The 72,089-nt window shown below is 36.4% G+C and overlaps 4 protein-coding genes across 8 annotated transcripts; 1 reads left to right on the top strand and 3 right to left on the bottom strand.

Annotated features, from left to right (window-relative positions):
* The first annotated feature begins 14,164 nt into the window (after positions 1-14,164).
* On the top strand, positions 14,165-27,803 carry LOC129258296 (protein D2-like). 3 transcript variants are annotated; one of them, XM_064098662.1, is made up of 4 exons: positions 14,165-14,364; positions 18,270-18,421; positions 23,146-23,341; positions 25,309-27,803. In XM_064098662.1, exons 2-4 carry the CDS (start codon positions 18,293-18,295, stop codon positions 25,554-25,556), a joined length of 573 nt encoding a protein of 190 aa, XP_063954732.1. In that variant the 5' UTR covers positions 14,165-14,364; positions 18,270-18,292; the 3' UTR covers positions 25,557-27,803. The 3 variants fall into 3 exon arrangements, with proteins under 3 accessions (XP_063954732.1, XP_063954733.1, XP_054752561.2); XM_064098663.1 differs by having other exon boundaries at positions 14,267-14,353; XM_054896586.2 differs by lacking the exon at positions 14,165-14,364 and having other exon boundaries at positions 18,147-18,421.
* Positions 27,804-29,850: 2,047 nt separating this feature from the next.
* Positions 29,851-35,577, bottom strand: LOC129258298 (protein D3-like). 3 transcript variants are annotated; one of them, XM_064098985.1, is made up of 4 exons: positions 35,390-35,577; positions 34,336-34,489; positions 32,402-32,594; positions 29,851-31,905 (listed from the first exon to the last, which is right to left on the bottom strand). In XM_064098985.1, the coding sequence occupies exons 2-4, from the start codon at positions 34,465-34,467 to the stop codon at positions 31,661-31,663; spliced, it is 570 nt and encodes a 189-aa protein (XP_063955055.1). In that variant the 5' UTR covers positions 34,468-34,489; positions 35,390-35,577; the 3' UTR covers positions 29,851-31,660. The 3 variants fall into 3 exon arrangements, with proteins under 3 accessions (XP_063955055.1, XP_063955057.1, XP_063955056.1); XM_064098987.1 differs by having other exon boundaries at positions 35,509-35,574; XM_064098986.1 differs by having other exon boundaries at positions 35,450-35,555.
* Positions 35,578-37,888: 2,311 nt separating this feature from the next.
* Positions 37,889-43,645, bottom strand: LOC129258300 (protein D3-like). Its single transcript, XM_054896588.2, has 4 exons — positions 43,190-43,645; positions 42,061-42,202; positions 40,608-40,800; positions 37,889-38,711 (listed from the first exon to the last, which is right to left on the bottom strand). Exons 2-4 carry the CDS (start codon positions 42,190-42,192, stop codon positions 38,464-38,466), a joined length of 573 nt encoding a protein of 190 aa, XP_054752563.2. The 5' UTR covers positions 42,193-42,202; positions 43,190-43,645; the 3' UTR covers positions 37,889-38,463.
* A 1,258-nt stretch (positions 43,646-44,903) lies between these two features.
* On the bottom strand, positions 44,904-71,370 carry LOC129258805 (DNA mismatch repair protein Mlh1-like). The gene is made up of 19 exons (XM_064098661.1): positions 71,017-71,370; positions 70,319-70,510; positions 69,060-69,150; positions 67,317-67,415; positions 66,660-66,733; positions 65,063-65,135; positions 63,702-63,836; positions 63,119-63,207; positions 61,776-61,888; positions 60,796-60,889; positions 58,971-59,124; positions 57,869-58,236; positions 56,799-56,971; positions 55,907-56,015; positions 54,100-54,163; positions 51,889-52,053; positions 49,790-49,882; positions 48,449-48,556; positions 44,904-47,049 (listed from the first exon to the last, which is right to left on the bottom strand). The coding sequence occupies exons 2-19, from the start codon at positions 70,423-70,425 to the stop codon at positions 46,876-46,878; spliced, it is 2,283 nt and encodes a 760-aa protein (XP_063954731.1). The 5' UTR covers positions 70,426-70,510; positions 71,017-71,370; the 3' UTR covers positions 44,904-46,875.
* Between the last annotated feature and the right edge of the window lie 719 nt (positions 71,371-72,089).

Below are 72,089 nucleotides of genomic sequence, written 5' to 3'. Positions count from 1 at the left end.
CTTGATATTTAAACTCCATATTGAACAAGATGTAAAAATCACCTAACAGGCAATGCGAGCGCGAGCGAAAATTTTATATAGTGACATGAAAGATTCTGTTCATTTCCATGTCTTCCCCTCATCTTACTTTATTCACTCGTCTCCTCTTCTTTTTTCTACTCTCTTTTCCCTGCTTTTTTTCTTTCTTTCCTTTTTTCCTTTTTTTTGCTCCGCCAATAGGGGGGGGGGGCGGCCCCTCGCCCCCCCCCCTGGATCCGCCTATGCATATGGATAGCAGTGGACACCATCCTGTCGTTTCAATGGTTTATTTTCTATTGGTCTAATGCCAACTCGTCTGCTTTCATTTGGTCTACCATCAGTTCGTCCACTATCCACATGGTCTAACTGCCATTTCGTCTAATAACCAGTTGGTCCAATTTCCATTTATTCCATATGCCATTTGGTCTAATTGAACTAAGTGTTAATTGGGCGAAATTAAGGAAAATGACATTGATATTAGACCAACTAGTTATGAGACGAAATGGTCATAGACGAACTGGTGATAAGACGAAGTGATGACTGGACCAAATGGTTATTGGACCATATGGTTGTTAGGCGAAAAGTTAATGGACAGACTTGCATTAGACTAAATGAATGTAGACCCTGTTGTGAGTGGAGGAATTAGCAGCAGACGAATTGGTTTCAACCCGCATACCGCCCAGGCAAGCAAAACAAATTCACGACGAAATTGGCGACGTCGTGAATTTCGTCGTGAATAATTTGTGACGAAATTGGCGACGAAATTCACGACGTCGTGAATTTCGTCGTGAATATTCGCGATTTGGTCTATTTGCGATGTCCCTTCAGGGCCACCAGAGATAACCACTGTACCATGTCTCGCCACCTGCGTTCGTGGACATTTCGAATAGCTATAATTTTTTTCAATTTTATACGATCTAGTTAACAAATCAACACAATCAGGAACTGTTGGTTTACATGATTTACATCTACTAAGATAAATTGATTTCTTTGCAATAACTAAAACATGATTAAAAAGAGGACATTTTCTTGATAAAATACCGAGTATTACACTTTTTTCCGTTGATAATGAAAAATCAAACATAGTGAGTTCTTTTCCTAGCTGATTCCAAAACAACTGTGTAAATGGACAATTCCAAAATAAATGTTCGACCGTTTCAATTTCTGCATTACAGAAATAACATTAAGGTGAAGTAATGACTTTCATTTTATACAACTTATAGTTCAAGTTTAAAATATCGTTCAATACTTTGAACTGAAATTCTCTGTAACTTACATCAATAGTGTCCAATAGAATAGATGAACGAGCCAACACCAATTCTTTATCTGAAACATCATATCTGTTTTGAAGTCTAAACGTACCTACTGGACGCTCATATCTTTCTGCTACTAATAGATCATAAAAATGTTTACTTTTTATTTTGTTTAGCTGTACCAATTCAACAGGAAGAATAATATTTGATATAGCTGCATTCTTAAATGAGTCCATATATGATATTTTAGAAAAATTTGTCTTTAAAAATGCAGAATACACTCCTTGTAATCTAAAGTAGTCGTTGGCATCTAAATCAAATAACCTTTTCATTTCATCCAATCGTCTTAAAATACATCCTTCAGTAAGGATGTCATTAAAAAACACAATTCTTTTTAAAAACAATTTTCGAAAGAAGATCATATCTCGAGTAACTTTCAGTTGTTTATTGTTCCAGATGATCTGGAACTTCGTATTATCCTCTCTGTTTCTCACATTAAGAGAATCCCAACATTGTAAAATATTTTTATAAAACTGAGGAATATCCAAGTTCAACATTTTGAGACCACAGTTACAGTTGAATACAAACAATCCTCCGTTCTTTTTAAGGTAATATTGAAGAATTTGAAACCATCCTTGTTTATCCGCGTGTTTAATTCTTTCTATCCAAAATAGCTGCTGGGCTTTAACAGCCGAATACACATCTACCATCTTCATTCCTCCGTTTGATAGATCCTGGATCATGATGTTTCTTCTAATTTTGTCGGGTCCATTCCAAATAAAACTGAAAAACACCCTCTTTAACTTTTTAAGAAACCAATCAGGTAAAAGAGTGGATGAAAATAAATAAATTAATTTGGATATTCCAAATGATTTAATTATTTGATTGCGCAGTATCTGATCCAGTACCCACAAAAGTACCAAGCACATTTATAGTATCTACAAAATTGAAATTATGTCGGAAAACTGCATTCGACACATTTCCAATCTTTAAAATTTGTCTTATTTAAATTAATTGTTAAACTTGAACACTTCTCAAACTGTTGCATAATATCAAATAATGAGTTCAGAGAGTTTACATCTGAACAAAATGAGCAAAAATCGTCTGCGTATAAAGACAATTTTAATTCACTGGTACCAACTGATATACCTCGTACATCAATTGAATTTCTAATACGTATAGCAAGTGTTTCTTGAGATATTATAAATAAATAGGGGGAGAGGGGATCCCCCTGTCTTACTCCTCTCGCAATTTGAAAGTATCCAGTAGATTTACCATTATTCAGAACACAACCTTCTAAATTTTTATACAGAGTTTTAAACCACTTGATAAACGATGCGCCGAAACCAAACGAATTTAAGCATTCAAATAAATAGTCGTGGTCCAGGGGAGCGTTTCATCAAGATTTTTGTCCGACAAGTTGTCAGATCTGACATCTTTCCTTGATTTTGATTGGCTGTGAGGCACTGTTACTATGGTACCTGTCGGATAAAACAGGACTTGTCGGATAAAACGTCCGACAAGTCCTTTCATGAAACGCTCCGTTCCACAGTTATGTTTTTTGCGCATCATGATCTGCGCATATTTTACACTCTGCGCGCTGACGTCACAATGGATGAACAGGTGACTAATGAGCTGTAGGTATGAGCTGATTTTTCTCCTTATCTGCACTAAGTGCAGATCCGATGTGTTATTTTATGAAGCTAATAAACTGGAATTATTCCCTGGACCATTTTTTTTTCAAATTCCTCTCAATTTCAAATTACTTTACTCTGTAGTGCTGCAAAGTATGACGACTATGACCCCGAGTTTGAATGAATGGTAGAGTGGTTCGGAATTTTTCCTAACATAATTACATAAAAAGCTTTTTGTGCTTTTTGGGGTGTTTTAAAAAGCACATTTGCTCTAATAAAAGTGCTGATAGTTTGAAAACAAGCACATGAACCCATATTTGTTTTATGTTTGCACCTCTTAGGTATACCTTCCTCTTTCAACTTTGCAAAGTTTGGTGAAAATGACATGGGTTTGAATAAAGTGCATCATTTCTTGTACTTCTCAAGTTTGTTATTGAAATTTCACATTTTTTTTAGGTTGAGTTTTTGTTATCTTTCGCACAATTTCTAAGAACTGAGAGTGCTGTTAGACTTAAAAGAGCAAACAATTGATAGCAATATAAATAGATCATCCATCCTAAGGATAAATTATATTGCAAAATTAATAAAATTTTCATGGATTTTAATTGACTAATAGATCTTTAAACTCGTTGTGATCTCGTAAGGTTTTAAAATGCCAAATTCTTTTGAATGCTCAATTCTTAAGAACATCCAGTTGGGTGAATTTTGAAGCTCTATAGCAAAAATTGAGCACATGGACCCATGTTAATTTTTGCATATTTGGAATATTCAGATGCTTAAGTATCTATGCGCAAAGTATGATGAAAATGACATGGATTTTCAAAGTTTGGGAGAAAGACTACGGAACCATGCGCATTTAGACGATATAATCAGACTTTTGCTTGTTCTCGGCGCATTTTTTCAATTCAATTAAAATTCAAATAAAACATTTATTTTCTTCCATTTCATCACATATTTTTCTTGTAAACATAAGTTCATACATAAATCAATTTGTTATAAAAAATATAAATATATACATGTTGGGTTTAAGGAAGAAGGCGTATACCCTAAAAGCTGGGGCTTGTGGTGGGATACGCCTACAGACATAAATACAATACAATAAACAATACAAAGGAAAGGGCAGAGAAAAAAAGAAAAGGAAAGGGAACAAAAGAGGGAGACGTGATCGGGGAGGCGGGCATGAATTACTAAATAAAATAGAATGCTCAACAACGTATCAGTGGGGGCAAAATATAAATGCCGCAACAACAATTGTCCATGGTTCATGTTATCATGTTTAAAGTCAAAAGCAAACGTAAGATGGGAGATATTTATATATAAAACGACAGCAGCAATTTTTTCATATTTAAAGCTGGTTGTCGATAGAGATTTTTTTGTGTAATCCGGAATTTCGTTCCATATTTTGGGGCCAGTATAACGAATGTTGTGTTGGAGGATTATTTTTCTATGTTTGGGAATGAATATGTGATTATTTGAGCGGGTATCAAAATGATGTATGTTGGAAACATGTGTAAATGAATCACGAAACTTTTGTGGAATTTGAGAAATTAAACACTTAAAAATTACATTGTTAAAGTTTGTTGATGTCTTCTAATTTTAACAATTTTAGGGAATGAAACAAATGTGTGGTATTTGCTAGTGGTATCTTGCCGTCTGGAGAAATAATACGTACAATTTTATTTTGAAGGGAACATAATTTTTTAAGATGGGTTTGATATGTGTTAGCCCAGACCAAATTACAGTAATAAAAATATGGCAAGATTAAAGAGCAATACAATGTACGCAATACAGTTTTAGGCAAGTAAGAACTTAGGCGATGTATTATTCCAATATTTTTTGCAACTTTGTTCTCAATTTCATTTATGTGATGTATCCATGTTAAATTACTATCAATGATAACGCCAAGATACCTAGTATTTTCAACTCTGGGAATAATTTGGTTGTTAAGCTTCACCACTACATGATTAAGATCAATACGCCTCGTGGAGTTACGGAATATAATGTAATTGCATTTTTTATAGTTAATGGTAAGCTTGTTTGCACAAAATCATTTACAAACATTTGTTAGTTCAGTATTTACAGTTTCACATAAATGATAAAGATTTTTATCAGAATAAACAATATTGGTATCGTCGGCGTACATAATAAAGGAAAGGAGATTTGACGAACGATAAATGTCATTAATAAATAAAATAAACAAAAGTGGGCCAAGTAATGACCCTTGTGGTACTCCACATTCAATTGTCCTAAGTTCAGACTGAACGGAGTTATAAATGGTGCATTGTTTACGATATGAGAGGTAAGTAGAAAAAAGGTCGAGGGCAGTTCCACGAATACCATAGTTATTTAGTTTTGATAAAAGTATATTATGATTAATTGTGTCAAACGCCTTTGACAAGTCAATAAATATCCCCATTGCGAATGAGTCGTGCTCAAAGGAGTCAATTATGGTATTATGTTAATTCAAGAAGAGTTAGTTCTGTTGAGTGGTCACTACGAAATCCGTATTGAGATTCAAAAGGACACTTGTTATTTTTAAGAAATCTATAAGCCCTTTTATAAATGATCTTTTCCAATATTTTAGAAAAAATAGAAAGCACTGATATGGGCCTATAATTACCAATCTGCTCTTTGTCACCAGTTTTAAAAATTTGAGAAACTCGAGCAATTTTCATTTTGTCAGGAAATACCCCAGAGCTGTTTTGAGCTGTTTCAAGCCAACTCGCGATATTTTGGACACTAATAATTTGAAAACGAGCACATGGACCCCATATTTTTAACATCCCTACACCTTTGCAATGCATTCCTCTACAATTTTGCCGAATTTGATGAAAATGACATGGATTTTTAATAAAGTGCAGCTTAAACTATACTTTTTTCATTTTCGAGTAGATTCACGTCTTTTGAAAATTTGTATTTTCGAAGTTTGTGCACCATTCTTGTCAAATGAGGGAACTGCTGACTCCAAATAGATATGATTTTGCCAATTAAAATATATTCTTCTACTCTGGTATCCACTTAGTTTACATATCCTGAAAGTTTGATGAAGTTTGATGCGATATCGAGAGAGTAAAGATGATTTAAACTCATTTGGTGAATTCGCGAGGTCTAAGAGAGGCATAATTCTCTTGATTGCGCAACATCTCATATCATTCAAATACGGCGACTTTGAAGTCCCGTAGAAAAAAATAAGCACATGAACCTATATTATTTTTTGCATTTTCATAATGCATAGATACCAAAGTAACTCTCTGCAAAATTTGGTGAAAATGACATGGATTTAATTTTAACTGTGGCACGTCCTTAAAATCTACTGAAGCAATGAATCCTGCTTTCTGTTCCGCCGAAAGAAAATGATATACGTCATGTACGTTTCGGATAGCTTCCCCTATTGCTCTTCAGCGTAGGAATGCAAATTATTGTCAATTATTTCATCTAAAACATTAATTATCCTATTGGCTAATGCTTTTGAATATATTTTACGTCCACTTTTATCAACGATATAGGTCTGTTACTCTCTAGTAGACGTTTGTCTTTATTTGGTTTACAAATTAAAGATATGACACTTTGCTCTTGACTTGCTGACAATTCATTTTCTTGAAAAGAAAAATTCAAAGAAACAAGTAAGGGATCCTTGACAATGTCCCAAAAAGTAATATAAAATTCATATGATAGTCCATCATTCCCCGGGGACTTTCCACATTTCATTTCCGTCAATACTTTCTTACACTCATGTTCAGTGAGGAGTCCTTCACATGATTTGGAGGAAGATTCAGAGAGTTTGTGTCCTCTTATTTTCAAAAAATTATTTGCATTCTCATCTGTTATGTTAACGTTTTGTTTTGTATACAACTGTCTGTAAAAGTGTTTAATATTTTGTAAAATGTCTTTTTCGTCTTCAATAATATCATCTTCTTTCAAAAGTCTTCGGATAGTGGAATTAACTTTACGTTGTTTTTCTAGTGTAAGAAAATATTTATTACTTTTTTTTCTCCGTATTCGATCCAATTTGCCTTGGAGCGAATAATAATACCTTGTGTAAATTTATCATAATACTTTTCTAATTCCTGTTTAGCTTGTTGATAATTAATAACTTGTTCAGAATTCAAATATAACTTCGATTCCAAAATTTGTACCTTTTTCTAATTGTATTTCCCCTCCTTTTAACTCTCTAACTTTTTTTAAACTATACTTTTGTGTATATCTTCGAATTTGATATTAAATATAATCCCACCTAACTCTGGGATCCGAAAATTCCTTAGATTCTTCCAACCATACTTGGAACTCCGTACACGGATACTTGTACAGTATTCTTTATCTTGACACAGAGATGTATTGAATTTCCAATAACCTTTTCCTGGAATTAACTCAGTGAACTTTAGCTCTAATAAAAGCGCTGAATGAGCAGTTGCTACCGATGGTACATAAGCTATCTTATGGGGTGTTGCAAGAAACTTGCGATTGAACGCAAATCGAACGCAACTCCCAAAATTGAGCGTAAGTCCTCCGATTAAACGCAAATCTGCAATTGAACACAAGTTACGTTCAATCCTGTTGCAAGAAGAAGTTGCGTTTGATCAATTGAACGTATAGATCAAGCGCAAGCTTTGCAATTGATTGCAAATCGAACGTAACTTATGTGACATTTTGGAGGACGCGCAAAATTTGCGCTCGATTTACGTTCAATTGATTGTCCATAGGCTTGTGTACTAATTCTGCCAAAAAAAAATCAATTTCCCTTAGGTTTTTTTCAAGAAAAACTTATAATAATGTTATTTTCAACCTTCATAGGCCTCTACAACAATTATGCCATTATTTTCACAAAACTTCACTACATTCTCTCCTAATATAATTTCAAAGTGTGTCAATCACCAAAAATATTCTGCTCTCGTTATCAGAGGTCATGAAATATTCAAATTGTGATTTCTGAAATAATTTGTATGAAGAGATATTGAAGAAATAACTTTCCATAGGCACAAAAGCCACTCTTTATTAAAACACTTCATGCACTGGCAAATGCTTATCAATATTTCTGAGTGTTTGCAGTATAAATACAACTCAGATTGCTTCAATGCTTTCATTCATACATATCATAATGAATAACATGCCCAATTAAGTTATTTTAGTTTGATTTTCAAATAAAACATACATTTCAGGAGATTGCTACACTTCAAAATCTGAAGCTCTCTTGTTTCTCCTCTTTAATCATGAGATTGCATCGCAGATATATATCACACTTGCATACAGGGATGAGGTCGAGGCTGATTCTTCCGAGTCATGAGGCAGCTTGAGAGAACTTCCCATAGATTCTGTAAAGTGACTCGGACCAAGGCCAGTAAAATGTTGCCTCGAGGTCAGCATTGACTACATTCCTGCTTGGATCTGAAAAGATCCATTGATCTGTGCACAAAAAAGAACACTGCTCAAGACATTCATTATTGATGGACCTTTTATTTTTCATTGTTTTTTGCTCCCGAGGAATTACTTCTGAGATTCAGTTATACCAAATAAAATCTAATATTATCTTCATCAAGTGTTTCACCACCGAATGTCTTGTTTGAAATTGACGTGTCTCATGCAGAAGACCACAGTCCTTAGGGTTGGCATGAAGAATCCATAGACGTCCAGTCAGGAAAGCCACAAGCGTCTCTGCTTGAAGGAACATATCTGGTTTCCTGAAGCAGTCTAATTTGAGATGAATTTGGAGAGCTCCATGGAGTAAAGTTTTTAAAGCAACAACGCCCTCAGTCTGAAATCTGCTCTTCCAATAATGATGTTACTACAGACAGGAGTAGCTCTGAATTCAGTTCTGATAATCAACCTGTTCATAAAACAAATAATAATAAGCAAAGATAGGGATTTGTGTTTGCCTTTTTAATTTTGCATTACCCTTGGGTCAATGTGTACAGATTTCACCCCCATTTACATTACGATCATGGTGAATTATTAATAATAATAGAGTTTACCTGTAACCTACCATTTAAGAGTTGATAAAATGAATCAATCAGCTGGTTGCAAGAACACACATTGTAGCAGACACGGTTATGGTGGTTCTGAGGTTTATTGTTTATCCCAGACTTCTTTGTCATCATAACTGTAGTAAGCAATGTTACGATACTGCAACAAATAACAATAATAAAAAAACGATTTCCTTTTTTTTTATTACAGGAAATAAATCATGTACTTAAACAAAATAAAACCAAACAATGATCTTACATCAATCTCTTGAAGTGTCCGGTGTACAATCCAGGGTTATAATATATCCAAATAAAATCCCAGATGGTTGGCGAAGATTCTTTAAATTAAAGTTCACAATGATGGCGAAGATGAAACTGATGTTGAAGCACGATGAATATTGTAGGGTGGCTACTGGAGTTAGAGTTAGGGTTCACTACACAGGTGTTAATGTTATATAAAACACAGAGAAGTCTCTCTATTCAAGGCTAGGGTGGAACTGCCCAAGAGCACATGGCCCACTTTATTTCTGTCTCCTTTCCAAAATCATAGTAATCAAATTAACATAACCATTAACCAATCAGGAAGTAGTGTGTATAGTGTATCACTGTGTGTGTAACAGAACATACAGAGAATCAATGAACTGAATCATATAATCCAGGTCAACTCCATGTTTAAACAAAGTGAAATTAACAAAGACTGAGCAGATGGATTGAATTGCATCTAACATTCCAACTTGTTTATAGAAAGTTCTCTGACCTATAGAATACTGAACTGCATCTAACCTAGGTACATGAAAATACAAAGTTCTCTGAACTATGGAAATAAGGCTCTACAATATCAAGAGTCAATGTAACGAGTGGAAATGTCCGTGAAGACGATGTTGATGATGATTAACAGTCAATTTCAGCAATCCATGGGTTGAAAAGCGTTCATTAAAACAGGTTGATGATCTCGATGAGAACTGAGAATTCCTCTCAAATTAACTGCAAACAGTTCATTGATGGTGTCAACAAAATAGCTAAGCCTATTGTTCTTTTCTACTGCCTCAGGAATCTATTGTCTGCCTTTAAATAGGCGGAGAGGTCTGCATAACAAAAGCTTTTACAAAGACATTCTGGAATGTTCTTTATCACTCTAGGCTATGAATATCCTTAAAGAGAAAATAACTAACATAAATATATAAATAAATAAATAACTACATTGCTCTTCTTCTTATATATAACAGCAATTAAAAGCAAAAAGCAAAGAGATAAAACATGTTCATGAAACATAATATATATACAAGTTAAGCTCAGTTGCCAGTGTGTTAATCATTATAGAAGTCCCAGGGTGTTTTGATTAAAGTCACTTCTGGCCTGGGTAGGGGCACTATGGTTCCTCAGCCATGGGCGGCGCAATAAAAAAAATTATGAAATCATACCTTTCGCTTTAATTTACTAAAAAAAGTTCGTAATAGAATGCTAAACTTTGGTGTACATATTCCTTTCTAGAGCTTTCCTAACAACTTTACTTTAAAAAATCTGGTATCAAAATAAATTCCTTTCATGTTTTTCTATCTTAACTTCTTAAATGTATTTTTTGTGTGTTATTTTCAAGACAAAGTTCATCAGTGACATTAAAATTACTATTGTCAATTAAAAAAATTACCCAATTATGAATATTGACTTTTTACATGTAATCATGTTTTTGTCTGACATGTACTTAAACAAACACAATGTTGCAAAATTTCCTGACCCTCTACCTGGGAATTGCAAATTTGGTCTCAAAAGTTGCGTGAGACTTGAAAGTAAAACGTCAGTCAGCGGTGCGGTAATAAAATTATGAGTGGTAGATTTATTCTGAAAAATGTCAAGGGGGACCATATGCCCCCCCCCCCCCGAGTATTGTGCTTGATCTAAAAGGATGTTAAAAAAATCATGATTATGCATTTAATATTAATAATGATGCACCATATGAGACACCTTTTACTGAAAGCACCTGGAAAAGTTATCATCCATTAAACAATTTAAAGTGAAAAAAAATCTGTCATCTATATAGCACCTCATGTACTTGCATAAAAATCAAGTTAAGAGTCAGTTACATAGTAGCCCGGGGGGGTACTCACGAATGTGCTGCTGGAATGGGTCGCCTTTTTGGAAGAAATCCCTAAACATGGGGTATGGTTTTATGCTGGAAAATCCCTAAACATGGCCCAATTTTTAGATACTGACCTTAAACATGGGTCCATATTCTACTCCAATGTCTTAGGTGCAAATACAAAATTACCTCACATTTTGGGCAATAACCTTTTTATTTTTGCTTGTCAAGTTTTCCAGGCGAAAATGTGCCCCCCCCCCCTTTGGAAATCCTGGATCCGCCCCTGTAATGAAACCCTAATAATGGGTACCTTTTTAGCCAAAATTACCTGTAAATATGGGTACGGGTTTCGAACCTTCAGCCGCACACCTTTGTCCAAACCAAATCTAAGTACCGCCCCCGGCATAGTAGACCTACATATTGAATCTAAAAAATAAATGTATTTAGGCTTACATGTATATCTTTTTATATTTATATGTGATGGATATTAAAAATGTGACTCAAACGGCACATCATTACAAATCAACGACACAAAAAAGACTGTCCTTGCAAAGAGCCTCTTGTGCAATCTGCCCGTAAGAAATTTTAAAAAGAGCCCCGGGCGGGCAACTCCCTATTCAATGTTAAAACTTCCCCAAAAATGTGGCAGATGTGGCCAATAGATTCTGAAAAGTAGCCCAATACATGTAGACCCCCTATACCTTTGGATTTTTTTTCTTGTCTGGCGAGATATGTGGAGTCTGGAGAACCCCCCCCCCCCCCCGAAAAAAAAAAAATAATAATAATAATAATAAATAAATAAATAAATAAATAAATAATTTTTTTAATCCTCCAAAGACAAAAGTCGAAACAGCAAAATTTTCATTTTATCCCAGGCCAGGCCAAGGAAAGTCATAAAAAGGGAGGTTAACATTAGACAGACTCTTAAAAGATAGAGACAAATGGAGAGGATTTTTTTCTTGTGGAAAAAAAAAGAGAATGTACTAAATGCCTAATGGAATTAAGTCTTTAATTTCTATTTACTGGATGGCTATTCGCCGTTGAAACCGATATAACTTAAAAAATCATTTCAAATATGGAACAAAAGTAATCTTCAAAGGTCATTTTTGATGTTTCATACATAATTATAGCCTACACATTTTGCTTCAGGGCGATTTTTAACAGCACTGCACCGGCAATGACCTGCCGTGTTGTTGATACAACCGTGCATTACCGACACAAAAAGTCAAGTGTGGGACTGGGATTAAAATTGTGCGGTAGAAAATTTGTTGAAGGTGAAATTTCGACGGGGATGAAGATACATTTTCACTTTTTTCAAAATAATTTTTTCCCTGGCATAGGTCTAAAATATATAAATTCTCTGAAAACATACATAATGGAGAAAGAATTGTCTGAAAAATGAATATTTTCTACTTACTCTCTTCCAGATCAAGGATTGTCGCAAGCCATTATTTTGCTTTTTCGGCTAGTCTTGTGCTGAAGACCCTGTTTACAGCTGCAGATCGTCTGCAAATCAGCTGCAAATCGTTTGCAAATCAGCTGCAACTTGCGTTCAATCGCAAGCCCTTTTCTTGCAACGCAAATTGGCGATTGGCGATTGATTGCTAGTTGCAGTCGATCGGAATCGGCTGCAAAGTTGCAGTCGATTTGCAATCAATTGCAATGTAAGTTTCTTGTAACGCCCCATTAGATACATTATCTTGAAGATCAAAAGGAACAAACCAATGATCTAATCTACTCTGAGAAGAGCAATCTAATTTTCTCCAAGAGTATTGTTTTTCATCTGGGTTTATTAAACGCCATATATCACACAAGTTGAAATCATTTAGTAACGATACCAGACTATCTCTACTTACATGACTTACATGTGAGTAGGATATACTTTTGACTGATTCATCCTATCTAGTTTGGGATTCATAACCACGTTAAAATCCCCTGCTGTTAATAATGTATTCACCTTTTTTTACAAAGGACATTTTGCAAATTTCCTGTAGGAAAAAAATATGGCACTGATGGATTTCCATAGAGATACGATCGATTAGATCAATCGTAACTCTTTGTAAGACGTTCTACGATTGCTACGTTCTCCACGGGAAAGTCCAGAGTTCTTGGTTATCCAGTTTCTTCTTCTGGTTTGGCAAGTTCATCGCATTCGCGGGTTCATCCCAATATCGTCTTCCGTTCCGCACTGCTCATCCATTTCTTCAATATCGCATGATCAATTTGGACATTGATATATTTGACGTCTGACACCGGGTGATGAGCGAACAGTTGATAAACTGAACGATCCCCATAATATAAAGTCGGTATACGTATACTATATAAATTGTTCTCATAAACACAGAGTTTATCCTCTTTCTTGAATAGGAATTGCAGGTCACTTTCCTTAGATTGTTCAGATTATACTAATTTGAATTGAGACAGATTATTCCAAAATTTGTTGATACTGGTTTATTAATCTTTATGTTTTGACACCTTGTGAGCCTCGATAATGGCAATATTGATATATATAATAAATTCATTTTGATTGAAATGTACATTCTATCTTATAGTTTAATTCTTGGGTGGTCAAACAGCCTGATTAGATAAGTCAAGTTCACATCAAACACAATGTGACAATTTGAAAGTGTATGAAATATGTAATATCTGATGACCTTACAGCTATGTCTTATATCTTAGTCTTCAAATAGGATAATTATCCTTCATGTTCAATTGTAATACAAATTAACATCACAGTTTCTAAATATTATCATCAAAGCTCTTTATAATAATATGGTAAAATAAAACTTCAACTTACAGTCTGGACCTTGAATTCCAACCAGTGTACCAACCACTGCTGGCTTACATGCCACTGCACATACCAAAGGCGTGGCACCAAAGTGCTGGCCTTACCAGCCCAGGAGCTGCTGAAAGATGCTACTGCACCCTACGCTTGCTAATCTGCAATCTGTTGAACATTTGCGTGCATTGCCATATGCATTTCACACACACACAATAGCTATCAAACACAGTGAGGGGTTGCCTACTCTAGCAGTTAGGTTTGGTCTATTCATAAACAAATTAAGGAGTTACTCAACCAAATAGGCTCTTCCACTGGCTAGTAAAGGGGAGTTTGAATAAGCTTCTGACAATTACCCCCTTTTTGGAAAAAATGTATCACATTTTACAAAAACCAAAATATAAGAGCTTATTTCAACTCTAACATTAACTTCCTGTCTTCGTTTCAATATCGTCGGTAATCAAATCAAATTACGTCACTTTAAGAGATCACGTGCTGGTTTCCGCTGCACCAAAGCATCTTTTCGTCTACGCGACGTATATTTCTGTGTGTTCGAGGGTCAGTACTGTCGAGGGAAATAATAGACAGATATTTTTAATTTTAGAGATTGAAGGAGTAAACAAGGTTTATTTTGTGTGTTAATCAGGTAAGAATATTTATTGATTTGTCCAAAAAAAATAAGTTAAAATAATTTTATATCGTAAAAAGGGAAATCGACTGTCAACATTTTTATACATTTCAAAATGAATGAAGGCAATACGAAAGCTTAACCAAATGCTGTATTTCTTTTTTTTTATTGTCGTTGTTGTTGTTTATTTGCGTTATTATGTTTGGATTTTATTTGAAATGTCTGACGACAAGCTATTGTATTGTATTGTATTGTATTGAAGTATGAAAGTGAATATTATAAAATCTACCAGCAGAATGGTTCTAAGTGAAATTATAATTGACAAAAATTAGGACAAATATAACTGCCATCGGAATGCAACAATTATGTTTACATGAATTTGAGGGTAATCTGGGGGGGGCGTGTCCGGTTAACGTTTTTTGTTTAAAGTGATTGGCTAACATTGATTTGACTTTAAAAAATCTGAGCTAGAAGGTCACACTTGTCACCTGTGTCTGTGATATGTTACAAAAATGAAGCCCAGAAAAAATTGCGTTCGAAAATAATTATTTAGTGCTTCAAAAATTGAAATATAAAGTGACCGAAAACACCATCTTAATTTCATCCCATACACTAATGTGTACTATTTAGGCGTCTATTAGACACCTATTTACAAAATCGGGGTTTGCCTTGTAGTTTTAGCTTTTCATTCTCAATAATGGTTGTTTTCAGGGTTCTGATACATGCACTTGTACACATGTTTCATCTTGGTTTGAGAATTTTTTAAATCGGCTGCTCACAAAGTTAAACAATACCTTTAACCACTGATATCGCATAAATGTATAGGCTTATAACATGGGTGTGAGTGCGTGCTCTTAAAGATGTGTGAAGTACGTGGGGTGGGTGTGAGAATGTGGGTGTAAGACTTTGATTAATGGAAAGAGTGTGAATAGTTAAAGTTAGGGTGTGTCTGGGCTCCTGGCCTAGAGCGTGTGTGTTGTGAGTGTGGATGTGAGTACAAGAGCCTTCAACGTAGAGTGGGTGTACAGTAAATGTGGGCGTGAGGGTTTGAGTTTATACGTTCAGAGAAAAATGTGGGTAGTGAGAGTGGTGTGGGGGTGTGGGTGTGGGTCTTCAAAATAAAGTGTGTGCGGTGAGGTGGGTATGTGTGAGAGTGTGAGCCTTCAGGGTGTGTGCGTTAGTGTGGGTTTAATGGAGTGTGTGAGAGCCTTCAGTGAAGGTGTGTGCATTGAGGGTGAGTGTGAGAGTGTGGGCGTGTAAGCCTTCAAGATAAGGAGTGTGTAGTGGGGTTGGTGTGAGAGTGTGAACCTTCAGGGTGTGTGCGTTGGAGTGGGTTTGATGGAGTTTGTGAGAGCCTTCAGTGAATGTGTGTGCATTGAGGGTGAGTGTGAGGGTGTGGTTGTAAGCCTTCAAAATAAAGTGTGTGCAGTGGGGTGGGTGTGAGAGTGTAAGCCTTCGGGGTGTGTGCGTTAGTGTGGATGTGATGAGTGTGTGGGAGCCTTCAATGTAGCCGTGTGTGCAGTCAGGGTGTGGTGTAAGCCTTCAAGATAAAGAGTGTGCGATGGGGTGGGTGTGAGAGTGTGAGCCTTCAGGGTGTGTGCGTTAGTGTGGGTGTGATGGAGTGTGTGAGAGCCTTCAATGAAGAGTGTGTGCAGTGACGGTGTGGGTGCGAGCCTTCAGTGTAGAGAGTGTGAGCTTGTCAGTGTAAACCTTCGCCGCAGTTCATTATGTTGTGATTGTGGGAGTGAGGCTATCAAGTGAAAATTGTTTTTAACAAAAATGGTTTGGTCTTTATGGCTTCATTCCAATATTTCCAACCGAAAAAAAAAGCGAATTTATTTTTTATATATATATATATATATATAGTATTCAAAACGACACCTTCCTGTTATTACTTCCAATAAATAAAACATAAATGTGCAGGTTCTACATCGTTTTACATGGGATGTTTATGTCTACTAGTACAATTTGTGTTTCATAATACATGCATACAAGTTGTGCCTGTATTGTGACGTCATATACCACGAGTCAATGTTATTTAAAACTTACAAGGAAATCACATGCTGAAAAGAAAATGGACTTTCACCATCAAACATGCTAATAAATGTAGTTGGGAGTTAGAGTATGTAGTACTAAAACCCGTCGTAAAAGTACAGATATATACGTGCTATCCGTTTGAAACCATCACAATCATTTCAGCAGTCAAACAAGTAAATGTAAGAGTCGTCCATCCATAATATCCATAATACGTGTTTTCTGAAAATTCACTTCAATTCCTATTTCTTTTTTTAGATCAGGGGTGAATGCCCATGATAACCCAAGGGCGGATCCAGGATTTTCCAAGGGGGGGACACATTTTCCCATTGAAAGTTTGACAAGAGTGATCCATATTCAGATAACTTCAGTTCTCCTTAATACATAACTCTGCCTCCATATCCATTTTCTTTTTCTTTCTTTTCTCTCTTCTCTTCACTTCTCTCCTTTTCTGGTTTATTATAATCACAAAAAATACGGAGACACTCCTATCACCCGCCCCCTTCCATAGCACAACCCCGAGAAAAATATCGATTTTAATATCGGGTCACGGTAAATTATTATGCCGTGAATATTCAAATCGATCTTAAATTAAATTAAAAAATGTGAACACCCACAAACAATCGAATATTTTTCACTTTCTTAAACGATCGATAATGCATTTATTCATTCACAAAAGATGGGCATTCGGTGAATAATAATATTGTTATAATTGTAAAAGCCTGGGTTCACACATAGTCTTTGCCACCCTGGCAAACGAGAGCGTATATACCGGTTTCCAATTTCACAAATTCACGCCTTTGACACACTATATAATGTAAGATTGCTTCATTAGAGGAGCAGCTTTATTCCAAAACTCTTTATTCTTTTTATTTGCTCTCCCTCGCTTGTTTTTATATTCTTATGAATATAACATTCATTATCATCTAAGCTTTCTGTATCATTTCATGTCTTTCAATTATTTGTACGGTTAGTACGTGTTATGAGTAAATAAAATTAACTGAATAATTAGAGGGAAAAAATGCTTATAGTAATGGCATAGCTTTTACTCATCATGAATTTATGGCAGGACAATATACAGACGGCCTATCATAGTTTCCCAACAACCTATCCTTTTCAATGTTAATATGGGTTTTAGCCAGGTGTAGAAAGGAGTTAGCGACAATCATATCAAATTATGTCTTCAAAAATCGGTTTTCTGAATACGATTGAATAATGTTAATTAAGATCAGACATTTTTTCTCTAGATAGGAGGAAGGGGGTGCTACTGTGAAGTTTTTCTGATAAAAAAGAACCAAATTGAATAATGAAATAAAACAGTATTTTAGAAAAATCCTCATTGGCCACCAATTTGTAGGATATAAGATGCCCCCCCCCCCCCAAAAAAAAAAAAAAAAAAAAAGTTAGAAAAAATGACATTGTGCCAGTGTTAAATCATACAATGATATATTACACACTTGGGCCTGGTGCAACATCCATATGAGACGCCCTTCCAATGAAATTATATTCGATATCGCTGAAGTGTGACCCCTACACAAATGATCGAAAGTGTCTTCACTGATATTATTTTAATATCGTTGAAGTGTGACCGCCCCATCACAGCTGGGTTTCGTTCATACACAAATGATCGATATCGTCTTCACTGATATTACATTCGATTTAGTTGAAGTGTGACCGCCCCATCACAGCTGGGCTTCGTTCATACACGAATGATCGGTAGCTCTTCACTGATGTTATATTCGATATCGTTGAAGTGTGACTAACCCATCACAGCTGGGATTAGTTCATGCATGAATGATCGATAGCGTCTTCACTGATATTATAATTCCATATTACATATGTTTTGGTGATTTTGTTCTTCATTTGTGTGCGTTGACTATTTGCGAAAGGAGCTCTAGTTTTGGAAGAGAGAATGGACAAGTTTCGGGAGTACAAGATCGTGCCTGATATCATTGACGATCGACCAGTGGAAGTGTTGTCGGTGCAATGGAAAAGAACTCGCACAAAGTGTTACCCGGGTGATACACTTACCCCAACTCAGGTAAGGGAATTCATTTTAAATGAGGCCTATAGCACGACATCGTTCTCATCACCACCACTGCATTGTTATATGTCATCATCAGTGGCGTAACTACGGGGGGCATGGGGGGGGGGGCACGTGCCCCCCATCGGGTGGCCAAAAAAAACCGGGAGAAAAGGGAGAAAAAGAGGGAGAAGAAAGAAACATGGGGGAAAGTCGAAATTATTGCACATTATAATGTTATATTACATAAGAAATATTTTTTTCATAACTTTATGAAACATAATTTGCTCAGGGCCTATTTTTTCATTATTCCTGGTACTCGCATTGTCTGTTTAACGAGAATTATAATCATGTTGTACTAAAACGCCCTGTTCTTAAGTCAATATGCACCAAATATATTTCATCGCATTTCGAGTTATTATTGTTTTATGTAGTGACATATGCTTCTTTTTTCATGACTACTTAAAGTGATTGCCCCATTTTAAGGTCTGCATATAAAATGTTTCCTGTCCGTGCTTACGTTCGAATTAGTGAATTGATGAGATATGTCTGCTCTTCATGAATTCCTAAAATCAGTCCTTAAAATGTCTCTTTTTCTAATCTAAATGTCAAAAATTTTCAGCTCGCGCTTCGCGTCGCATCATTTGGTTAGTGAAATACGTATGGCCTAAGAAGATTCCTACAAACAAGCCTTAGAATGCCCCTCTTCAGATCTGAATTTCCTATATTTTCAGCTCGCACTTTGCGCTAGTGAGATGCGTATGATAATCATGATTACTATGACTAAAAAAAGCTCTTCATGTGTTTGGATGTGATTCTAACAAAATCAGCAATCGCTTGGCACTCGCATTAGATGACTATGGTGAGATATGTATACTCTTAATGGATTTAAAAAAAGAAATAGTCCTTAAAATGTCCTTGTTTGGGGTCAATATATAAAAAAATTTCAGCTCGCGCTTCGCGCTCGCATCATTTTGTTAGTGAAATACGTATGGTCCCCGTAAATTCCTACAAACAAGCCTTAAAATGCTTCTCTTCAGGTCTGAATTTCTTAAATTTTCAGCTCGCACTTCGCCCTCGCTATATTTGATTAGTGAGGTGGGTATTTTAATCATGATTACAATGACTACAAATTTTTTTTCATGTTTTCTAACAAATTCAGCAAGCGCTTGGCACTGAAATTAGATGAGTATGGTGAAATATGTATTCTCTTGTTGATTCCTAAAAATAGTCCTTAAACCGTCTTTGTTTGGGGTCAATATAAATACAAAAATTTTAGCTCGCGCTTCGCGCTCGCATTGTTTGTTTAGCGAAACAGATACGTATCTTTATTTTTTGAAAAATTGCTTATTATAATCCCTTCTTAGGTCTGAATATACAAAATTTTCAGCTCGCGCTTCGCGCTCGCATCATTTGATCAGTGAGATACATTACATATACGTTTAATGGCACAGTCCTTAGAATGTCTCTATAAGGTCAATAGGCCTATACCTGGCAATTGAGCACGCTTTGCGCGCTCACTGAGTGACTCAAAATTTTTGCTGGTGCCCCCCCCCCCAATGCCGTGACCCACGGTACGCCACTGGTCATCATCATCACCATGAGTACAATCATCTTCTTCATCGCCATCGTCTACATAGCCACCACCATCATCATCATCATTATCCTCATTCTCCTAATCATCACCACCGTCTTTGCATCACCATTACCATCTCAATCATCATTACTACTACAGTGCGTATAAAAAAAAAGTTTACCCTTTGAAAAAGCCCTGGGAATTAAAATATAAAAATATATACACCATGTGGGTAATTTTTTCACATATAATCTTGGGTTTGGGTCTGATCTATCTAGTGAAAGTAAAAGTTTTGACAGAATGTTACATTTGAGTAAGCACTGTCCATTTTTGTAAAGCTCGCAGAAATCTGTTTGCGCAAAAATGCTCCTTTTCACGCTGTGTATTAGGGGAAAGGGCGAAATCAAACTTACCCTGCGAAACATTTCTCATCCATTTCCCTTGCACTTTTAGTCAATTGAAATAAAACGGATACATTCAAGCATTTTGTAACAATTTTGCCACCCAAATTGAAATTTCAACACTTAGTAAGCACAACCATTACCCTTTTTTGTGCCAGCTGGAGGACATAACTGAATCTGAACAAAAGTTTATATCAGACATCTCCAGCATTTTTCCACTAAGTTTGTATCATTCAAAGTGGGTTTACATTTCATTTTTCATTTAATACTTGTTTCTCCACACTTTTCCCAAGCTTGACAATGATTAACAAAATGAAAATGAAGCCTAAGCCATTTCATGTAAATCACAGCTCAGTGTAAAGCAAATATCGTCACGATGGCCTCGGTGTGCGGGAGAGTGGGGTGGGGCGCAATGTACTCTTCGAAGTGTTTTGGGCAAGGAAACAACTTAAAAAAGGTAAAAGATATTATTAAATCAATTTTACTAGCTAAATTTCATGTGTTCTTCATGATTAAGGTCTACTTTTATTCGCATAACTATTTCAAAGTTCTGCGCAAATCATTTTTCACTAACTTTTCAAAAGTAAGTGGTGCTTACTCAAGCGGGAATATTTTTCGACAATTATATCGTCATTTGCTTAAATGGATCTGTTCCAATGTTAAAATGTTGAAAATATTCAGGATATTACAAATATATAATTTTACAGGATTTTTTCTAAGTGTAAACTTTTTTTTTATACGCACTGTATACCATCACTACCACCATGATGATAATTTCCATCATCATAAAAAAAACATCGTCTTCATCACCATCATCATTATCATCATCATCAAAAACACTATCACCATCATCATTAGAAACATCATCAACATCCTCATCACCATCATTATCATCAAAAACATCGTCACCATCATCATCGAAAACATCATCACCACCATCACCATCATCATCATCATCATCATTATCATCAAGACATCATCGTCATCACCATCATCATCATGATAGTCATCATCAAAAACATCATCACCACCACCACCATCATCACCAAGAACATCACCATCATCATCATCACCATCATCAAAAACATCATTATCCCTCCCCTCCTCCCTCTTTCTTCAAAGCTCTCTCCCCATTTCTATTTTGCTTTTTCCGCTCAGCCCCTCCCCCTCCGTTTCTTCTTCTCTTTTCTACCCCTCACCCCCTCACCTCTTTATCTTTGCGCCAGAATTCGTTTGCAGTTATTCACCATGCATTTTCACTATTCTGAATACACCCCTAGAGAAAATAACAAACATACTTTGCACATTGTATCTCACTTAAAGGGATGGTCCGGGCTGAAAATATTTATATCTAAATAAATAGAGTAAAATTCACAGAGCAAAATGCTGAAAATTTCACCAAAATCGGATAACAAAATAATAACGAAGTTATTGAATTTTAAAGTTTATCAATATTTTGTGAAAACAATTATATGCACATGGTCATGAATATTCATTAGGTGGGCTGATGATGTCACATCTCCACTTTCCTTTTTCTGTTATTACATGAAATCATAAATGTTTCATATTTTCATACATGTGTAAATGATGTGTCTCCATTATGATAAAATAAGTTGCGGCAATAAATAAATAATGTACTTAATCAGTTGTCAATTCAATTGTTTTAGTCCTTGGTAGAACAATTTTGAATAAACCTAATTTCATGTAATAAAATACAAAAGAACAAGCGGGGATATGACATCATCAGCCCACCTAATGAATATTCATAAAGACATGCCTAGAGCTGTTTCACCGGAGTAATGCAAATCTTTAAAGTTCAATAACTTCGTTATTTGTGACCCGATTTTGATCAAATTTTCAGCATTTTGCTTTGTGATTTTTACTCTATTTATTGAGCTACAAATATCTTCAGCCTGGACCATCCCTTTAATTTAATCACGTAAAGTTGGACTTTGTATGCAACCTGATAGTTCCTCAAGTTCCTCTGCTACATTAAAAATTCATAGTCCTCCTTATGACTCCTGATTGTGCGTAAAATCCATCAACTTTCAACATTAACATTAGAGGGTTCGACATTTATATCGAAAATGAAATACCTTAGTCTAGGGTGAATTTATTTGACTTTTATTTCCATTGTATACCGAACAAAAGTGCGAAAGAAATAAAAATGTCAATAGATTTGTGTAGTGCATTGACAATGTGTTTAAATTGGATATTTCCAAATTTCAATAAGTAATTGTGTTCAAGGTTGCGTTAATGCATTTCCACAGCTGTTTGTATTAGATTTGCCAATGTTGTTAGATATGCTTCGAGCAACGACAAACCATCATGGTTCCAAAAAAGCCTCTTTGAAATCCAAACTTGGTAGGTTAAAATTCGCGTAATTAAAAAAAAATTGTGAGTAGAGGAAATACAAATTCAAATTCAAAAGTTTATTGATATAAAATCCTGACATTGAAGGATCATCATCAAAAACTAAGAAACATAAGCATAACATAATAAAAACGAGGGATTCAAAACAAAGAAAAAAAAATACAAATCTCGGATAACATGTTAGATGCGAGATTCATATCAATGCATAAATAATATACCTAAATTATATACCTATTAAATACAAGAAATGTGTTGCCTATACCTGCGTGCTAATCCCCCCCCCTTTTCTCTATCTTGCTCACTCTCTCTCTCTCCTTATTTGTATTTATATATTCATATCCTTTTCTCTCTCTTTATATCACCCTTTCTTTACTTAATTCTCCTCCATTCAGGTTCACACCATACCCGTCATCGATTGGCGTGCCCGCCACGAATGCCTCCACACAATCGTGTTTGTCCACCTCGGACCCGTGGGTGAGCCGGTCGACGAGGAGCTGCATTGGCTGGTCTTCAACGTCCCCGGAGAAAACATGGTCAAGGGCCAGGTCCATGCAGAGTACCTTGAATCGGGCCCGGGGGAAGGAACAGGTAATTCTCTATACTTTACGATATAAAACGGGAACTTTCCTAATACCTAGTTCCCATTATCACGATATCCACCACGATTCAAACGGCATACTTAATCGTGAAGCAATCGTAGTGATATTATCAGATCGTATCAGATCAGTCGTGATAATCGTATTGATCGTATAGAATTATTTTTGAATGGTTCAAAGATTTTGCGATGAGTTATGACTGGCCAATCGTGGCTTTCGCAAAGGATCGCACGGCAGTGGGAACGTGGTATTATGTAGCAATCAAACGGTCACCGCACACCTTACGATTGATCTGCATGCGACACGGTTTTGGAATAAAACGTACTAGAAGTTGAGGCTAATATTGAGACATGGATCACCTATGTTCAAATCTGTGACTATGCTAGCTACCATCCTTGTTAGAATAAAAGTGAGTTTAATGTTTAGTCATAATGACGCCGTAGCAATCGTACGATTGGCTACGATTTGAAACTTATTTGGCTTTTACTCCAAAATAAAGGCTTGCAATCATCCCAAATTGTTATATTAGTATTCTTTCAGTTTAGCTAAACCTCAAATTAAAGAGATACTTTTCAGAAAATAGGCAGAATGCGATTTGTTCTAAAATCGGATGATCATCGTAAGGTGTGCGGTGAGCATAAGGGATCTGATCTCAGATCAAACAAAACTATTATGGTATTTCCAATGACATCCTTTGATCGTTTGGAGTCGGATGCACTGATGTGACTGACATTTCCTATGTTAACTGTGCATGAAAAGCGATCAACCGATCACCAATCTGATGGTTTTCATGACATTATTCAGAACAAATGGCGTCCGCTCTCGGTAGTAGGGAGTTTTTGTTCCACGGCGCATGACGGATTCAAGACGGATTCAATGTATTGTCAAATGCCCCAAAAAACATCTGAGAGGTCTTTGTCGAAAATTGGTGAATCAAAACAGCAGTTTCGTTCATGACTCTGGACAAACGACATGACATGTTTGCAATTTTTGGTCAGCTCTGAAACTTGGGACGAAACTGCTGTTCCGTGAAAGCACCAAATTTTCGACAAAGACCTCCCAGCTGTTCATTGTCATTTAAATGGCATTTTCAATACATTTACTGTGTTCTGGAATCGGTCATGCATCGAGGAGCGAAACTTTCTACTTGCAGAACGTGCATCTTCGCAATTTTATTATATATATATATTGCAATGCAATTGCAAACGACAACAAGGGTTACAAATAATCGCGCGACTATTGTTAAGCCCCTTTAACAGGCCGAAGAACTGGTTATAATCAAAGTTCATTGTTGTTTAATGAAAGCAGTGTTACTATATAAATCAATATCCAGGCTTTTTTTAGATAACAAAAGAGGTGCCTTGCTCCGATTTCACATGCATTTTTTTTTCAGGGTAAGGTGTCAAAATCGTATTGTACCAAAAATGTCGTCTAGTGTGAAAGCAGACACCGCAATAGACATAACACGTGTCCTATCTCACGATATTAAGAACAATATCACATTTATACTTTAGCAATTGCATATGGAAAATGAGAAATACCTAAACAATGCTAAATGGGGATAAATACCCCCCCCCCCCCTCCTGCGCCTCACTTTCACCACTAACAGAAAAAAATGAAAATGTACGAGCTAATTATTCGATCAACTGTAAAAAAAAAAAAAAAAAAAATCCTTCTCAAATAGTCAAATGAAAATATTCACTTTTCTAACATGTCTAAGGGAAGGTTTCGTGTGCAAACCCCAAACCCAAGCCCTGAATATAGCTACATATATGAAGCTATAGGTATAATATGCATGGGGAGGGGGCTTGCAGCTTGAAATGTGGACACCATCCCTCACTCGATAATGAACTTATTCAGATAATTTGGTATTTTTGTACATGAGACAGAAATAGGGGATGCTTATAAATTTTATTTTAATTATCTGAAAAATTTCGTTCTTTTCCATATTAATTCCAGGATTTCATCGCTATGTTTACCTGGTGTACCGTCAAGAAAGCAAGATCGACCCGTTTTCCAAGTTTCCCTACAAGCCCCGGCGTCTCGACGGCCGAAAGCCGTGGAACACCCGTGAATTCGCCAAGAAGTGCAACCTCGGTGAACCGATAGCGGGAAACTTCTACCTGGCCGAGTTCGATGAATCTGTTCCCGGGTTCATCCAGGAGATCACCGGCAGCACGGGCCACTTCTTAGACGATTCAGACTGATATCGCTATCACCAGGCGCAGATCCAGGGGGCACAGGGGGCACGGCCCCCACCCTTGAGAAGCAAAAATTAAAATTTGCAATGTAAAAAGGCCATTAAAACCGAGGTGTGCCCCCTCTTTTGAAATTAAAGACCTTTTTCTTTTTCTTTTTTTGCTTGTCATTTTTTTTGGGTACGAAATATCCTTAATTTGTGGTTGGAAACCCTTTTTTTTTTTTTTGGGGGGGGGGCTTGTAAAAATTTGCCTCCGAAAAATTTGCCCCCCTCCCCCCCTTTAGGAAAATCCTGGATCCGCCCCTGGCTACCGCGTAGTGACGATCACGAACGACATCACGGTACCATATTGGAGCCGGAAGAACTAGGAGGAATAAAAACCGTATTACGCAAGCGCAAATGCTAACTGGTTTCGTCTCAATGACATTACTCATTTCATTTCATTTCGTTTATTTCCATTTCCAACATTTATGGCGTTAAAGCAAATACGAACCAGCAGCCATTGTAGCACCACCTCAAGTCCTAAACTACTCAAATCCAGCCATCTTGACCCATAATGCAACATTCTCAGCAGTGTAGTCTCAAAAAATAGGCCCCCTTGAATGATAACATGCTAATCCGCTACTCAGTACATTTTAAATTCGCATATACCAAACATAATTATGTTACAAAGGAGCAGAATATATACTTCCCTCTCATTAACATTTGTGTCTCTATTTCGATAAAATTAGTGGCAATTAATTCTCTGTATTACCTCAAAAGGTATATTTTAAGACTAGCTATTTATTTTACACACAGTCAATGACAGACCACATTGGTGATCAGTTCGTTACCCATTTAAGTCATACAAAATGGCGTTGGCTCTGTGAACAGGATGTGTCGTAATGGCAACCCAAGTGGACGTTGAGATCCTGAAATGTTTCACTATAGGTCTCACGGGGCTAAGAAATCCTAAAAAATAAGGATGAAATTCAAGGGTCGAATGTTTACAACCAGTGGATATATAGGATATATATCTGACAATCCATATCTGACCAGAAAAGGCTCCCTCGACCGGCTCATTTTTAAAATAAATCGGCATTTATGAAGACTTCTCCTGAGGGATCAAATTCATCACCTGAAACAGTAAAATAGCCCTAATCCTTCCGCCAGTGAAATATAGTTCTAAAGTTGGTGATACTTCTTCCCGATTCGGGAAAAGGGAGTTTAGTAGTCACCCTCGAATACATTTAGTGTTAGAAGGACAATCATATTCATAAACTTTGTCAATCAGCTATATCAAAATAAAAAAATGAGAATGGGTTGGCTCGGATGAATATCTTTTGCCCTCCCGTTGTTAACATTTAGGATGTGCAGTGCGGCCATGTTTTATGATCCTATTTTATCTACCGTCCTCAGTACTCCCGTGAAAAATCGTAAAGTCCTAATATTGTCTTGATCTCGACTTACTGTGATGTCGATGATTTCCAATTTTATTAATGCGCTAAATGTATACTAGTTTTACATGATTTGTTTTTCCCCACAAAGATATTTTTTGGCTTTTCGAAATAATATAATCGCAGATGGTGGTTGCACTTCTGCTAGTATCCTCCCCATTTCGATATAGACGGATGTAATCTGACCGATTGTTATGATTAATTTATACCAATAAATTTATGATATCAACTTACCTTTTATGCTTATTCGTATTATATATGATATAGGGCTTAACAGTGTTTATTGTCAATCTTATATTGATTTATATCATTGTATAATAGTTATATAGGCTAATGTGTATTTTAGTGTTTAGAATTTAATGATAGTTCGAATAGTCTATGATAGTCCAATAACGTTTCTCAGCGCTATATTTATATACTGTAAATTCCTTGTGGTTTACATTGGTGATTTCAATTGGTATTTTTGTATTTTCTATACAATATTGATCTAAAACATGCTCGGAGACATTATAGGTTTCTTAGGTTCAATGTATGTAATGGCCGACGTGCTTTTAATCTCGCGTGGTTTTTATGGTTTCGTACTGAAGTTCACATTTTATTGATATATAGTGCTTCCGCAATTAATGATACATTTTCCTAAAACGGCATTGTCTGTAATACTACATTAATGTCAGTGTAAGTGTAATGTTACCAACACAAACAGGTTTGGTGTTTACTATGGTTATTTATGTTTAACATTTCTGCCACATATCTTGTAATGATATGGCTTCATGCACTTGTAATCGTGTATCAATAGAAACAAGCATGTTTATATCCAACCCTTCCCGTCTTCGTGTTATCATGTCTGAGGAAATGTTGTATTTGTTATTTGAACAAGTTTTGAAAAGTGTACGCTATCTAGACTGTTTATTTCCAATTGGTCTAATGCCAACTCGTCAACTCTACCAACTCGTCTACTATCATTTGGTCTACCATCAGTTCGTCCACTATCCACTTCGTCTAATTGCCATTTCTGTCGCTCATAATTTCGTCTAATAACCAGTTGGTCCAATAGCCATTAGTCCATATACCATTTGTTCTAATTGGACTATGTGTTAATTGGGCGAAATGAGTGAAAATAAAATGGATATTAGACCAACTGGTTATGAGACGAAATCATCGCAGACGAACTGGTGATTAGACGAAGTTATTATTGGACCAATGGCTGATAAACGAAATGTTGTTGGACGGAATGGCATTAGGCTAAATGAAGGTAGACCATGTGATGAGTGGACGAGTTGGCAATAGACGAATCGGCAGTTTACCTAGACCACGACGCCCCATGACTCATTGTCGCTCTGTAAATGTAAATGCTTTATTTTTAAAAAATTTTAATACAAATTTATTTTACATGTTTCACAATGTCATGTGAACATTTTTTTTTCAAAAATGGGAAATCAGAAGACTGAACATGGCATAATCATTCATTTGAATTAACGAATAGGCCTACACACTCTTAAAAAAAGTCTACCCAAAAGGGCTATTTGGGTAAAATGGAAACATGCATGTTTGTTGGGTAAAAAGATACCAAATGTGTTGTAAATTTTACGCAATGTTGCGTTGAAATTTACTCTTAAAACATGCGTTTTGCCCAATTTGGGGGGATTACTCAGAAAACATGCATGTTCCCTTTTTACCCAATATCGGGTAAATTTTTACTCAGTGTTTTTAGAGTGCAGTGATTTGAAATTAAAGACAATTTAAAAAATATGGTGAGATATGAGAGAACCTGCATAAAAAACTTGTTGAGTCTGCATGATAAAAAAAAATATTAGGTCTTAATTTGTAGGACAGGACACGTTAAATAAATATATTACTTGTCTTAACGAAATTACAATAATAGAAAAAAAACATTAAATGCTCTTTGCCACTATTACTCAGCCAGAGCGTATTCAGAAAGTGTATACAAGTTCATTATCCTCCACAGGAGACGAATTAACTAGCATCGATATCAATTTACGTTTGAAACTATTTAGTAAAGTATACTATGTAGCATATCATGAGGAAACCACATGGTAATAATATTACAAAAGTAATGAATTATTTCTTAAAAAATGGAAGAATAGCTAAACGATAAATTAAAATGAAAAAAAAAATCAAATAAGCACTTTGTTGAAGATCGGCTACCTGACGAGATTTCAAAAGATTTGTGTATGAACAGCGATGAGAGCTATAGTTCCGTTTAAAGGGCGATCAAATATTATGTTATTTGTTCATGATATTTGATCAAACGGGAATGATGACAATCACTACATCATAAATGTCATAGAAATATTATTGATATGCTTCATTTGAAGAGTATCTACTAACACCAGACAGACCGGATCACGATGGCGATTTGCAGTTCATACATGTATAATAGATTATGCGAGATGTGAAAGTAAGAACAGACAATTTTTAATATTATTACAAAGCACAAACATTCACGATCATGTTAGTGAGTAATTCATGCCCGTTGTAATGTCAATCGGAAGAAAATGAATGTGTAGTTGAATTGAATTGAATGTTTACTGTGTGATGATTCTATCTTGGAGAAAGCTCAGAGCAAAAGATGTTATTATCTGCTCAAGTGTCCTGACAATGGCCTCCCATTCTACGTATTATTTTAATAAACCAATGAATTTGTGAGCAATTTCAGTCTGATCATAACTGCAAGCACCTAATTACGTTGTGTTTAGTTACAATATTTACTATTTGATGTGGTTGACGTAAAATGCGATTTTTCATAAAATATATTTACAAATCACTTTCAGTCCTACTGAATGCTAAATTCTGAATTCGTATATATTTATTTTCAGCAAAAAGAAAACAAAATACAATAATATTACATTATGATATATACAATTATACCATTTATTTTAAAAACAATATAAATTGAGATAATTACATACATGTAAAACGATAATTTTCAACAACAACACAAACCAATGAACTGCAGATATTATGCCATTGCTTATCCCTTTTTAATTTCACACTGTCATTGTGTATCAGAATCTGCATAAAATTAAACATGACATGAATATAATTTTCATATACTCACTACAAAATTTGGAGCTGATTTTGCATGCAAGATCTTATTTAGAGCTTCAGAAAAGTTTTAAACAGACTTTCACAGAAATGCATCTAACACATCACTAGCGTACCTATGGGGGAGACAGACTGCCACCCCCCCCCCCTGACGAGTCACAACCCATGCAAGGGACGTATTGCCCCCCCCCCCCCCCCTGCGAGACGAGCCAACAGTGGCCCCCTTCATTGAAGTTGAAGACCTTTTTTTTTGGGGGGGGGGGGCTTGTCAATTTTTTTGGCGGACTATTTTGCCCCCCCCCCTCCCTGTGGAAAATCCTAGGTACGCCACTGTAACACATACATGTACAAGGTGAAAAATGAAAGTGTTAAAATATCAAAATTTCAAGAAAGTTATAGGTAATTATCAGTAGCGGATCCGGGAGCACATCCGGTCTTTTGAGATCCATGACCAAAATTTCTAATGTAAATATGCTGTTCCTACACAAGTGTGCTCCCTTTTGAGAGTCACAGCAAATACTTTTATTGGGAATATGTGTTTCATACAGAAGTGATGATCTTTTTTTTTCTTATCAAATTTGCCGCGGACGAAATGACCTCCAATTGAAAACCAAGGATCCCTGTGTGTTTCAAATTCATACAGGTAATTTCGATTCAATGAAATAAACTGACTGGATATATTCAAAACTATTGCATGATTTCAGTTTCACTACATGATACTCTTGATCTAAACTAACAAGGCGTACTCTTTATATTATCAAAAAATACTATCAGATATTTAATTATTTATTTTTCTTAAAAAAAATCATGACTTAACATCAGGTTAAAATCTCAGCAGTTGTCTTTATAATCGATTATCAATCTAAAACAAAAAGAAATGCTTTAAAATGGAAGGTTCGACCTGGAATGGTAACAGGGATCTGACTTAAAGAAATGAATTAATACTCCAAATAATAATCAACAACTGTCTTTGAAATCTAATTCATAAACATACGTAATTTTGAACTAAGATGAACTTAATTTTATCATGGACTATTCCTAATGCATTTTGATGCTATCAAAAGCAATGAAAAAATTGTTTCTTAGTTTAATCTTAACAGAAATTACTCTACTGCTGTTTGGCTTATCCTAATATGCATATCCTGATAAATCTGCTATTTCACAAATGTAAAGTCATGCTTAATGACCCGTTTACATTTGCTACGAATACCATACAATGGAGTATAGTCTACGATGTTTTTATGGTATTGTAGGTGGTTACGATTTTTGCATTCACTGTATAATCAGTCATCGTACTATTCCTTCATGGATCGTAGATGGGTCGTAGAGGGGTCGTATCAGGGATCGTAGAGGGTCAAAGACGAAGCCATACAAAGGCGCTATATACTGAGTATGATGTCCCTTGATCATTGATGCACCTTTTGTTTGTTTACATCGTCCACTTATTTTAATACCTTTCCTTCTTCATTTTTCCATTTTCTTCTACCATATCTTTTTTTAACCCCCCCCCCCCCTCTTTTTCTTACTACTTGAAAGTTCAGGGGTGGTAAGCGGGGTGGTACCACGCGCCCAACCTGGAGTGCCGCTCCAATAGAGTTACGTAAAATCTCTATTGATAAAAATCTAAATTCTTAGTTTTTGTTGCCGCATTCAATTCTGCCGTCTGCGTGGGGACATAGTCATCGTACTGAGCTTGGAAGAAGTTCCCTGCAACCGGGTCACCCAGGTCATTCTCAGCAGCATACCGCTTCAAGCAGAACTTTTTCCTTCTCTCTCGACTTCTTGGAAGATATGGCCCGTCAGGTTTGAATCCTGGCGGTTGTTTGAAGACAAAGAAGCAATATCGATGCAAGCCTGAACAAAATGAGCAAAGCAAAAATCGCTTTATATACAGTTATTACCTCGGTCATCTGGAATGCGCTTCTCATAAAAAAATACACGACCCTCTCATTACAGGGCGACGGTCGATGAGATATGGTTAATTGAAAACAAACACAAAAACTGTGGTAAATAAGTTATATAACATTTTCCAATTTTATATACGACTTTTTACATTTTTTGGTAGTATCTGTAGTAGGGCATGTACGTTCTTCACTCCCTGTGGAGTATTCCTATCACCCGCCCCCTTCCCCTTTCCGTCATGCAACACTTTTCACCAAATACCCATGGAATAAAATGAACCTGTTGCCCCAGGAGCACCTGATTAATGTACTCAAAATGGACAGTGCCAGTCTTAGGGTCCCCGTTCGACGCGTCTACTTTACACTCCCTGGGGAATATTCCGGTCACCCTCGATCCCTCTTCCCGTCATGCATTTTTTTCTCCAAAGCACACATGGAATAAAACCAACCTGTTCCTTCGGGAGCACCTGATCCGATGTACTCAGAACGAACAGTGCCAGTCTTAGAGTCCCCGTTTGACACGTCTACCATCATAAAGTGGTGTATCGCTCTCACCGCCTCTGGTGCATCCCAGTCTATCATGATGATAGTATACAGGGCGCCCTCTTCAGATGGGAAGGTGATAATAGGCATGTCCTTTACCTAAAAGAAGTGAACATTTGAGGAATGTCACTTATGTACAAAGTTCATAGGGATAGAGAATAGGTATGTATGTGTGATCACATTTATACAGACCTGGGCCCCGTCTTACAAAGAGTTACGATTGATCCAATCAATCGTAACTCAATGGAAATCCATCAGTGTCATAATTATTTCTATAGGAGATTGGTACAATGCCCTTTGTAAACAAAGAGAAGCAAGTGAATTATCAAGAAAACAATGAATGCATGAATATACATCATAGTTAAAAAATATTTTAAACAAATATACATAATAGATGTTGACGTTGCTGGCCATCCATAGTTGCGATTGATCTGATCAACCTCAACTATGGAAAGCCAGCAACGCCCACATATAAAATGCATATTAGTTCAAACTGTGTTCTAGGTATGATACTATATGATCTACATTCTTTGTTCTTTGTTTACAAAGGACATTTTGCAAATTTCCTGTAGAAAAAAATATGACACTGATGGATTTCTCTTTGTAAGACGGAACCTGGTTTTAATCAGAAGTTTAGGCTTGCATGTGGGACCAACCTCTAAAGTATACCACCCGATAAACTTGACAAGGGGTCGAACCTCGAATCCCTGCATCAATGTGAAACTTCCTCCTATACAACAACTACCAAGTTTTGGATCCCCATCTTACAAAGATTTGCGATTGATCCAATCAATCGTACCTATGGAAAGCCAGCAATATCACTCTAAAATACATGTTTGTTCACAATATTTTCTAGAAATGACGTATATTCACACATTCTCGTCAAATCAGTATGCTTCTTTTTGCTTTCATTGGACATTGAGCAAAATTTCTAAAGAAAAAATTATGAAAATGACGGATTTCCATATATATTTGAGATTGATCGGATCAATCGTAACTCTTTGTAAGACGGGGCCCAGGTATAGCTTGTGAAAGAATTATAACTTGAGGGACCGCGAGGAATATTGTTATGATGATTATGGGGGGGGGTAGGGGTGGGGGCTACCGTTAAAAGGACTTAATTACCCAAGGTATAACATTAGTAATTAAGAATGTTTCCATTAAAAAAAAACATCCTATCTCACTTTACTTTGGATTACAATTTTTTTGTAGGAATGTATAGATTCCTGATAAAAACTACCAGCAAATTTAAGAAAATTCTAGTATTCAAATCTCAAGACCCTCCAGATACGGGGGGGGGGGCAGTAGGAATTGTCGACCTTTTGGGGGTAAATACTGCCTCTGTGTTGGTAACCTTTATATATTATATCTTTCTCGTTATATTTCTCTTTTCTTTTTGCTATTAAGCAGAAAACGTTTGCACACCACTGCCTGTATCCGCCCTTCCTATTAAAAAAAAAATCGGCAATTAAACATCTTTGTAATGCAATCTAATTGAAAGCGTTAATTCGTGAATTCTTGTTTAGTACCTTATTACAGATTACTTTCCTCTTTGTAATACTATTAGTAGTCCCTACTTGATCCAGTTTGGTGAGTTTGTGTGTGTGTGTGTGGGGGGTGTGAGGGGTGTGGGTGTGTAATTTAATTTTGTCAGACAAGTATCCATCAGAATTGATTATTTACGTCTGAGACCGACATTTAACGTCACCATCCGAAAGACGTGACCAGGGCTCGAACCGTGAACCTCTGTTATTAAACATTTATCACAAGGCATATTTTATTTTTGTATTTGTATTATTATTCTTTAGAAGACGGGAGTGGAATCTCCCTTTAAACTTACCTGGGTTGGTGTAAGCTCGTTCCCAAAGTCACATGACACACCTGATTGGTAGACGACCTCGGCTCTGAGGGGCGGGGCCACGTCAATCACATCCGGTATCAGACCTAACTCCGCCCACTTTGGCGATGCCATTTGTGATTAGCTGATGAAATAACTAGAACAAAAAAAAAGGGAAAGGAAACTTAAAATCATTCCAGAACAAAGAGGCAACAGTTATCAGGTTAATAACACCCCACAATGGCTATCGATCAAAATTTACTTCTTCGTATAGAATTTGATATAGGCCTACTCATCTACGCGTCGATATAATTATGTGTGCTCCGCCTCTGTATAGACCCAATCTACTAGTAGCACTAAATAGAGGCCTGACATGACAACTGTATAGCCCATATCACAGGGAGGCGGCAGTTGATTCTTATGAGGGGGCAGCAAGATGACAATTTGACCGTTTTTGACACATTTTTTTCAATTTTTTTTCTTTTTTTTTCTTTTTTTTCATTTTTTTTCTTTTTTTTTCTTTTTGACGAAATACTATTTTGTTTTTGTTTGTTTGCTTATATTCCTTGCATTGTATATATGTCTTGTATCATTTTGTACTTCTTGTTATGAACAAAATACTGGCAATTGCCAGTGAAGTTCTAATAAATTCAATTCAATTCAATTCACAAATGAATAGGTCCTCATTAACAGGAATAGATTCAGAATAACTGGACTTGGTCCTCTTTGTTGGATAATTTTCTCTCTTCCCTTTTCTTGTTACTTCTTTTTTTACCAGGTTGGAAAAATTCGGGGGGGGGGGGTATCGCTCCCCGTTCCTCCATTAGCACCACCTCTGGCCTATATGGGGATGATTGCCTAATAAAAAATGTTCATTCACATTTCACAAGATCACAGAAATCCCGCAGAAGTCCCTGGACAGTCGACTCTAAAATATACAGTGAGCCTCGGTACACAATCACACTATATTCATGTATATTCACCAACTCGAGTAAGACTCAAGATTAGAAGTGTATATCAAAGTGGGTTCAGTAATCAACGAGTGATGTCCACATACGTATATTTCCAGAGGTTGAAAAATAATGGAAAGAAGTTGCAAATCCGACGTTTATCTTACTGAAACGCACAACGTTTAAAATGATGATCTTAATTGTCCTCAAAAGTACTGCTACATACACGAATCAGTCTCGCTCTTCCTAAATGTACATCACGTCCTTTTCTATGTATATCCATGACCATGATATCTTCCTATCCAGTTCAGAAGTTGTTTACAAAGTAAACTAGTGACAGACAGGGATAACACCGAGAAAGTTTGCTTGTGGGGGGGGCAACGCTAGGTAGCGGGGGGGGGGGACGGGGGTCATGTCCCCCCCTAAATTTGAGACGGGGGGACGGACACCCCCCCTAAAATTTCTGTCTATAACTTTTTTTTTTTGCTTGTCAATTTTGTTTCCTGCGTCCCCCCTAAATTCAGGTGGACCCCCCTAAAATTGTTGTAGTCCCCCCCTAAAATTTTGGTTGATAACCTTTTTTTTGTGTGTGTGCTTGTCCAATTTTTTACCTGTGTCCATCCCAAAATTTCAGTTGGACCCCCCTAAATATTTTGGCTTCCGCCACCAATGCTTAAAGGTACTGACGTCATATTTTTTTCTCAATAGAATTTACAGGAATATCACGACGCTTCCCAAATGTAGATCGCTTCCTTTCCTATATCTTCCTATCCAGTTCAAAAGTTGTTTACAAAGTTAACTAGTGACAGACAGGAATGACTCCGAGAAAGTTTGCTTGTTGGGGGGAACGCTACCTATAGGTACTGACGTCATATCTTTCTTCTCAATATAATTTACAGGAGTATGACGAAGTTTCATAGCCTAGGGCCCCGTCTTTACAAAGTGTTGCGATTGATCTGATCAATCACAACGATGGAAAGCCAGCAACGTCAACATTTGAAATGCATGTTTTGCTCAAACTATTTTCTAGACATGACACGTTTATCGTTTTCTTGAAAATTCAGTGTGCCTTTTTTTTGCTTTCAAAGGACATTGTGCAAATTTCCTGGATAAAAAATGTTTGACATCAATGGTGGATTTTCATATACTTGAGGTTGATCAGTTGATCGGATCAATCGCAACTCTATGTAAGACGGGGGCCCTGAACTATAATTTTTCTAAATATCGTCCAACTTTCTTCCCTTTTACTCTTAAATATTTCTCTACCCCTCCTTTTCGATTCTTGATAAAAAGCCCCCCCCCCCCTCCCCCTGGCACCGCTCCTGAAGTCCCATTTTGGAGTGCAACCGATTGCCAGCTGACCTGGGCCCGGCCGTAACACAAAGGTTAACATTAATCGCTAATTTGAAAGAAAAGCTCTGATTGGTTCCTCGTCAGTCTACTGAGCAAAATGCGCATGCAACGGTGATCTTGATAGGCTAGTTCATTTAGCGATTAATAGCTAATCTTTACCTAGGGATGGTAGAGATGACGATATCGAAAAAGATCTCAAACGACAATTAAGTCTGTCGAACATTTTGGGAGAGGAAAATAAAACATGCATTACTGTGTTGCGGGGATTTGGGAATGAGGCGGGGCGCTAGGGTAATTCCCCCACCCCAATGTACAATTAGAAACTCATTTAATTTTCTCTTTGAAACAAACGCAATAAATAACATAAATAGACCCTTGCATAATTGTTGCTAAGGTTGTATACATTAAATTAAGTTCTTTACTATATTTTCCATCAAATATATGTGTGAACAAATTCAAAGTCTAACTTTTATTTTGATCTTTGCCCTTCTTCAACCATGCTACCGGTGTTTGCTCACTTGGTTGAGCGTGTCTCAAAACCGGGAGGTCGGGGGTCGCGTCAGACCAAAAGACGTTTAAAGATGGGAGTTGCTGCTACCCTGTTTGGCGTTCAACAATACAATAGATAGACATGATAGAGCTACGTCAATCTGGCGCTGCTCAGTGGCTGCCGGGCCCACGATCAATCGGGCAAAACCTATTTTCATTATTTCATTTTCGAACAATAAAATATAGATTTTCATTTTTTTTCATTTCCCTTTATCTGTTTGATCTCTGTAATCTTTACTCAAATCCTGAATCCGCTGGTCAATCACATCACTAGAAATTAGCAGGTAGAAAAAAGTCACATTATTATCTAATTCACGCCCAACATAATCATGAAAATAATCAATAAAAATGTGCTATACACTGCACTTCACACATTATCAGATCTTAGTATTTTCTTTAATATAAATGTGATATCTTAGCAAAGTCGGATTATTTCATGACATTATTCAAATCACTTTAAAGTTCTACTGAATGCTCAATATATTCAATGGCCAACAATAGCATTGTTATTTGAATGCACATTGTATTACATGTATACGGAAATACGTAAAAGAATAAAAAGTTATAGGTCTTAACGTTCGTGCTCTGCCGAATTCTCAGGTAATGACATTGCACATTAAGTTTTAACGTTATACTTTTGTGAAATTTCCCAGAGGTACATATCGGAAAGACATGAATAGATATAAAAAAATATATATGATAGGTTAACTTGCCAGGTGAAAGAATTTATTTGAAATTATTGCAATGTTGGTAACAAAAGAATTCAATATCATCACTTAAAAAACTCTATCAATAGGCCCTAATAATGATATCAAATAATGTTTTATTCTAGACAGTTGTTAAAGCTGTTCTACCAGCGAGCCACGCCTTACATAACTTTGAACGTTAAAATTAGGATGCAAAAGGTACCAGTTTTAGAAGTCTTTGAGATGAATAGTCCACTTCATAGTTCCACTCTGCGCATGATCAGAAGACCGTCATTTGAACTCAAATAGCACGGTGGTTTGGGGGTTTGATATTTAATGAGATAAGCACCAACTTTGATGTTTTGATTATTCATATAAATCTTCTGAATTGTGTTAGATCCACTAGAAAGCGACAACACGTCCATCAGCGATTGATATCTCGCAATAATAATTTATTGGCCAAGTAGCCTACACTGTAATAGCAACGGGTAAATGCATTCAAAGTAGAAATGTTACAACAGCGAAAAAAAAAGGGCCATCAAAATTCCGTGAGGGGACACATTTTGTCCCCTGTCCCCTTAGGAAAGGTAGTGTCACTGTGAATAAAACTGTAAGTTCTGAGTAGTAGTTGCTGCTTCCAATTCAGCCTTCTGCTTGGGGACCCAGTCATCGTACTGAGCCTGGAAGAAGTTCCCTGCAACCGGGTCACCCAGATCATTCTCTGCAGCATACCGCTTCAAGCAGAACTTGTACCGTCTCTCGCGGTTCCTTGCCCGATACGGCTCGGCAGGTTTGAATCCTGGTGGTTGCTTGTAGATGAGGAAGCAATATCGATGTAAACCTGGAGAGGAAGATAATGCAGGAAATCTCGTTTCAAACGAATCTTTATGATAATACAGGATGAAAGCTTTTATAAACTAAAGGTAATTAATGCAGTAACAAGAAAGTGTACTTAGTAAACATTCTGTGGCAAACTGGAATAAAATTCAGCAATACAACGATCATTCCATTGCTTAGGTAAAAGTCAGGGAGATATCACTAGGAGCATTGCTAAAAGGTTCCATGACATTTGCTCCAGCGACAATTGGTCCGATGGAAAATCTGCACTTTAAGCCAAACATAAAACATTGCCTCCAAAACTAAGTAAACCCTAATTCTAATCTTTACATTCTGAACCAAAAACTCTATTACAAACAATCCTTACTCTAACCCTATGCATTCTGAGATATTAAGATCGGAGCAACCAGTAACAGGTAATGAAAACTTGTCAGTCGAGCCGCAAAGTACAAGGGAAAATGTCCCAGTCAAAGACCAAAAGGGTCACAGGCAAAGGGTCACAGGCAAGATCCTACCTTCAGTTAACTTTTAGAATTTCCGATGGCTCCTCCTAGCTCTGTGTCCATTTGCATAAAAAATCCTAAATGCGTGGGTTTTATTTTTTATTTTTTGATTGGTTGAAAATCAAGCTGCATTTGATTGCAATTCTTCCTGTGATAGGCCCTTAGGTCACGTAACACACAGGTTAGCAATTGTGCATTTTAATAATAATAATAATAATTAGACTTATATCGCGCCAAATCCACTCTGTAGAGTGCTCAATGCGCTTTTTAGGAAATTATAAAAGAAATTAATTAATTATTCTCACGATTGCTTGTACATTGCAGTCAATGCAATCAATCCTTAAAAAAATGTTCTACGATGAATGCTAAGCTACTGTATTGGCCCCTGGACAGGATTCACTACAGGTGGCACCAGGACACTGAGGAAACGAAAGACTGGAACCCAGGCAAACCCAAGCCTCGTCTTTCAGCTGGAATCCGCTCAACACCCAGCGTCTTTTCCAACATTAACCCTCCCCATCAACACAGACAAATCAATGTGGAGAGCCACTGCAAAATATGACGAGTGTCGGGTGGCGGATTTATATAGAGTAGACAGTTGATATCGGTCTGTTTGGAAAAGTTTTAATTTTTTTTCTTCTCATTCGTCTCCTACACATCGATTGATAGCGAGCGGTTGTCATCAGGGCCAGGGAGCGGAGCCAGAGGGTGCGATTCACAGGACTCCCATGCATGATGGAAAACTGGAGGTTTTCGGTCTTTGCCTAGTGATGCAACAGGAACTGTTGTTACTGTACCTTAATCTGAACAGTTGCTTGACCCACAATTCGTTTGTGCACTCAGAGCATTTCTAGTGGCACTTTTCACGACCATCTCTTCCCTCTCGATCCCCTTCACCCCTTCAAAAACAGCAACATACACCAACTTGTTCCTTCAGGGAAGAGAGAGGTGGCACAACAAGTCTGCCGAACATCACATCATGGTTTGAGAGGGCAACCATTATTTATGAGATAAGGAAATTGAAGTGGGGCTGGTCGGACGATTCCCCAAAAGTATATAATTAGAAAATAATTTTTATTCAAAAGGGAACCATATCATGAATTATGAAATGATTAGAAGCTTGTAGTATTTGTTTTAAGGGGTAAACATGTTCTTTGCTAATAATTCAACGATACGGAGCATCTGATCCGATGTACTCATAGAATGGAAAGTACTTATCTTATATATATTTTCTTCATTTCCTAGGGGATCCACACTTTACAAGCTTTGCTGTTTAGTGGACCCCCCTCATTTCCATTTATGCTCAATATTATACTGTTTTTTTTTTGTTTTACGAATTAAGAATGCTCGTCTGTAAAATTGTATTTGATTTGTATTACTTTATATTTAAAACAAACCTGTTCCTTCGGGAGCACCTGATCCGATGTACTCAGAATGGACAGTGCCATTCTTCGAGTCCCCGTTTGATACGTCTACCATCATGAAGTGATGGACCTCCCTCACCATCTCTGATGCATCCCAGTCCGTCATGATGACGGTATAGAGGGCGCCCTCTTCAGATGGGAATGTAATATGGGGCATGTCCTTTACCTATTTATGTTCACATAAAAAAAAAAAAAAGACAAAATAAAACATATTCAGCGTCAAAATATTATTAGGTGTTTATAAGAAATAACTATCCCAACCTTTTCCTTTTTAAGATAGGAAGTCCGCCCGGACGTCAGGTCGATGTCAATCAAAGCAGAAACATTTATTATCGGTTTTATACACTGCAAAAACTCCGGTGTTGATTTAACACCAGCCTGGAATCTATATATGTCCACACCAGAAAAGTGTTAAACAACACCAGTTCGTTTTGGTCTAACACCAAAAAGGTGTTTATACAACACCAATTAGTATCAAAGCAGCATCGGTTTGATTCCAAACTGGTGTTGTTTCAATACCTCTATGGTGTGGACATAAATAGATTCCGGGTTGGTGTTAAATAAACACCGGAGTTTTTGCACTGTATAGGTTTTAGTTTGTGATCTCATACCGGCAGTTGCCCCTTAGTTCCGGTAATATAAATTTGATAAATGGTTAATGGTAGTTAAAGGGCAATACGGCATTAAAAGAATCCCCATATATTACACAGGTATAATTCTGTTCCAGGGAGATGCTACGAGAAGGCAAAGGCCGGTGGCTGCCCCATTTGATTTCTAGAACGAATAAAACCAAATTAAAAAGAATAGAAGCGGCAAGAAAAGGGCAATAAGACGTAAGATGAGAATGAGGTCTCTGTCACACATCTCAGCTCCCACCCCCCCCCCCCGTTATTGAGGGGGGAAATGACGTCACTTTGATTCTTGCACCAATCACCCCCCCCCCCCCCACTCGTCCTGTTACATTGACTAAAAATATTCTTAAACATGATTTGCTTTAGTACCAGCATATATCCACTCTCATTTACATTTCGCAAGGTTATAGTTCATAGGAATTCAATGAAGATTTTTTTTCCATGATGGCTACCAGCATATGAGATAATGGAAATACGAATTCATGACTCAAAGTTTACACACTTTGCCATGTTCATAATGCAATATAATCAAAGACCCTACCGCGACCAAGATAAAGTAGGAAAGAGAAAGAGAAAAAAAAGTGAAAGGGGAAAGTGTGCAATATTCAATTCAATTTAAATTCAATTCAATATGATATCCTCAAATAATATAATGTATAAATACATTCCAAAATTAGGTTTTTATTGTAAAAAGACCAACATTTTTTCTCTGTTTGGCTCATTACGCCACTGACGTTGATAATGATTTTGCCACCACAAAAGTAGGCCTATAAACCACACTGGCCTAAACTTACCTGAGTTGGCGTAAGCTCGTTCCCAAAGTCACATGACACACCTGATGGGTAGACGACCTCAGCTCTGAGGGGCGGGGCCACGTCAATCACATCCGGTACCACACCTAACTCCGCCCACTTTGGCGAGGCCATTTGTAATTAGCTGGTGAAAATTCGAAAGATAAAAAGAACTTATATCATTCATAACAGATACTTATTATTATCAAGTTAATGTGACGTTAATAAGTATCTTAGGCGAATAGATACATAAATATTTATTTAGGCCTTGTAAAATATTCCTTCTGATTCAAAACAATTAAAGGGATGGTCAGGGCTGAAAGTATTTATAGCTTAATAAATAGAGTAGAATTCACTGAGCAAATTACCAAAAATTTCATCAAAATCGGATAACAAATAACAAAGTTATTGAATTTTATAGTTTAGCAATATTTGGGGAAAACAGTCGTCATGAATATTCATTAGGTGGGCTGATGATGTCACATCTCCACTTGTTCTTTTGTATTTTATTATATGAAATGAGGTTTATTCAAATATTTCCTCCAAGAAGTAGAAAAATTGGAATGACAACTGATTTAGTGCATTAGATATTTATTGCTGCAACTTATTTCATTATAAGGGAGACATATTATTCACACAAGTATGAAATAATGAAAAAATTATGATTTTATGTAATAACATAAGAAAACGGAAAGTGGAGATGTGACACCATCAGCCCACCAAATGAATATTCATGACGACTGTTTTCACCAAATATTGCTAAACTTTAAACTTCAATAACTTTATTATTTGTTATCCGATTTTGATGAAATTTTCGGCATTTTGCTCAGTGAATTCTACTCTATGTATTAAGATATAAATATTTTCAGCCCGGACCATCCCTTTAAGTAATGATATTTCAAATATTAATTCATTAATCAAAGAAATGGTACAGAGTTATACAATAACTTCCCTTCGCGTCAGCCTAAAAACTGAAGGAAAATAAAACAACTTTAAATGATATGATAATGACATGATAATATAAGCTGCAAATGTTAATAAATGGGGAAATTCACGTCAACAGGTGCATTGCAAGTAAAACCTCCCTCTCTATAGTTAGATGTAAAGAAATAATGAAAGTAAAGTTTCTTACTTTTAACAACGCAGAAATGACGATCTATTCCTCAAAAGTGAGTCAATTGCTGCACACACGGAACTAACCTCGTCCACAAATGTAGACCATGTCGTCTCCTATTCAATTCATAGTCATGATAGTGTTGCAAGGAGTTATTTACATAAATCAGCTCGCGGTCAATCGTCCGCTTCCGAGGTGCGGGTACGTTTAAGTGCGTCCGAGTCATATGGGGGTGTTACAAGAAAATATTTGCGATCAATTGCAAATATTCTGTTGCAATTTTACAACTGATAGATCAACGTTAGCTGTAGCAAATCAGATTAAACTTCTTGTTTCAAGGAGCAGATTAGCAATCAATCACTAATTTGCAATTAACTACAAGACATGTGATTGATTTAGGGACCAAAAATAGACTTGCAATTGATCGCAAGTTTCTTGCAACACCCCAATAGAGTTATATGGTCCGAGTATAATAGCGGGCCTGGGGATGAAGAGGTGGCGCTCTTAAAAAAATATCAAACAAGTCTGCCAAACATCACAAGTAATCATGGCTTGAGAGAGCAACCATTATTTATGAGATAGGGAAAATAAGGTGGGGCGGGTCGGACGATTCCCCCAAAAGTATATATAAAAAATATATTCAAAAGGGAACCATATTATGAATTGTGAAATGATTAGAAGCTTGCAGTATTTGTTTAGGTTTCAAGGGGCAAACCATGTTCTTTGCTAATTATCCAACGATACTAGGCCCTAGTACAAACATATTCGTTATCTCCTTTTCTCTGATTAACTCTTCTTCATTTAATCTCACATACTTTGCTTAACCCCTTCCCTCCCTCTCTCTACCTATCCTATTTCCTTCACCAATTGCATCCCTCTCCATCCTCTAGCTCTCTCTCTCTCTCTCCTCCCTTACCCTTATCTTTTTCTCCTCCCATAACCCATGGACTCTCTTCTCCTTTCTCATCTTTTTCCATTCCCTCGTTCTCCCTACCCCTCTTTTTCTTCCTCTGCTCCCTTAACCCAGTCTCTCCCCCTTCCCCTCCCCCTCTCCTCCTTAACCCCCCCCCCCCTCTACCTCTTATCTCTCATTTCTTCCCCTCCTCTCTTCCGTCATCTCTTTAATGGTACTCTTGGGGCATTGCAAGAAACTTGCGATCAATTGCAAGTCTATTTTCGTTCCCGAAATCAAGCACATGCCGTGCAATTAATTGCAAATTTGCGATTGATTGCTAATCTTCTCCATGAAACAAGGAGTGTAATCTGATTTGCTAAAGTTAAAAGTGATCAATCAATTGTAAAATAGCAACAGAATATTTGGGATTGATTGCAAACATTTCCTAGCAACACTCTCTCTGTCTCATTTCTTGCACACACAAACAATCATTTTCCTCTTCTCTTTATGTCCTCTCATTGTCATTATCTTGTCATAGCTTACTTTCTATCAATTTCTTTAAAGTCTGATAAAATTGATCAAAATTTCTCTTGCATTTTTTCAATCCAACAATTATCATTAACGCTCAGTTTTTAACTATATCAAAGGGTAGCCCTTTGATATAAGACTGTCTCACGGTTCAATGAATGGAATTCATTATTAAATAAATGAATATAATTAATACATATATATATATATATATACATGTGTGTGTAAATTAAATGGAGAACTATAGTTTATATACCTGTTGAATCTTATATAAAACACAAAACAAAACTCGGTGTTGAAACACATATATAAAGTTTTTTGCTTTTTATTTTCTTTTGTACATTTGTAAAAGTTCATACAAAATCGTGCAAGCTAACATCATCACTATGCATATTTTAATAAAAATTTGGTGTTATGAAATACTAGAATGTGACTTTAAGCCATTCTATAGTACCGGCGTGTTGGCTCAGTTGGTAGAGCGTCCGTTTCACAACCGGGAGGTCGGGGATTCAAACCCCGGCCGCGTCAGACCAAAATGCGTTAAAAGTTGGGAGTTGTTGCTACCCTGTTTGGCGTTCAACAATTAAAGGGATCGAGCCTCGTCGATCTGGCGCTGCACAGCGGCTGCCAGGCCCACGATCAATTGGGCAAAGCAAATTTTCGGAGTATTTCATTTCATGTCTATTTCGAACAATAAAATATGGATTTTCATTTTCATTTTGGATTTTACTATAAGATAGACTACTTGGCACAAACCTTAATATTTCCAACCTCTGCTCCTATAATAAGTTCTGGTTTCAGTTTCTCATGCAAGGCTGACCCTGTGGAAATCATTTCCAGAGTTTTAAAACCCAGACGTCAGGAACCACCTTGCAACCTGGGGCCCATTTCATAAAGAGTTGCTATCATAGCAAGTTGCTATCATAGCAACTCTGGTAGAATAACAGCCTTTACTTGCTATGCTAGCAACTTTGCATTTCATAAAAACACATTCGCTGGAAAATTATCTTAATTGAGGATCATATCCAAGTGATAGAATACTAACATAATAATTTTAGATGATTGGAAGCCTTAAGTTTATTTTAGAGTAAAGCCCAAATTAGTTTCAAATCGTAGCCAATCGTATGATTGCTATGATGTCCTTAAGACTAGATATTCAATTTGCATTTACATGTATTCTAATAAGGATGATAGCATAGTCACAGATTTAAACATAGGTATTCGTACAAAGATTTAGAACAATACATACAGTAGAAGATATTCCATGTTTCAATATTAGCATCAAGTTCATCTGTGTTTTATTCCAAAATCGGGTCGCAGACCAATCGCAAGGTGTGCGGTGGCCTAAAATGTTCCCATATGAGACCAAATAAAACCAGGAAATGCAGATTAATCTGAGTAAACATGTAGTACCATGTGCTTTACACCAAGTGCTTTCCATTTTCCAATATATCTGGCAACTCTACATGTGCAAACAATCTCCACATGAGGGCAGCATAGCAACTGTGTAATACATTGGTATCAAGGCACATAAACGTGTAGTACATCAGCATTCTTAATTTGTCAATTTTCTAAAAAGTGCTGTTTGACTGTCATTTCTGAGTAACTGGGTTTATATACATTGCAGCTGCATGCACACCGACTGAAGATACATCTTTGAGGTTCTTGTCAACATCTTTTTTTTTTTAAAGAATGTGTAAAGGTCCGGTATATTGGCTACCTGGAGGGAGTTTAGCATCTCATGCAAATCTCTTTGGAGAAAGAAGGTTAGACTGAAAATACATCAGAAGTTCTTGTCAATCTTTTTTTCAAGACTTTGTAAAGGTCTGGTAGATTGGGTGTCTGGAAGATGCAAGCATCTCCTGCAAATCCCTTGTGAAATGTCAGGGTAGCTCAAAGATTAATCAGAAGATCTTGATAAGATCTTTAAAAGACTTTGCAAATGTTCGGTAGATTGACTATCTAGAGGAAAGTAGCCTCTCCTGCAAACCTGGTTAAAGCAATCAGGCTAGACTGAAGTAACATCTTTAAAGTTCTTGTTAACATCTCCCAAAAACTTTCGAGAGGTCTGGAAGATTAGCTATCTGGAGGATGCAAGCATCTCCTGCACACCTGCTAGGAGAACCAACTAGACTGAACTGATTATCTTCAAATTTCTTGTTAACATCTCTCAAAGTCTTTGTAAAGTCTGGTAGCTTGACCATCTAGAGGATATTAGCATCTGCAGCAAACCTGGTAAAAGGAATCAGGCTAAACTGAAGTCGCATCTTCAAAGTTCTTGTTAACATCTCTCAAAGACTTTGTACAGGTCCGGTAGATTGGCCACCTGTAGGATGCTAGCATCTCCTGCAAATCTCTTGGGTGGCAGCAGGGTTGACTTGAGGGTGGGATAGATGACAAACTCAATGGTCCACCTCCAGTTGTAAGAAGGCATGTCAGCATCTGAGTTCGAGCCCTGGATAGATTAAATCAAAATGGCATATCTTGGTATTAACGATTATAAATTGCAATATGGATAGCCTATAATGGATTTTCAACTACTCTACAATTCCCCTTTATAACAATAACTACATTAATATAACGCTTTTCCAGAGGATACAGAAAACCGTTTTTCCCCGAGCTTTAACTCTAGCTGCCGTTCAATTCAGGCGTTCAGTAAACTCTAGGAAGTAATCCTGTAGGGTTCCCCTTCACCTCACTGAGTTGAGTGCAGCACAATGTGGGTAAATTTCTTGAAGGAGAAAAAATACCATGTCTGAGATTCGAACACACAAACCGTGCGTGAAGTTACAGATCTTGGTTGCATGCCAATGAAAAGATCTACATAGCACTAGTGATCTCAATATTCAAATGCTCGAAGAATTATTGCTCATTCAATCTTTCTCAAACTCTATGTTTATGTTTTCTTTGATTGTTCTCATCTATATGAATTCCACTGGTTTCAAATGTTTCATTCTCCTTTAAGGACAAGTTCTTTCTTTCTTTCTTCCTTCCTTCCTTCCTTCCTTTCTTTCTTTCTTTCTTACAAACTTTCTTTCTTACAAAAACCATTAAAGGGGAAACAATTTGTGACCTTTATAGGCAGGTCTTTCCATGCAGGTAGTCATTTAATCAGGTTTGACTGTTATTGGTGTTGTGTGGATTGCAAAGATATTTCTTGAATTAAACTAAATTAAATTTAATTAAAAATTGTTCTTTTGTCTACTAAGACGTTAACATATGTTTTTGGAAATGACAAAAAAAAAAAATCACAATCTAAAATACATTGCAAGGACCAAGTGCTTGCCCTCTCCTCAGCCCCCCCCCCCCCCATTATGCACCTGCACTCTTACAATAAGCCTTTAATGAGAAATATAATCATTCGAATTGTTTTCGAGGGTTGCCATGCATTCAAGCTACATAAGCTTTGAGTAGCAACCCCTGTAACCTTCGTCAATCGATATGTCATAGAAAATACAACTGTCTTCTAAATAATATGTAACATTCATAGAGTGCTTAATATAATTGTTTCCAAGCGCTGCATACTATTACCCTGGCCTTAGCACGGCTACCCTGATCGGACCCTCGAGCATTCAAACTCAAAGAATTCCTTCCTACCGAGTACCCATTTACTACACCTGGGTGGAGAGTGGCACATGTAGATTAACGCCTTGCCAAAGGACGCGATTGCTGCGGTGGGATTTGAACCCCGAACCTTGTGGTGCAAAGTCAAGAGACTTATTCACTGAGTCACAACACCTGTACATTGTTTTATTTGTCAAATATTTTGTTAAATACTCTGTTTTATTGTATTTTCTTTGTTAATTTGTAGGTGAAAATGTGCAGAAATCAATAAATGAAATGAAGATTCTTACATGATCTCCTCTGGTATCTGCCAGCCTAAAGTTCTTCTGTATTCTGTAGAACAGACTGCACTCCTTGGCGAATGTCTGAAAACATTCTTTTTCAGAGTCCCAATCCACCTAGTGATGGAAAAGGAATTATTGATTTCATTAAAATGAAGAGTTGGCCGAGGAAAATGATTTTCTAAGCTGGGAGTTCAAAGTTTTCTTTGAAACGAAAAACAGAAAAAAAAAACCAGAAATTAGGAAAAACATGGAATTTGGGAGGAATGCAGAATTAACAGAATGTAACTTATCAATACCATTATATTTTATGCAAAATTCTTAATTCATAAACAAAAATACAATGAGAAAATGCTAGTCTTCAAACACTTGAAATTATTTTTTTAGAAAAAGAAGAGCGAGCAATCGCAGTAAAACAAGGCAAACTTTCAGTTCACTTTGATACATGGAATTCATTAAACAAGTATCATGTTGTTCTTGCTGAATTGTAACACATTTTTTTTTACTTATGTGTATGATTTATTATATTGCTGCTATTATTTATGTATATTGTGATTTGATTTTGAAGCAATAAAATCTATAATAAAAAAAAGAAAAAAGAAATTAACATGAAAGGGAATTTTTGAGGCAAAAGGAAATAATAAGAAATATACATTGAAAATCATGAAAATCAAAGCCAAAAAAAAAAAAAAATCTGTTACACATGCCTTGATATTGGACCGAGGCCAGATCCGGAGGAGACCTGACATATCCATAACGCCCCCTTTTAAAAAAAAAACCAGTCTGACACCAGCTCGGACTGTGTCTACCACTAGATGTGGTTTGAAGCCAGCGTGAGTCTGGCCTCAGTCCCGCAATTGACGTTTAACGGGCAGCTTAAAGGTGGAAGTGACACATTGAACAATATTTATAGCTACCAACCGTGTAAAAACAATGCAGGATGTTTCCATTAAAAATCAGGTGACTCATGTCACACGAATAGGCGACATGAGTCAATAGCACAATTGCAGACTTCAGACCGCGTGCAACAGGTGTATAATGATCTTGAGGCGGCTTCAAATTGCAGGCGCAAAGGCGGCTCCAAAACCAGCGTCTGGGCCAGTGGGCGTTTCATAAAGCTGTTCGTAAGTTGAGAGCGACTTTCAGAACGACTGGTGATCCTTTATGGTAAATGGAATACACCATAGGCGATGGTTTAGCGTGTAAGAAAGGATCACCAGTCGTTCTTAACATCGCTCTTAACTTACAAACAGATTTATGAAACGGCCCCCTGGTTTCAAACCAGACGTATATGTAACAAGGGCCTTATATTGAATTACTGGCTTCCTTTTGACAAAGTGGGTTTCTCACCTCTGTGGCTAATCTCAAGATGAACATAGGGAGTCCTTCCATGTCAGGGATGTACTTGTCCAACACTAGAGGAATGCCACAGAGATTCCCTTCCTGGAATAAGAATTTGAGATTTAAACATTTTAAAGGTTAAAGACAGTAGTTGCAGCTAACAATTATTTCATGAGAAAGTCTTTAAAATCAAGGTTAATTGCCACAACATTATCATAGATCTAGATCTGGTACATTGAAATAAACTGATCTTTGTGAAATCATGAAATTTTAGCTGAAAACCGATAAGTCTGATGATCACCAACACGGGAAAGCATACGTGGGACAGTGTTTTAATATTGCTTGGAATAAATACCTGACATTTGATGGAATTCCATGCTTATTTTGCTAATTTCTCAGCAATTACGCATTTTCTATTAGAGCCACTTGGCACACATTTTTTATTCATACATACAAACACTTGGGTGGTAATTTTATTAGATTCTGTTCGAACTCATCTTGAGATTGTTACCAAAACTGGTATTTATCTTGAACAAAATGGTGACATTTATTATTTATTATTTTATTTATTTATTGGTATATACACATATTAAGAATGACCAGCAGCAGGGCTGAAAGGACCAATTTACAATCTCATGTAGATTTCATAATCAGAAGACACCCTAAAGCATGGATACTAATCCAATGATTGGCTGAAATCTGCCACATGACAAGTCATTAATTTTAGCTAACAGGCAATTGTGCTAATAACTAGTACTATTGACCGGTCATGATTTTCAGAGGAGGATAGTTCATTAAATAACAAGAATTGACATCACAGTATTATACAACATTTAATATACATTGTCATGCTGAGGCATTAGAATAATTACACATACATGTACTTGTTACATGTACCTTTGAACAGTCCAAATGCCCTTGGCTATGCCTCAGGCATAATTGTAAGAATTGTTCTAGAGGTCTCTTGTGCATATAATTCTTACTAATGACCTCAATGACAGGTATTATTTCTATACTATATCATGAAAACAAGATTTAAGATGAAAATGAAAGGTAAGATCGGGGTCATGTATTTCAAAGTCCAGCGAAGACATTAACAAGATTTTAATGTCGTAGAGGGTTTAGTCAATACAACAGCCTGTCATTATAATGGATGTTGTTTTGATACGCAAAAAAATATACCAGTCTGAATGACTACTTTTGATTTTTGGGCCAATCAAAGTTCTCTGAGTTCACCTGATTTGAGGCATTTTAAACAAATTCCTTACTCTTCCCTGACAAGAAAAATAGTAAAATATTTTTTCCTGATTTTCTGGGAATCCAGACTATTATCATATGCCAGTAACATCATTTCTTGTAACAAACACAATGATGGAAAGGAGGAAAGAAAGTCAGCTGTAAAAAATAGAAGATTGGAACGCCTGTCAATAAAAATTTCCTGAATTTCCCCTGATTTTAGGCATTTTTATTGAATTCCCTGACTTTTCCCTGACTGGAAAAAGTTTCCCAAAAGGGCTAGGAACCCTGACTAGAATCAGACATTAGTAACACCACCTCTCTTGTAACAAAGAAAGTGATGGAAGAAGGAAAGCAAGTCAGCTGAACAATAAAGAAGGATTGAGCCTTCTTACTTCCCTGAATTATCTCTGTAATTTCCTGAAATTCCCCTGATTTGAGGCATTTTTCCCTGACTTTTCCCTGACTGAAAAAAAGTACAATGATTTTCCTTGATAGGCTGGGGACCCTGACAAATCAGACATGAGTAACATCACATCTATTGTACCAAAGAAAGTGATGGATGGAAGGAACAAAAGTAATAGAAAGAAGGAAAGAAAGTCAGCTGAACAAGAAAGAAGGATTGGGACATCTCACTTCCCTGAGTTACCTCCTTAATTTCCCCTGCTTTGAGGCATTTTGATCGAATTCCACGATTTTGCCCTGACTGGAAAAAAAAGTAAAAGTGTTCCTCAATGTGCTAGGAACCTTGACTATTATTGTACAATAGCAACATCACCCCTTGTAACAAGGAAAGTGATGAAAAGAAGGAAAGTGATGAAAAGAAGGAAAGAAATTCAGATGTAAAAGGAAAGAAGATTTGGAGTGTTTACCTCATCAATCTCAACACTGAAGTAGTCATTGAGCATCTGCGCTTTCGTCTTGAGGAAGTCTACTATGTACTGGGCTAGCTGATCCTTGGGGCCATCGCTCTCGCTCCATCCGCTGTCCTCTGTGTCTAAGGCAATCATCGCTAACTCAAAGATTGGTGCAGGATTCTACGAAATAAGGTCAGTAGAATACGATTAAGTTAGGATAAAGGAAGAACTTTCCGGTAATTGGGATAGAAATTCAGAGCTGCCAAGTTGTATTTTGCATTTTCAGTATTCTTTTCCCCCAAAATCAGTATTTTGACAAAAAAATCAGTATTTTTACCATGTGAGATAAATATTTTTTATTTTTCCCCAAAAGTGTATTTCATAATAAAATGCTTGGCGCACTCGCCCATCACGACGCTCAAGCTGCATGCAGGCTAAAATGTGCACTGCTCTTGCAGATGAAAAAAAAAAACCTTGAAACTTGTGTATATCTCACCCTGGTTTTTACAAAATGATTGAAAAAAAAACAAGTTACCTGAAATTACATTGATCTAATAACCATATTTGTGTACGTTTTATGAAATAGAGACATATAGAGATGATTTTTCTCAATAAATTTTGATTTTTTAAATACAAAAAATGTACTTTTTAAAGAAAAAACGTACTGCCGTATTTTGGTTGCAAAAACGTACTAAATACGGAAAAATCGTACTACTTGGCAGCTCTGGAAATTGCATAACAAAAATTAAATCAAGGGCTGAATTTGCATAGGCTATTTTAACTTTTAGAAGATTAAAATAACTGCATGAGATCGACTTCCAGATGTAGAAGAAAATGCAAAGGAAAAATTACCTTACAGGTTACATTTGAATTTGCATGTGGACAAAATTTTATAAGATTAAAATTGCATAAGAGAAATTTCCAGAAGTTAAAAAAAAGATGTATAGGAAAGACTACCTCAAAAAGGAATACTTTGCACAGGTAAAACTTTTGTAGGATCAAAAAATTGCGTAAGATACATATAGTAATCTAAAGAAAAGAAATATCGTACAAAAGAAGAACGATCACAGGGCAAAAATTTGTAAAGGTAAGACTTTTATACAAGATGAAAAGTATTTCATGAGCAAAGAATAATCTAAATCAAGATGAAATCTTACATAAAATCAAATCCCTTCCTGTGGATGAAACTTTGCACACGCAAAACTTCCACCATGATAAAGAGTTATAAAACCCTCCACATTATACCGGTGAGCCATCACTATACCAGTGTGTTAGCTCATTTGGTAGAGCGTCCGCCTAACACTGGGGGGTCAGCGGTTCAAACCCCGGCCGCATCAGACCAAAAGACGTATAAAGATTGGAGTTACTGCTACCCTGCTTGACGTTCAACATTTCAGGGATAGAGCTTCGTCGATCTGGCACTGCACAGTGGCTGCCGGGCCTACGATCAATTGGGCAAAAAGAATTTAGGAGACCTTTCCATCTCAGACTAATAAATACAGATTTTTATTTTTTCATTACTTGTATAAAACAAGCTTCTGCATACTGGAAATTTGCACATTAAAGATTTTCACCTACCCCCACCCTCCCCTCCAGTTGGATGCAAAATTTCATATTTGAAGGTAATTCATTTCTGCCCTATTTTTATTACCTACATGTTAATTCTTCTTGACAGTTTAGATCAAATGAACACCCGTCTTTTAATAACAATTAGAGAGTCAAAAGGGGCCTAAGCTTTCGATCCTAGCAGAATATTCGTCGGAGGCAAAATGACCAAGCAGCTTTCAGCAGCTTCTTTCTGCTTTTGATACCAATAATAGCTGAATTTATAAAGTGCTTTTTGCTTGTGGACACAAAGCACTGCCATTATTACCCTGGCTGTAGCTATGCTGCCGTCATAGGCGCTCAAGCATTCGAGGAATTTCTTCCTACCATCTACCCATTCACCTCACCTGGGTCGAGTGCAGCACAATGTGGGTAAATTTCTTGCTGAAGGAAAACACGCTATGGCTGGGAATCAAACCCACGTCCCTCTGATTGAAAGACGAGAGTCATAACCACTAGACCATGATGCCCCAATCATATGTAAGATCATGTTTATATTCTATGTACACAAGTACTATCTAAAGCTTACACACTGTACATAATCATGAAAATTTACCAGAGGAATTTTCCCCTGAGCAAGTATCATATCGTTAAAAAAAGTACATGAAAATTTTTACTCACTGATAATCTCATAAGTCCAAAGTTGCCGAAGTCGTATAACATCATTTGGTAGAAGAGTTCTTGGCTGGAAATAAAATGGAAATACATTTGACAATTATTTTGAAATTGTATACAATTAAAAATGCATATAATTAAAAATGAAAATGAGAATTATATGTAATATTGAAAAACACTCATGAAAAGTTCAGATTCAAGATTTTTTAATCATGTGTCATTCTCATAAAAAATATGACAAATTTCAATAAGAATAGTATATTATTATTGCTAGGGTTAAGATGGATGCCTATTTTTGTTCAAATGGCATGATTATCTATCAAGTGATTTCCTATTCCAATCCAGTCATCTTCTCTAAAAGAAAATGAAGGCACTTCACCATGTTGACTATTTAAATTCATTGTTATGTTGGTCCGTTTTTAAATATCTGAACGTTTGACTTTTTTTGAGATACAAATCTGTAACTCAAGCAGAGGTTCAGTGATTTAGTTTTGCATTTAAGGACGTTCCACAGTTAAAGTGAAATCCATGTCATTTTCACTAAACTTTGCACATAGATACTTTAGAACCTTAATATTCGAAATATGCAAAAATAAACATGGGTCCATGTGCTTGATTTTTGGCTATAGAGCTTCAAAGTTCACTCAAATTGATGTTCTTAAGAATTGCGCATTCAAAAGAATTTGGCATTTTTAGACCGGCTTAGATTACTACAATGAGTGTGAACCTCTATTACTCAGTCAAAATACATGAAAAAGTCATCAAATTTCGCAAGAGTGTTAATAATTGTATCGTTAGAATGGAGAATCTATTTATAGTGCTATTTGTTTGCAATTTTAAGTTTAACAGCACTATCAGTTCTTAAAAGTGGCGTAAAAGATAACAAAATCCCAATCTAAAAAATTTAAAATTTCAGTAACAAACTACAAACGTACGATAAATGCTGCACTTTATTCAAAATCCATGTCATTTTCACCAAAATTTGCAGAGTTGTAGAGGAAGGTATACTTCAGAGGTACAAACATTAAAAAATAGGGGTTCATGTGCTTGTTTTTAAACTATCAGCATTTTTATTAGAACAAATGTGCTTTTCAAAACACCAAAAATGCGCCGAATGCTTTGTATCTATGTGAAGAAAAAATCAAAACCACTCTACCATTTATCCAAACTCGGGGTAATATTCGTGATTCTTGGCAGCACTGCAGAGTAAAGTATTTTGAAATTGTAGAGAATTTTTTTTTTTAATGGTCCATGGAATAATTCCATTTTTAGCTTCATGAAATAACGCATCGGATCTGCAGTTAAAGTGCAGAAGATGAGAAAAATCAGCTCACACCCGCAGCTAATTAATCACCTGTTCATCCATTGTGACGTCAGCGCGCATAGTGTAAACTATGCGCAGATCATAATGCGCACAAACATAACTGTGGAACGTCCTTAAGCAATGAATAAAAAATAGTTTAACAAAATGCACAGTGTTGATGAAACATAATGTGAGTTTGAAGGTGTTAACTAGGTATAACTTGGTGTCATGTACATTAGTGAATAGAATTATTAAATAGAGTTTGGTGTTAACAAGATATATTACTTGGTGTTCTGCTTCATCAATAAATAACATTTATATGAGTAAGATGGTGTTAACCAGATATATCTTGGTGCTGTGTTTAATCAATGAATAAGATTTACCTGAGTTTGAAGGTGTTAACCAGGTATAACTTGGTGTTGTGTTAGCTAATGAATAAGATTTTAGTTTGGTGTGGTGTTGACAAGATATATAACTTGGTGTTGTGTTTAATCAACGAATAAAACTTACCTGAGTTTAACAGTGTTGACCAGATATAGTTTGGTTTTATGCTGTATCAACGCATACTCTGCATCCACTATTCCAACAAATGTATGCTGCTTCAAAAGATCTCGTAAATCTATCCAAAAAAAAGAGAATGAAGATATATAGCAATCTGGTTTGAGTGCTGTTTATTAAAGGGCGATTATGTACCACCAGTTAAGATGGCAGTCTGCAATCAGAGCCATTTATTAAAGAGTTTGGCCATTTTTTTTGTAATAGGTTACAACAAGGTGTCAGGCCTACCAACCTGTAAACATACAAAATAGGAGTGATTCATTTAAATAGGAGTCACAGCACATTTCCCATAGATGACTCTACATAATATCTGGACAAAAAAAAAGAAGTTTTCTTTCCCCATATTATATAATGTATATTAATATTTACAAAAAAGGAGTACACTGTAACTCCTTTTAAAAAGGAGTAGCTGGCAGGCCTGAGGTGTGTACTGCTTTATCAGGCAAGCACAATTCCAATGGAGCTGCAGAACCAACTGAAAGTAGATTGGCAAAATTCTATAACAAAGGGCTCTAATTGCATCCAACTTCAGGGGCAAGCCACCCTGAACCACCACCTAAATGGGCGATGCGTAATCACCTCTTTATGGTGATTTCTAACTAGGGGATTGCAAGTATGCCTAATATATGTACTGACATAGCTCTAATCCACCCTCATTAAAGTGTGCTTATTTTTCTTTAGATGTCCTTGGTTATGGATGCCATAAGATACAGTGCTCTAAAGTTTGGGTTCAACGACATTTCATTCTTCATGAATCATACTGGGAATGTGAAAACTTGCAAACAACTTTTCCAAAATTGAGTCATTCCTTAAAGTGAAGTGTCATTAAGCAAGGGATTCTGACCATCATGTGCGTTAGCTTCTATCTCCTTCTGAATCTCAAGGACACTGGTTAGCTGGATCTCTTTCCGTTTAAGCTTGGAGCATCTAGACTCAGGTTCCTGGTCATTGTCACTGGGTCCTGGCCTGGATGGGGGACCTTCAACATCACTACCCACTTCTGAATGTGGCCTTTTCCTGCAACGGGAATTAAGCAAGACACCATCTAGTACTTTCGGAAGATGTTATACAAATATTGCCTACCTGCAGGTTGAATATAACATATTATCACCCGTATCAGACATCTGAGCTGGTCATTTACAAAACCGTATTTCCCTGTATTTTATTATTATCAGGAAGGGATAGGTATATTGTTTGTATTTTCTTCGGTCTCAATGCGCGTATTGACTTTGCATGCAGAGACGACGCAAAATATACCTTTGTATTTTCCCTGGTCTCACATCCGGGCCTTTGAGGATGCGAATGAAGTGATACGCTTCATAATGTTCCGCGCACCAACGATCTACGTCATAATAAAGACAACGCTGGATCTGGGCGCTTGCAAGTACGTCATAATGGTAAAGTGCAGAGCCTAGACACTGATATTATCATGACACAACAGAACTCTATTCTTAAAAGATATCACTGTTATCATGATTTTTGCTTTAGATATCTGATTTGGATGATAATAAAAATATTGACTGCCCTTCTTTCGGGGAACATCAAATATATTGCCCTTAAAAGACCCATATTGCCCTCGTCTAAAGACTCGGGCCAATATGATTCTTTTGCTGGCAATATATTTGATGTTCCCCTCAAGACCAGTCAATATTATATAAATATTATGTCCCTGACATAATAGATTTTCCCAAGGGATTGTATTTCGCCAAAACTGCACAGCACTGATATACTTTTTTACAAACAGAAAAATTATTATTGATTTGCTACAGTTCAAACTCAATAATTTATCATTTATCCACAAAAAACGTTTGCAATTAATTGCAAATATTGTTTGAAATCAACTTAATTTTTTTTTGCAACACCCCTTTAGCCAGAAATTTTACATTTTTCATTGTTTTTTTTTAAAACAAATACCTAGGCAATGTTGGCCCATCACCGTCATTCCTTCTTTGCGGCAGAGCAGGGGACGGAATTTCCACCACTGGTCGTTGAACTCCCTCGTCGCCAGTAGCACCACTATCGGTGACCACGCCCCTGCTACCGGCCACGCCTCTATCAATGACACCTTTATCAGGATGATTTTCAGATGAAGAGGAGGATGATGATGGCTTGGTGGAAGGAGCTGCCTGGAGGAAGGCATCTAGTTTCTGGTCCTTGGAGTCCGTCCGGACCATGTGATGGGCGTAGACTTGGTCCGAAGAGCTCGACTTGGGACCTTTTGAAGTGTCCTTGGACTTATCTCCATCTTCAGCAATGGAGAGGTTTGATCCGGGTAGCAATGCCTGCCAGGAAAAAAAATAAATAAAATTGCCTCAGTCCGTTACGCATCTTCCTGTCAAACCAAAGATTGTGGGTTTGAGTCCATCCCGATTGGATAACTGAAGGCTGCGTTGTGTGTTAACGTGCCCCTTCCTAACACTATGTCCTTTGGATAGGATGTTAAATGGAGGCCCGGTGTAGAGGAGAGTCACCACCTTTGCATGTTAAGAACCCACTGCACTCCCCATATAAAAATAGGGCTCTGCAGTGCACATCCCTGATCAATTTGTATTTGAGGGAGAGACCTGCAGGTCACAGTCTTCGCTTTTTCTCTCACAGGCACATGTGACGCCAGACATATAATAATAATCATATTAAACACGTACTGTATACAAATACACAAGCGATCGAGCGGCTGGAGATATGTGTTTATGACTTGACTGTGATACAGACAGAAAATAAAGTCAGGAATGGAAGCATGCCATTACATGCATATTCAATGTTGGTGGTGAACACTGAGTCAATGTGAGAAATAACTAATGAGACAAAAGCTTAAAACATGGCAAAAAATGTACCATCTCCAAGATAAATTTTCAAAATAACTGTAAGTTCACGTGAATATATTAATATTGGACAATTCCATCAAATTTAGAATATAAAAAAGATTATGATTTTAGGGGTGTTAAAATTTTCAAAAATCAGAATATTCAGATTCCATCATGACAGATGGCTTAGAGTAAAATGATCATTGTGTTACCTGAGTGAAGTATGTTCTTGATGAATTGCATCCTAAGAGTTTCTGTTCCAGGCATTTCTGAATGTCCTCGATGATAGCCTCCTCATGGAGGAAGTGGACTTCGTGTTTGGTCGGATGGACGTTGACATCGACATTATGAGGGGCAATCTCAAGGCTGAGAAATGAGAATGAAAGAAATATTATACTCCACGAATCCAAGAATCTTGCCATAGGACTGATCAAAACTCAAAAATGTAATTAACTGTGGTTTCCCCATCCCATCCATCATCATTCAGTTCAAACTTTTGTGTTTCGCTGATCACTTCTAGTCTGCTGTGCAAACCCTTCACTCAAGTTGAAGGTCCGAATTGCAGCCTACTCATGCCTTGTGTACAAACACCAAGATTTATATGTGCTAGTCTTTGCGCGGAGACACACTTGTTGATCAAAGTTTCAATCAGGGTCTGTGCCAGCACACTGGATCACTTCAGACCATAGAGCCAACCCCCTTTTTCGCACATACTCAAAATCACTCAAATGAGTGATTTTGAGTATGTGCGAAAAAAAAAGTTGCAATGCCACTCAATGTTTTGGGGCCAATTTTTCTCCATCACATATATATGCAGTGACGTCAGGATCCCATCTTACAAAGAGTTGCGATTGATCCAATCAACCACAACTATGGAAAGCCAGCAACGTCAACATCTAAAATGAATGTTTTTTCAAAATATTTTTTAGATGTGATGAATAATAATACATTCATATTTTTCTCGAAAATTCAGTGTGCTTCTCTTTGTTTTAAAAGAACATTTGGCAAATTTCCTGTAGAAAAAATTATAGCACTGATGGATTTCCATAGGGTTACGATTGATTGGATCAATCATAACTCTTTGTAAGACGGGGCCCTGATTCATTTTCAATGTCACAATTACCTTGCTTGAGCAAAATGCTTGCACATAGTTTACATATACATGTATATACTCCAGCAGTAAGACTTGAGTGTATCCTTTAAAAGGAAACCTTAATTTATATGAAAGTTACTTCATGTACAGAAGAAAAATATGGGTTTCAGATGTGAAATATGAAGCATATAATCGGCTCTTGATTTCAGGTGACAAGGCAACCTATCACTTGCTCAGCTTCGCTTTGGAAAGATACATGTAGCTACATCCCGCTAGCCTCAAAAGTGATAATTTGCCTATCACCTTCACCAACAGTGATTATTTGCTTTATACTTATAGTTGTAATTATCTAAATTTAAAAATGAGATAATATTGGAATATGAAAATAATGCATCTTGCCAAGTTTTTTTTTAAAGTTACTTGGCATAATAACTTATGTCACCATGCTGACTAGCAAATTTAATTAGTCAATGTGACAAGGCTAGTAAGTCAATCAGGGTTTATTTGCACAAGATTGGTGATACCTCTTCTGCTACATGTAAATAAATGAGAAACTGATAATAATCCAAGAAGGTATCATTAGTCATTCTTAAATTTGTTTCTAACTAACGAACAATTTTATGAAACACCCGCCTAACATGAAAAAATATTCTGCAATCTTGTCAAGTTGGATATCAATTTTAAACAACGATATCAGAGTGAAAAATCAAATTGATAAATCACATACCATTCTAAATAACTCAGGCTGGTATAGAGGCACAATAAAGCCTACTTTCGAAACCTGCCAAGTAGAGTTTTCTTTACGAAAAATACTAAACTGGCAAGCTGTGGACATAAATAAATTGTGTTTGTGCTTTGCAGCTCATATGGGTGAACTTGTCCGTTCAACTTATAGCTTCGTTTGGGAATTTTAAGATACCATAGAAGAACAATATGGCACGTACCTGAAGTAGATGAAGGGATGCGTGTTCTTGGGCAGGTAGGTGCTGTACACTGCTTCAATGGCCTTCCGAAGACTGCTGGAATCAACTAAACGATCTACATGGGGGGGGGGGGGGTAAATGACAAAGTAATAGTAAAATAATTACAATTGCTTGTATAGCACTTAACATTTACTTTTATCAGAAGTCTCAAAGCTCTCTACAGTAGTGCAGCATAATTACCCTAGTTTTAGCAAAGCAGCTGTTAGGCACACTTCATTTCAAGGTAGTAAAAGTTCATTTTACATGTGACCAGAGCTTCTTGCTTAAAAGCTGTGAAATCTGGTACTTGCTTGATGTATGCGCTAGGAATGCCACAGTTACTTTCCTTTATTTTTTGTACATTTTCTACAAAAATCACTTGGTACTTAATTTGTTATTCGTTGGGTGGTCATTTATAGGATTCTCGTCAAAGTCACTTGAGATCGTAACCTCAGCTGGTATTAATGTTCGACCATAACTTTATAATCATTGACATCTACAATATTGACAGTAGGTAAATAAGATTCAGACAGTAAACTTCTGAAGACGACAAGAGCACACTTGTCGAAAAGTAAAGTTTGGTGGGTCCTTTTCAGGACCAACATATGCCCACAAAAGAATACATGGTTTACCGTAAAACCACTACATTCTTCTTATTTGCCATGTAAATCTTCAGAAGTTACATTAGCTTACATAAGACAGTTGCTTACATAAGACAGTAGCTTACATATATGACCTACAGTAGACTCTGCGTAGAGTTGATAAGTCAAATAACTGCCTTACTCGAAACACTATTCCAGACCTGAATATGCTAAATATGTTTCAATAACATCTTTTAAGTCTAATTTTGCCTTAGCCAAACAGATTCAACTGGTCCAAAGAGATCTGTCCGAGGCAGAGCCATCTGCAAGTAAAATCTATCGTAAGTTTTATGAAACAGGTCCCATGAGATGTAAACTTACGGTTGATAAACAAAAGAAAGATGAGCCTCTTGACTGAGTAGTTTGCGTTAGAGATCTGACCCGTCAGAGTGAACGCCAAATTGCTGTTCTTGTGGTTGATTTCTAGAAGTTCTCTGTGATGTTCAATAGAAAAATGATGAAAAAAAGCATGAAGACATAACTAATTCCTAAAATAAAATTTAATAAATTTATCCTTCCATCAGTTGGATGCTGCTTCATCGACAATAAAGTTTTTAAGTTTTGATGGTAGAAATAATTTTTAAGTATTTTTTTTTGGGGGGGAGGGGATGGGCAGGATTGGTTGTATCTGTCAGATAGCTTTTTTAATGACCTCTGATATCTTATAAGGCAAACTTGCATAAGCCAATGTTCAATAAGTAAATTATTTACTCAAGTTGAAGCAATTTTTAGACCAGGGCCACATCTTTCAAAGAGTTACGATTGATCCAATCAACCCTAAGTGTATGGAAATCCATCAATGTCATAATTTTTTCTCCAGGAAATTTGCACAACATCCTTTCTTAACAGACAGAAGCACACAGAATATTCAAGAAAATGATGTCTGAATATACATATACATCACAACTATAAAATGTTTTACCAAATGTGCATTTTAGATGTTGTTACTGGCTGTCCACAGTTGTGGTTGATTAGACCATTCACAACTCTTATTAAGACAGGACCCTGATTATGCAAAACATGTATTCTACACATCTTCCTCATTTAAGTCTAATTTCTCATTAGTCAAAGAGTGTTTCGTGTTCCCACAGATTTTACTGAGGTAAAGTTATCAGTTCAAACATTGTATGCTTTGGAAGCAACTAACAAAACATACTTTATCTAAACATACATAAAATTGTATGAATCATTTTCCAAGTTATCAAAATAAAGGGAATTTGGCATATTTCTATGACCATGTGATCTTCAACAGATACTGTATGAAGTCTTGAACAATCTATTCTTACATGCTTGTGCCTATCACATCGAATTCGGTTAGTATCTATTGGCTTGAATAGCTTTCAATATAACAGATACCACAGATGGATGGATAGATAGAAAGATACACTGACAAACCCCCAATTTTATTACTAATCTATTTTTTTCTTCTTCTTCTTTTCACTTTTTTTTTATTATTCATTCATTCATGCATTCATTCTTTCATTAATTCATTCTTTCATTTATCTATTAGTTTTTCTAGGGGGGAGGGGGAGACAAACTCTAAGCATACAATACATACAGCACAAGTGCCGTGATTTGTCTAACACCTGACAACTACGAAAACTGTTACAGAGATTTGTCGCATATAATCTTAAGATGTAAAAGCAACGACAAAGCAACATTACCTTGCGACAGAAGGACCAAAGACACTACGAATATTATCGACTGTAGATGCATTCTGGGAAGTTCGTACGTCAGCTGTGCTCTCCCCGGACTGTTGCAAAGCAAGAGGACAAACACAAAGGGGAGATCATATCGTATATGCGAAACCCTTTAGTGGATGGTCTCATAAAATGAAGAACAAGACTTGTCACAGTACTGGATTCACCTTAAATTTCTGTACATAAATTTCTCAAAATCTTTACAAGACGGGGGCAATGGGCAAACGTGGCAAGGTTTAAACTTATGTTTCTTTGATGTTTACAGAGCATATTTTATCACAGTCAAAATTTTCACAAGAATTGGCTCGCAAACCATACCAACTAAACAACAAAAACATTACAAAAATTAAAGCAATTTGCCATCATTACACTGAATGCAAATTATAGTAAAGAAAGGATTAATCCACATTTTGATATTTCTAATATCATTTTTAAGAGAGTAAACAAAATTGTTTTCTAAATTTGAAGGAGAGAATTCTCAATCCCTTTTTAGAGTGAAAACGACACCTGAATTTTTTTCTCATATTAAAGAAAAAAATGTCCAAACCTTTTTAAGAGTGAAGGCCACACCAGCGTTATGAATAGCATATCTGGAGACGACTTCTGAGATCTTGTTGTGTTCCTCGCTTGCGCTCTTCAGTGCTTTCCTTCTCGTAGCCACGTTGTAGAAGAGATCCTCCACCTACGTGAGATATACGTGAGATATAGGATATATTCCTAAACTATGTATCAAGTCAGACCTGCCAACCTCTGGGAATTAAAAATTGTATTCTGTGATAAAAAAAGTGTATTTTTCCTGAAAAAAGTGTATTTCATAATAAAATGTGTGATGTACTCGCTCATCGCGGCACTCAAGCTGCATGCAAGCGAAAATGCGCACTGCTCTTGCAGATGAAAAAAACATTTAAACATGTGTATATCTCACCCTGGTTTTAACAAAATGATTGAAAAAAAACAAGTTACCTGAAATTACATTGATCTAATAACCATATTTGTGTAAGTTTTATGAAATAGAGACATATAGAGATGATTTTTCTCAATAAATTACAATTTTGTAAAATCTTGTAAAATTTTGTAATTTTTTTTTTACAATACATATTTTTTAAAGAAAAAACGTACTACCGTATTTTGGTTGCAAAAACGTACTACATACACCCAAAACGTACTGGTTGGCAGGTCTGTGAAGTACTAAAGCAATTTATGTCGCAAAATTTTTTTTTTTGCATTTCAACGGTTCTTATACCATATTTTGACAGAGCATGATTATAAACACTCTGAAGAGTATTTCATCAACATTTTCGTCTGACAACTTTCCTTGACTTTTGATTGGCTGAGAAGTACTGTTACTATGGTAACTGTCGGATAAAATGGGACTTGTCGGATAAAACGTCTGACAAGTCCTTTCATGGAACATACTTCCCAGAACTCAAATTCTAAGGAATCTGTCCGTGGGTGCCCAAGATGTGGCTGTATGAATATGTTCGAAGCCCTATTGATATCTAGGCTAATTACACTGATTTCGATGAGGCCTATTAGATCAATATGGCCATACCGTGGGGCACCATGAACCAATTCATGCCGTGTTTAGTGTGTGAAAGTTGTTCATCACTCTATACTGGAAAAAGGACATGATGATGCTGAATGCACAAAAAGAAGACAGATGACAACACACTGTTGATATAAAGGAGCAACCGGTTCCAGCACCAGCAGGCAACGCGTTAGGTTGTTTTCAGACATTTGCAAAGAAAATGCTGATGGAATGAGAGTGGCTCCATATCTTGCCCTGTTTTTAACCAAAATTTGGAATTCACTTGACTTTCAGTTTTACAATATTTGTATGATAATCGGGCACACGTAACCCAATGAGAAACACCTAACATCATTGTTAAAGAAAGCATTTCAACTCACTGTAATTTGTGTTCCTCTGTTACCGGCACACGGCTTGACTGCTGCCTTCAGCTTACCATCGCAGAAGCTTCCCCTAAAATCATCAACAGATAGATACATGTAGGAAATAAAAGACAAGTTAAGATGAATAGATTCATTTCTTTTATCGTAATTTATACCTTCTTCCTGGATGAATCAGTATATACATCAGGGCCCCGTCCTACAAAGAGTTGCGATTGATCCAATCAATCGTAACTCTATGGAAATCCAACAGTGTCATAACTTTCTACAGGAAATTCGTAAAATGTCCTTTGTAAACAAAGGAGAACACACCAAATTGTCAAGAAATCAATGAATTTATAAATATGCATCATATCTAGAATTCTTTGGGAGCAAACATGCATTTTATATGTTGACGTTGCTGGCCATCCATAGTTACCATTGATCGGATCAATCGTAACTCTTTGTAAGACGGGGCCCAGTTTAGGAAATAATAGGATTCCTGACTTCCCGAGTAATGTCTAAATCACTGACAAATCTCTCCATGAGATGCTTCGATGGCTGCATCAAAACCTTCATCCTAGTATACAGACATGCAAACCTTCTGGGAATGAAGAATTGTGTTCTTTGATTCCAAAAACTGTATCATTCCCAAAAAACTGTATTTTGGTAATAAAAATGTGCACTGATCTCTCATATTAAGAAAAAAAAAAAAACATTTAAACACACATATAACTCACCATGGGTTTAACAAAATAACTAAAGACATTGGTTCAGGTTTCTATGATTGGAAAAATAAAAAAAATTGTTACTTGAAAGTTGCCTGATATTACATTCATCCAACTTTGTTTTTTCAAGTATGAATATTTTATAAAGATGATCTTTCTCAATGAAATATGATTTTCCATTAAAATAAAAAAAGGACAAATTATAGAAAAATCATGTACTTTTTGACAAAAAAATAAAAACATATGAATAAAACCACCTATTGGACCCCGTTGCATAAATGTATACTCTTGATAACTTTGCATATGATGGTAATTACCATGGTAACAAAACTCAACAACCAATCACAATCAGGTATCCAGGGAAGTCACATTTGAGTGGTAAAGTTAACATGATAATACCTTTTATACCACAGGACCTGGTGGGAGTTTCATAAAGTTATTTGTAAGTTACAAGCGACTTTACAAAACAAATGGTGATCCTTACTTTGAATTACCTCATCACCAATGAAAATCTGGGCCCCGTCTTACAAAGATTACGATTGATCTGATCTCAAGTATATATGGAAATCCATCATTGTCGTAATTTTTTTTCTTTTGGAATGTGCACAATGTCCTTTGAAAACATAGAGAAGCATGATACTGAATTGTCAAGAAAACAGTGAATGTATGAATATACGTCATTTCTATAAAATATTTTGAACAAACATGTATTTTAGATGTTGACGTTGTTGGCTTTCCATAGTTGCAATCGATCAGATCAATCGTAACTCATTGTAAGACGGGACCCAGGTGTGTATTCTTTACCACAAGAAACGATCACCAGTCGTTCGGAAAATCGATCATAACCTATGAACAGCTTTATGAAACACCCACCTGCTGTGATGACTTACTTGTAAGCACATTTAGAATCCTCTGTTCTTGTTACTATGGTAACATGAGCAACGTGACTGATACTTGCCAATGCCTGATGGGAGAAGAAAACACACAACAAAAATTCTCAGTGTTAGATGGCAACATTTTCTTTGAAATGGGCTAAGAAATATTCCATAAAGTACTAATAAACGTGGAAAATTATTAGGATAGTATAGAAATCAATCTTTCTGAAGTGGATATTAATTTTGATAATTCATCTTAATTTCACCTAGACAACTATCTTTTTTATGGAAAATAGATAATGGCTATTGAGGCTACTTTTCCAAATACATTATATTTGATAAAACTTAAGTTTTAGTCTTTATACAAATCTAGCAATGGGAAGAAATATGGGATTCCAAATGGGAGTTTCATCACAAAGTGATCTCTTTTCAATACTCTTTCACACGCTTTCTCCTTTTCTTCCTTTTTTCATCGTTTTTCTCAAATATCCTTTTTTTTTCCTTTCTCCTTTCTTCTTTTCCATGGCCCCCAAATGACCTAAATTTTCATTTTCAATGACAGAATTCTAAATTGTAATGATTTCAGTACAGGTTTTTCAGTCTAAAAAATTATGGAATAATGAACCAATTAACATTAATATTCAATCAAAGAATACCAAATGGTATGCAAACCTCTCCTCGGAAGCCGTATGTACTGATGCTTGTAAGGTCATTGAACTCTCTCAGCTTGCTTGTTGTAAACCTTTCACAGACGATGTCCATGTCATCTTTCTGTAAAACAAGGCAAAAAAAAAAAAAATAATAATAATAGTTGGATTTATAAAGCGCTTTTTGCCTGAGGATACAAAGCGCTGCAATTATTACCCCTGCTTTAGCTCGAGCTACCATCACCGGCGCTCAGTGCATGCAAGGAATTACTCCTGCTGGGTACCCATTCACCTCACCTGGGTCGAGTGCAGCAGTGTGGATAAATTTCTTGCTGAAGGAAAATACGCCATGGCTACGATTCGAACACACGACCCTCTGTTTCAAAGGCGAGAGTCAGAACCACTAGACCACGACGCACCCACTAATGACAAGGTATAAAAGGATCCTGAAGGAGCTGATACTCCACACATGAAAAATCATTGGCCATTTGACATTGTAATCAATTGTAATGCAATTACAGGTTCTAAAATCAATAGTAAGTTTTGTAATCAATTGCAAGTAAATCTAAGGTCTAAAGTCAATCACAGATATTTTGAATTCATTGCCGGTAAGCCCTGTATGCTTCTTCAAACAGAAAGGATGATTTAATCCATTCATTAAATATTTCCAATCGATTGCAAATAAGTTTTATTTCCAATTTGGTTCGTAAAAGAGACATTTCATTGCATCAGATTTCCTTCCATCTAAGAGATATAGAAGATATTTTGTTCCTTCATCTCCATCTATAGGTGATTGTTATTATAGTTGCAGTACATACAAGCAGGGAATAATTTTGACCAGATTATCATATTTGGTCAAAAGAGAAAAGTTCACAACTAATTTTGGTACAGACCTATGTAAAAATCTGCTACAGAAAAGATTGTGTAAAAAATATCCACATTTTTTAGACTGCTACACGTGGAACAAATTAAGATGCGATACCAGGAAAATTATCCGCTGATATAACTAACAATTTTCTTTCAGGAGTAATAGATTTTGTTTACAAAGGGAAAGCTCAAGAAACTTATATTCAATTCTAAATCATTTTAATGCAAGTTTGTGCTTGATATGGGTTCAATTGCATTTCAACTTTCTTGCAATTCCTGTTAACGCATGATTTTGGGACTTTTGCTTCATTTGTGGTTTATGGCAATGCCCAATCATTGTTAACCATATATTTGATAGATCCCAAATGAGGAACAAATAATCAGAAACCCCTCATTTCTAAATGGCTTTGCTCAAACTCTAACTGTCCTATGGGAAGTCATCATTATTCCTGCTTACCTCTACAAAAAGCTGTTTTCCATTTCGGTGGATATGTTAAAATTCAGACCTATTTTCGTTTTTAAATAATTTATTTTGATAAATCAAAGACTTTTGTGCCTACAAGGTCAATTAAACCCTGCTCTATATTCGTATAACTATGGTAAAAAACAGAAACAGTGGGCGCATCGTGGTCTAGTGGTTCTGACTCTCGCCTTTCAAACAGAGGGTCGTGGCGTGTTTTCCTTCAGCAAGAAATTTATCCACACTGTGCTGCACTCAACCCAGGTGAGGTAAATAGGTACCGGCAGGAAATAATTCCTCAAAAAGCTGTGTGCACCTGAATCGATAGCCTAGCTTAGCCGGGTAATAATAGGGCCCGCTGGGAGAACCGTTTTCGGAAATGAAGTGGCTACCCTGGGTAAATATATCATTATTACTATTATTATAAAAATGTTGACTAACCCTTATACCAGTCCCATTGTCTTGTATCTGAAGTAGTTTCATTCCTCCTGATTTGACTGTCACTTGAATGGAGGTTGACTTGGCATCCAAGCTGAAAATAAATAAACAAAAAAAATCATATCAGTAGGGCTTTACAAAATATCAAAACAAAGTGACATTGAAATTACAAATAGAAATAAATCTGATCATCTGGACTTACTGGTTTGAAACGGAGAAGAGTTTCAGGTCCAATCTGGGACACTTCTTCAGCTCACGAGTCTGGTGGGAAATTTTTGTTGCCGCTATGAAGTGACATTGATAGTTCAATACTAGTTTATGAAGTGACATTGATAGTTCAATACTAAGATAAAATTAGGTACATGGTAGATCATATCGCTTCTCTCCATAGTAAACAATTCAGGTTTATTGTATTTCAGTCGAGAGATGCGCCTTTAAGGGGAGTTTCACCCTGAAGAGAAGTTTGTTTATAAATACCAGAAAAAATAGTAAATATTGTGAAGGTATGAGGAAAATCCATAAAAGATTAAGAAAGTTATTGGAATTTAAGTTTTTGATTTGTGACGACATATATAAGCAGCTTCTCCATTATTTGTTGTGTGATAAAGAATGCATAAAATTCAATTTTTCATTGGTTCATGATGACTAAATTTTTTTTTCTTTCTTTCAGGAGCGGGCGTGAATTAATTTGTCTGTTGATATACTGAAAAAGTGAAAGGTAAAGTAAAATCCAGAATTGTCTCTATGTCACAGTGCAATTGTTAAAAGCTCTGCTTACTGAATTACTACCTCCTGCTTACTGAATTACTACCTCCACTGTATTTTAACTTTAGGCAGTGGCGTAATAAGCCAAAAATTTTGAGGGGGCTCGATATGGCGCATCACGTAAAATTAATTAAAAAAAATAAATTTCGACATTTTTATTATAAAAATCCAAGTTTGTGATAGTTTTTGACATATTCAGAAATTATATCATGTTTCACCCTTATCCCTTTTCTTTTCTTTCCTTTTCTCTTTTTTTTTCTTGGTCATGATTTTTTTTTTTTTTTTTGGGGGGGGGGGAAGACCCCCCCCCCCCCCATCTGTACGGCAGTGACTTTTAGAATTGTATTAATGCTTATACCTTTGGAAATAAATGTTAAATTGAATTGAACTGACTTTCACTTTGAGTGTGTTCAATGGTTCCAAAGTGGCTTTTTTATGGGAATGTATGCCATCAACCTGTCTGTTCTTTATGTATTATGACAAAAAGAGCATTTTACCTGTTTTCTATCATTTCTTTGAGAGCATTTGCCGGTCTTTGAATGACTTCCCCGGCAGCTATTCTGTTTACTACCGTCTCATCCAATTTCTTGATCGTTCCAGCCATTGTGGATTTTGTTGCTTTTTTCTCAGCGACAGATGCGTGGAAACATCACTGTTACCAGTACTTCGAACTGAAGACATGTACCATTCTATTTACAGATTGAATTACAAATGAAAGAAATATTTTGATTGACAAATTATAATTCTCCTTCCTTATATTTATAAAGTTATTTTGAATTGATAAAGAATCTCACTCAGTTCTTTCCCTTTAACCCCTCTCATCCAAGTATATCCCCCACCATGGTCAACCCCGGTACTTCCTTTTATCCTCCTTCTCTCTTATCCCTCCCATTTTATCTCCATTTTCTTCTCCCGACTCGAGTCCTGATCCTCCTCAAACAACGACCAATCTCCATCTTCTTCATTTGTTCTCCTCCTCCTTCTTAATTTTACATCTCCTCAATTTTTCTCCTCTTTACTTTCTTCTACTCCTTCCTCCTCTTCTCCTACTTTCATCCATAACTTGTTTTACCAAACACCAGTAAACAAACATAGCACTTAGCAGATATGCCAAATGAGAAGCAAAACACAAATACCAGTTCGCGGGACCGTAGCGGTAGACGCCTGTTTAAATTCCGCGCGGTAAAATACCTACCAGAGAGGGAAAGGGAGTCCTTCCGATGTAAACACGTCAGAATATCAATTTTCCAAAGCGAAAAAATATTTTATGAAATAACGGCACTGTCGAATTTACAATAATTAGGGTGCATATCAACCAAGATTTTCACTTCGTTGCCTTTTCAGGTACACCAGACGTCGAAATATATAGAAAATTAGCGAAAATATGACGGCCTGTCGGAGACCTTTGCAGAGATTATTCAGCGCAGATTCACATCCGGGATGCGCGTTTCCGTTTTACACCCTGGCGAAGGCATTTTCCGGAAAAATAGCCACAAAGCGACTAGTGAAGAGTCTACGTCTACGTTTGTTTACATAATCAGCTGGGCGCGCGATCCAAAAGTCCGCACCGAAGATATCCGCAGAACATACGTGCAAATGCAGCTGAGCTTATAGACCAAAAGCTTCAGTCTCTGTATTTTGGTTGTTCCGCTGAACTATATACGTTGGCTTCATGATTTTTTTTACTTTATCGCACATGATCGTTTATATGAATGAAAACGAATAATAGCTAAAATATTGAAAAATAAAACACATAATTACTTTTTTTTTCATATTATATCTATCATATCTGTCTATCCACTATCTATGTTATAAATCAATCTATGGTACTATTATACATGATATATCTATCTGTTAATTTGTCTATCTACTCTGTCTCTCTCATTCTCTATCTACCTATCTACCTGTCTATCTATCTATCCATCTAACATCTATCTCTCAAATTCTCTATCTATCCATCTGTCTCTCTTTTATTTCTCTCTATCCATCTGTTAATCTACTCATGTGCAATATCAACACTGCTTCGACTTTCTTCGGGAGTCTATTTCCTCAGCTCTACTTTTCCCTTTTTGTGCTCGATTCGATTCAATTACTACTTTATTTACTTGTTACCATTGTTAAATGTCTTGTATTGCATGATGAGTTTTTTTTTCTGAAGGTTGCCTCCTATTCTCTTTCAAATTCCACCTCTTGCTTTCCCTTCTCTTTGTCTTATCCCAATTTCTTTCCCTTCTCTCACCTCTTTCTTCTTAATCTTTCATTCCGCTT

This window comes from Lytechinus pictus, chromosome 4 (genome assembly GCF_037042905.1).
Source record: "Lytechinus pictus isolate F3 Inbred chromosome 4, Lp3.0, whole genome shotgun sequence".
In the NCBI taxonomy this organism is placed as follows: Eukaryota; Metazoa; Echinodermata; class Echinoidea; order Temnopleuroida; family Toxopneustidae; genus Lytechinus; species Lytechinus pictus.
The sequence above is the reverse complement of the archived record's forward strand: the minus strand, read 5'-3'. Positions and strand labels throughout refer to the sequence as shown.

Excerpts from the sequence above, each read along its gene's own strand:
- LOC129258298 (XM_064098985.1), bottom strand. The coding sequence starts at position 34,467 with ATGGCATCGCCAAAGTGGGCGGAGTTAGGTCTGATACCGGATGTGATT. Across the intron at positions 32,595-34,335 it reads ACGAGCTTACACCAACCCAG|GTAAAGGACATGCCTATTAT; the intron begins GTAAGTTTAAAG and ends CACTTCTTTTAG. Across the intron at positions 31,906-32,401 it reads AGGTGCTCCCGAAGGAACAG|GCTTGCATCGATATTGCTTC; the intron begins GTTGGTTTTATT and ends CATTTTGTTCAG.
- LOC129258296 (XM_064098662.1), top strand. The coding sequence starts at position 18,293 with ATGGACAAGTTTCGGGAGTACAAGATCGTGCCTGATATCATTGACGAT. Across the intron at positions 18,422-23,145 it reads ATACACTTACCCCAACTCAG|GTTCACACCATACCCGTCAT; the intron begins GTAAGGGAATTC and ends TCCTCCATTCAG. Across the intron at positions 23,342-25,308 it reads GGGCCCGGGGGAAGGAACAG|GATTTCATCGCTATGTTTAC; the intron begins GTAATTCTCTAT and ends TATTAATTCCAG.
- LOC129258805 (XM_064098661.1), bottom strand. The coding sequence starts at position 70,425 with ATGGCTGGAACGATCAAGAAATTGGATGAGACGGTAGTAAACAGAATA. Across the intron at positions 69,151-70,318 it reads AAAGAAATGATAGAAAACAG|CTTGGATGCCAAGTCAACCT; the intron begins GTAAAATGCTCT and ends ATTTATTTTCAG. Across the intron at positions 58,237-58,970 it reads CAAGAACATACTTCACTCAG|GCATTGCTACCCGGATCAAA; the intron begins GTAACACAATGA and ends TTTTCCTGGCAG.
- LOC129258300 (XM_054896588.2), bottom strand. The coding sequence starts at position 42,192 with ATGGCCTCGCCAAAGTGGGCGGAGTTAGGTGTGGTACCGGATGTGATT. Across the intron at positions 40,801-42,060 it reads ACGAGCTTACGCCAACTCAG|GTAAAGGACATGCCCCATAT; the intron begins GTAAGTTTAGGC and ends GAACATAAATAG. Across the intron at positions 38,712-40,607 it reads AGGTGCTCCCGAAGGAACAG|GTTTACATCGATATTGCTTC; the intron begins GTTTGTTTTAAA and ends CTTCCTCTCCAG.